Here is a 72,089-nt window from a genome sequence, read left to right on the forward strand (position 1 = left end):
ACGGTGGTTGGAGGTATAACCACCACCACCACTACCTCTACCTTCGGCTTACCTTAAAAAATGAGGAAAAATATGATCTTTACAGGTATATAGTTTTAGGTATGAAAAATAGAAGATTTAGAAACAAAAATGAGCTAAAATGGTGAAATGGGGGTGATTTTTTGTGGTGGTTTGCAGAGAGGGTTTGGGGTTCTCTGGTTTGGGAGTTTCTGGGTTGGCTGGTCGAATGAGGAAGATGATGGGCTGGGCTAGGGTTATAAACCCTTTTGGCTTCGGTTTATTAGAAATAAACGATGGCATAGGGGGCACACCCTATGCCGTCGGTTGTTTCCCAAAAACCGACGCCATAAGTGGCGTCAAAATTCCTTCCAAAAAATTCTAACCCATGCCATCGGTTCTTTAATATTTGCTGAAAAAAGTGCCTCTAAAGGCTTGGTTTGTAGTAGTGATACAAGAAAATAATATTTTAATAGTTAACATTTAAAATAGAAATTTTTTAGTAATTAGACAATGTAATTATAGTCAATTTTCATAGGAGAATTTGAGAGTGTAATTAGAACCCCTCAATTATCTCTAATTACACCATTATAGTGTAATTACATGGTTATACAAATATGTCAAAGTATATTATTAACTCTAATTACACACAAATTTAATATTACACTGTGATTTTCTAATCGTGAACTTAGTTTTAAACTTTTGAGTGTTAATATCACTACAAGAATTTTGGTTATTAGCAGCGGAAGAATTAGCAGCGGAGCAAATCCGCCGCTACTTATAGGACTAGTACCGGCGGACTTATGCTATTAAATGTTATTTTTTTTTGTATAAAAATGTATTAGCGGCGGACCCATGTACTATTAGCGGCGGGGGTCTGCCGCTAATATTAAAATAAAAAAAGTGCGGGAAATTTCCCACTCAAATATTTTCAAAACTTTTTAGCAGCGGACTTTTTTTGTTATTAGCGGCGGAAACCCGCCGCTAGTAATAAGAAATTTGACAATTTTATTATTAGCGGCGGAATCCTATTATTACTAGCGGAATAGTCCGCCGCTAATAATATCGTATAAAAAACTGCTATCAGATTCATTTTCCTTCATTTTTCTTTTTCTTCTCTCTCAAAAATTTCTCCTCTACACCCACCTTCCTCAGCCCTTCCCCGCCTCCCTCCGCCCACCCTAAACCCCTCTGCCCGGAGCAACACCACCACCCTTAACGATCTACGACCAGTGCAAGTTTTTTTAACAGTAAGTTTTCTATTTTAACATTTATTATTTATATATATAAAAATATATTTTTAATTTTATAAATATTTTTCTAATTTTTTTCTATTATTGTTAAGGTTTCTACTATCTCAACCACTATTGGCCGAAACCAAAAGTGCACAATCGATGCATATTTTTTAGTAGGTCAGTTTTTTCATCTCTTTTTTTTCCTTACAACTTATAATTTTTTGTTAACAAAATATATTTGATTATTTTTAGTGTGAACGTTTAAAATATATATGGTTTAGTTAAGTGTGTATATATATATATGTACGACTAAAAAATCTGAAAAAATTAATATTTTTCTATATTATATTTATAGTATATATGTATGCATTCATTTATATGATTATATAGATGTAATATATAATAATAATCTCAATGCTTTATGTATTTATTATTTGATTATAATCTGTGTTTTTTCAGATTTGGGAGAACTTTTTTTTTGGAATATTTTACCGTTTATTGGATCAGTATTATTCACAAATTTATATTTGTGAAAGGTATGTTTTTAATAATATAAGATTTTCTTTGGCTTGTTAAAATTATTTTATGACTAATCTATTAGGTTTAAATAATCATTTATTATATAGTCTTATTTCATTTAAGTATTTAATAATAATAGTGAGTTTATTGACTTGTTAACAGGAATAACATTTTTATCTACCCCAATACACCCAGAGTTTTGAGATTAGTTTGGGGACCTCGATCTTCTCTGTCGGCCACAACTATAGCCACAACAATCACATTTAATCTTATATTTTTTGGAGTGATTATAAACGATAAGGGCAAGAAAAGAAAAGAAAAGAAAAGAAAGAATGAGGCTGCTAAGGATAAAGGTCCTGCACATAAGAAACAAACTCAAGCCAATAATGATGATGCTTGTTTCTTTTGTAACATGAAAGGACACATGAAGAAGGAATGTGCTAAGTATATTGCATGGCGAGCAAAGAAAGGTACATTTCTTACTTTGGTCTGTTCTGAGGTAAATTTAGCTTCAGTACCAAGAAACACTTGGTGGTTAGATTCCGGTGCTACTACTAACATCAGTGTTTCTATGCAGGGTTGCCTGAGTTACCGAAAGCCAAATGATGCTGAAAGATGCATTTATGTGGGAGATGGCAAGTCGGTAAATGTTGAAGCAATAGGGCATTTTAGGTTGTTGTTAAGTACTGGTTACTATTTGGACTTAATAGATACTTTTGTTGTACCGTCTTTTAGACGGAATTTGGTTTCTGTTTCTTGTTTGGACAAATTAGGTTATTGTTGTTCATTTGGAAACAATTGCTTTAGTTTATCTATTAATTCAAATATTGTTGGAACTGGTTCACTTATGGTTTATGACAACTTATATTTGCTTGACACTGTTGCTTCTTATAATGAAACCTTGAATGTGGAATCACGTGGTACTAAGCGTAAAATGGATAATGAAAAATCAAGTTCCTTATGGCACAAACGGTTAGGTCACATCTCTAGAAATAGAGTTGAGCGACTTGTGTCTGATGGAATTTTAGATTCAATTGATTTTTCAGACTTTGATGTTTGTATTGAATGCATCAAAGGCAAACAGACCAAAACAAAGAAATTGGGTGCGAAAAGAGCTATAGATGTCTTAGAGTTGATACATACAGATATTTGTGGGCCATTTCCTACACCTTCTTGGAATGGTCAACGATATTTTGTATCATTCATAGATGATTACTCAAGATATGCGTACCTATTTCTACTTCATGAAAAGTCTCAAGTGTTGGACGTGTTCAAATCTTTTAAGGCTGAAGTTGAGAATCAACTTAGCAAAAGAATAAAGCAAGTCAGGTCTGACCGTGGTGGTGAGTACTATGGCAGATATGACGGCTCAGGTGAACAACGTCCAGGACCTTTTGCCAGATATCTAGAGGAATGTGGAATTGTCCCACAGTACACTATGCCAGGATCTCCTAGCATGAATGGTGTTGCTGAAAGATGAAACCGTACTCTTAAAGATATGGTAAGGAGTATGATTAGTCATTCAACCTTACCAGAATCACTCTGGGGAGAGGCACTTAAGACAGCAGCCTACATTTTGAATAGGGTACCAACCAAAGCAGCTGCAAAAACACCTTATGAGCTTTGGACAGGGCGAAAGCCCAGTCTTAAGCACTTTCATGTTTGGGGATGTCCAGCTGAGGCTAGGCCTTATAGGCCAAATGAAAAGAAACTGGAACCCAAAACTGTGAGCAGCTACTTTATTGGATATTCTGAACGATCTAGGGGTTTCAAGTTTTATGATCCCAAAGTAAAGAATATATTTGAAACGGGAACTGCAAAGTTCTTTGAGGATATTGAGTTTGGGGGGAGAAATACGGTTAAAGACTTTGTTTTCGAGGAGGATCTAGAATCAACCACTCCTCTTAAGGATGAGTTGATTCCTATTCCAATAGTTGCTTTTGACAATATTCAGGATTCCATTCCTAATATTGATCAAGTTTTAGATCAAGAGCAACCAAACATAGTCAATCAAACCCCAGAGGTACAAACTCAACAACCTCAAGAACAAGTGCCTTTGCGACGATCCACTAGAGAAAGAAGAAATGCTATTAATCCAGATGAATACATAGTGTATCTTCAAGAACATGAGGATGGCATTGGAATGATGGAAGATGATCCAATCAACTTTCATCAGGCCATGAAAAGTTCTAACTCTCAAAAGTGGAATGATGCCATGAATGAAGAGAATAAGTCTATGCAAGACAATAAAGTTTGGGAAGTTGTCCCATTACCAGAAGGTGTAAAACCAATTGGTTGTAAATGGATATTTAAAACCAAGAGGGATGAAAATGGTAATGTGGTGAGGTTTAAGGCACGTCTTGTAGCAAAAGGCTATACTCAGAAAGAAGGCATTGATTATAAAGAGACTTTCTCTCCAGTTTCATCGAAAGATTCTTTCAGGATAATAATGGCACTTGTTGCTCACTTTGATCTTGAGTTACATCAGATGGATGTTAAAACAAATGCTTTCTCAATGGCGACATTGATGAGACAATTTATATGGAGCAACCAGAAAACTTTGTGGTTGGTGACCCAAAGAAAATGGTTTGCAAATTAAAAAAATCCATCTATGGACTCAAGCAAGCTTCCCGTCAATGGTACCACAAATTTCATCAAGTGGTTCTCTTATTTGGTTTTGAGATGAATGCTGTTGATGATTGTGTGTATCATAAGTTTAGTGGGAGTAAGTGTATATTTCTGGTTCTATATGTCGATGACATATTGCTTGCCACTAATGATATAGGCTTATTGCACGAAACCAAGAGATTTCTATCGAAGCATTTTGAGATGAAAGATCTTGGTGACGCCTCTTTTGTTTTAGGAATTCAAATACATCGAGACCGTTCTCGGGGTATTCTTGGATTATCACAAAAGAGCTATATCGATAAAGTACTCAAACGGTTTGGCATGCAAGATTGTAGACCAGGTGATACCCCTGTCGTTAAAGGAGACAAATTTTGTCTTAAACAATGCCCTAAAGGAAGCCTTGAAATTCAAGAAATGCAAAAGATTCCCTACGCTTCGGCTGTTGGGAGTCTTATGTATGCTCAAGTTTGTACGCGTCCGGATATAGCGTACATTGTTGGAGTGTTAGGCAGATACTTAAGCAATCCAGGAATTGATCACTGGAAAGCAGCCAAAAAGGTTATGAGATATTTGAAGAGAACAAGAGAGTACATGCTCACATATAGGAAGTCAGATCACTTTGAGATCATTGGATACTCTGACTCTGACTTTGCGGGATGCCAAGATAGTAGGAGATCTACTTCGGGCTACATATATCTGTTAGGTGGTGGAGCTATATCACGGAGGAGTGCAAAACAAACACTCATAGCTTCATCCACCATGGCAGCAGAATTTGTTGCATGTTATGAGGCATCCAACCATGGTATATGGCTGAGGAACTTTGTCACTGGGCTGCGCATTGTGGATGGAATTGAAAGACCACTTAAGTTGTATTGTGACAATAAATCAGCTGTATTGTATTCCAACAACAATAGGAGCTCGACGAAGTCAAAACACATTGACATCAAGTTCCTTGTTGTAAAAGAAAGGGTACAAAGTGGACAGATTTGTATAGAACACTTAGGTACAAACTCCATGATTGCAGACCCCCTTACTAAGGGTTTGCCACCCAAGGTCTTTCATGAGCACACTGCTCGTATGGGTGTTTTAGATTATGAGGATATCTAGATTCAGTGGGAGTTTGTCTTTAGTGTGTTTAATTTGTTTCATGAAATTAACATGTGTATTTGGATATTTTTCTGATCAGAAATTATGTTAGTCAGTTTATTTCACTTTGTACATTTAAGCTAAAGTTTTGATCTCCATAAAGTAAAGTAGGACCAATTGAAAATTGACATGAATAGATCACCATGCATGTAATTTTCATACCACATTATCATGATTGATCTATGTCATTTGGCTATGTTGATATATGTGACCATTGATGGGTTTAGTTGTGATTGATACAACGAAAATCGCTTTGATCCTATGTTGATATAGTTAATGGATGAGATTGCACATGCCTATGGTTATGATGATAAAGTTATGAGCTCAATAAGGTTAACACGTTTATATGTATACATATGTGACCAGTGGGAGATTGTTAGAATTTATTGGGGTCACAATTGTATATATAAAATGTGTGTTGGGTCATCAAATAAATAAGTCAAATTTATGTGGTCTATTTTGGAATAAAGTTTATGACTTAAGGGCATGATTGTAATGATTTTAATATGTGGATACCAATTAGACAATTTCTATATTGATGAGGGGCCAAATAGAAATAGTCAATAAATATTACCAACAGGTTTGTCTGTTGGTAATATAACGGGTAATGGTCCCCATTTGCATCGTATCTTTTCACTCTTGTATCCCCATCACCAAGAGCAAAACTTTACAGAGAAAGGTTTTGATGCAAATTGGAAGATCATACCAATCTAAGGTTATTACAAAGTCGATTCTATGGACTCCGGTACGCTTCCGCTATTCCTTAATTTTATTGTTTGATTCTCTTGAATTAATTAGGGTTATATTAAGTTTTACAGTATTCCTAACAAATCAAATTAAAAACAAAATTAATCGAGCTTGATAATGGAAATGAAACATATCATGATTGAGCATAAAATAAAAAATTTGAAACACGACAGAATTGTAATTGTAATTGTAAAAAATTAATTATTTAAAATTAACTTCCCTCCTCTTAATTGTAAAAATTAACTCTCGCAATTGTAAAAAAAAAATAATTATTTAAAAATTTATTATAAAGACAGAATTTTAATTTATACAAAAATAAATTTAATTTTTGTAAATAAAAAAAATTATAAATATTATAATTAAATGATTTAACTGTTAAAATAATTATAGTAGGAATTTATATATAAATAAAAAAATTATGTATAAATTTTAATTGCTAAAAAGGGTCTTGTTTAATATTTATTTAATTATTTAAAAAATAGTTAATTATAATTAATTAATTCTAAAAATAGAATTTTTATCTATTCGTAACCTGCTATTACAGATAAAAAAATTTGTAACCACGATGGTCACAATAAAAATATAACCATTAAATAGTCACCCATATTGAATATTAATATATATCTACCACAATCAAAATTCAGTCGTGACACTTAAAATTTCTTATATACTAATATTATTTTTTCTTAAATGTGATAAAAATAATTTCAAAATACTAAAAGTATAAAAATTCATATCTTAGAAGAAAAAAATAATAAAATAACAACATAAAAAAAATGTATATTTTATATAATATAATTTTTATATATTTGTAATTATAATAAATTAAACTACAATATAATTATCGTTATAACTAGAATCTCAATAATTTACAACGTTTTAATATTTATAATTTAATAAACATTTGACACAATTTTTCTTTTATTCAGACAACTATTTAATTATTATTTAAATATAAATTAATTATTTTGATAGAAATATATATTTGTGTGTTAATTCCATTTTTGGCATATTTAATTGACAAAAATATTTTATTATTTAATGTATATTTCGGCTGGCATATAATGATATGGTTTTCATATTTGTGTAAATCAAACTTGAAAGGAAAGTTGTCTAGCTTTCCTATTTTTGGAAAAAAGGTAAAAATGGTAAGTTTGGTTACCCATTTCGTTTTTATCTAACCAGCTGTGTTATTCTGATCTTGTGTTGAGTTTTCCATTTTCTAAGATCAAGTTTCTTGAAGAGAAAACCGGAGCTAAACTTTCCTTTTCTATAAAAGGAAAGTTGTAGTTACTGCCCACGATTCTGTATGTACAGAAACGGAAATTCCTGGACTGATTGAAGAATTATTTTAGGGAAGTTTCTAGTGGGTTGAGGTCTTGTTCAGACCGATTGTAAGCTGTCTATGAGATGTATATTCATTATAAATACATCTTATAGCTGCTAGGTTTTGCATCTCTTTCATACACTTAGAATTGCTTTCATATCTTAAGGAAAGAGTGTCTTTGTTTAGTACCTCTCTTGGTACCTCTCTTGTATCTTTGAATTTCATTCATATCTTTAGAAAAGAGAGTCTTTGATTTGTAGAGAAGAGTTGTTCTACTCTTACTCTGTTTATTTGTTGTTTGTATTGTCTTGAGTCTGTATTCAAGTCTACAACGAAGAAGAACATCAGTGCACCTTCGGGAGAAGGGTATTTACAAGCTTTCGGGAGATTGCTTTTGAAGTCTTGCATCGGGAGGATACAAGCACACAACCTTCGGGAGATGGTTGTATAGGCTTTCGGGAGATAGCCTTTAAGCCTTGAATCGAGAGGATTCAAGCACTCTTCAAGGTGATCGAAGGGAGTTCGAGCACTTGGAGTTTTATCAAGATTCGGTTAGTAGGTGGAATACATCAAGCTTACGGCATACAATAAGAGGGAGTCTATTTATGCATAAGTCAATTACTTTGTATTTTTGATACCGATCTAATGAATCTTATCTCTGGGCGTGGCCCCGTGGACTAGTAACAATCTGAAAGGATTGTTGAAACCACGTACAAAAATCTTGTGTGTCTTTACTTTTATGCACTGTTTGTTTTTCTCGGTTTCTCTGGAGTTACAGAGTTGCATTCTGTAACTACAGAAAACTGTTTTCAGTACCAGTTTTATTATTCCGTATTTAATTAATCATTTAATTAAATAATCAAACTGGGAATATTAAAATACGGAATTTCATTGTGAATGAGCAACAACACAATGTGAGATGCCAGCAATTTCTAACATTATTTATTAAATTATAATAGGTAGAATCCTCATATTAGAACGAATTCTACTTGCCTAATTGGAAGCTAAGAAGCTCCTTCGCATTTCTAGTGAGATATAAGGTGTGTTTGAAAGTAATTGTATAATTATTAGGTATAGTGTAATTATTAAAGTTGTAATTACACAATTTTGTAATTCCACTATATTTTAAAATACAAGTGTTTAGATATAAGGTGGTAATTATATATAAATTTTTAATATTTTGTTTGACAAAATAATCAGTAATTATACAGTACTACAAAATTGGGCTTTAGAAGCGGTTTTTAAGGGCTTTCAACGTTGGTATTGGCGAAATTCGCTACCGACGTTGTTACAGGTGACGCTAAAGGGTTAAAAACAACCGACGCCATAGGACCCCTATGGCGTCAATTATTATGGCGTCAGTTGTTTCATATAACCGACGCCATAGGACACACATGGAGTCGGTTATTATGAAATAACCGACGCCATAGGGTCTTCCTATGGTTTTTTTTCAGCTTTACAATTTTGTATTTTAGCATAATTTATATATATATTATTTTATTATTAATATAATTAATTTAAGTATAAATTATATATAATAACAATAAATACAAATTAAATTGAAAAAGTTGAATAAATACACATCTACATTACTCTAAGTGTTTGTATATCAGCTATCTTTTTATTAATATTTTATATTTTATATTATGTGTTTGTATTTTTGAACTTGAGTATTTTTTCGCATTCTACGCAACTCAAACCGCCAGCGGTTTGGCCCACCAATTTTTCAAAAACATGTTGTTTTGTATACTAAATTGATGTTATGCACCCCTTTCACCTAATTTTTTGTGTTTTATTTTACTATTTTACTTAAAATAAACTAATAGAGTTCTTATTTTAAGTATTAGAATCAATATTTATAATGTATTTGTTAATTCTATTGTGTTTTGGTATATTGGTAAAGACTTATCCATCTATCCTTTTGGTCACAAGTTCAAATCCCAATATACTCTTTTTTGTATTTTTTTTATAGCTTACTATATCTATCATTAGCACTCAACAATATATATCCTATGTATTACATCAATATTATTCTAAATTACTCTAAGCATTTAAAGTTATCTAAATATATATAAAAAAGCATTCTTATAATAATAGGTTAAAGAAAGCATATCTTACACCAAAAATTATGTACTTGTCTTCTGATAAAGTCACTTCCGATAAAATCCTAACAACCAAGTTTAAGAGAAATTAAAATCAAATATTATCCTAATTCTACTGAAATTTCGGCAACATAACGACTATAATTGAACGTTTCCAAAAAATTCAAATCTATTAATAACAACAAAACACAATTCAAAACAATATAAAATAATCACAACAACATTTAGCAATATAAAAGTTTACCACTCATTCGACTGCAGTACATGTATTCACAGAACCTACTTTACTACAGATGAATGTTTAAGATATTCAAACTCATCTAACATGCATATTATTCCACCCATCGATCCGGCGTAGTACAATATATTACAAAACCTACTTCACTACGTATGAATATTTAAGATATTCAAACTCTACTAAGCATTTATAATTAATTTATAAAAAAATTTAGTGAATGTATACCTCGAGCTAGCTAGAAATCGATCAATACCAAATAAGTCAGATCCTTGCAAATTGACCTCACAACCTACAACATAGTGAAATACTACAAAATTACAATTTTTTTTTTATTTAGCTACTTACTAGTTATATAATTTATGAGTAACTAGTTACTATGAGTAACTAGTTAGTAATAAAAATACATGAATAGAATGAAAATTAGTAACTTGCTAAGTAGTTGCAATTAACTATCTACTAGCTACTAAAAATAAATAAAAATACATGAATAAAATTGAAAATAGAAAAAAATTGATACAAAATAGAGTTAATTTCTAAACTTTTGTTTCTAAACTAATTTTTTAGAAAACAATTTCTAAACTTTTATTTTAATACTCTCTTATCTCATTCTCATTCATAATATTTAACAAAACTATTAGTTTAAAATACTCAATATATACATATACAATATATAAAATACTCTCCTACATATATATATATATATCACATTTCTCATTCACAATATATATACACACAATACATATTCAATACAAAATACATACATATATACTCTCATATATCACATTTTTCATTCACAATATATATACACACAATACATTTCTCATTCACAATACACAATACATATTCAATACAACATAATACATATTTAATAATATAGAAAAACCCTAAAAAATTTATAAAATAAAAAATAAAGCAATGTACATTACTAAAATTAGTAGAAATTAATTAAATTTATACCTTAATAGACGTTGAGATATACAATGTTTTCTCCACTAAAAACGGTAGCCGGAGGTATAACCACCACCACCACTACCTCTACCTTCGGCTTACCCTAAAAAATGAGGAAAAATATGATCTTTACAGGTTTATAGTTTTAGTTATGAAAAATAGAAGATTTAGAAATAAAAATGAACTAAAATAGTGAAATGGGGGTGATTTTTTGTGGTGGTTAGCAGAGAGGGTTTGGGTTTTGGCGTCGGTTTATTAGAAATAAACGATGGCATAGGGGGCACACCGTATGCCGTCGGTTGTTTCCAAAAAACCGACGCCATAAGTGGCGTCAAAATTCCTTCCAAAAAATTCCAACCCATGCCGTCGGTTCTTTAATATTTGCTGAAAAAAAGTGTCTCTAAAGGCTTGGTTTGTAGTAGTGATACAAGAAAATAATATTTTAATAGTTAACATTTAAAATAGAAAATTTTTAGTAATTAGACAATGTAATTATAGTCAATTTTCATAGGAGAATTTGAGAGTGTAATTAGAACCCCTCAATTATCTCCAATTACACTATTATAGTATAATTACATGGTTATACAAATATGTCAAATTATATTATTAACTCTAATTACACACAAATTTAATATTACACCGTGATTTTCTGATCGTGAACTTAGTTTTAAATTTTTGAGTGTTAATATTGTCTATTTATTGAAATAGAAAAATACCCAATATTAAAATTATGACAATTTTTTTTTTCTTTTGATCCATATTGGAGAAGGGTGATTTGGGAATGGATAGGAGAGGTGCAAAACAAAACAAGTAGGATATGACTATGATCATAAACGAAAAAATTGGCATGCAACACGTTTAATAAATGTTAGAACAGTTTACTGTTCACATAACATTACTTAAAATCAAACACAATTTAACATCTCACAAATTAAAGAAGACACAAAAGTACTAACAATAATGACAAACAACCAGCACTCTTCTTCGATGTGCACACAACACAACGAAGCATTATTAAGATACAATTCTTCCACACAACCATATAATTATAATTACGTTACTGCTACTTGCACTTCGGTAGCGGAGCTCCACACAAGCACCGGTTATGGAAATAAGCCGAGTAATCAAACCTCTGCAAATTTCCACCCATAGGAATCTTCCCACACAATCTGTTATAGCTCACATTAATCATTTGGAACTCTGGGACTGTCATTCCCGTCGGAATAGAACCCATTATCTTATTATGGTTAAGATCCATGAATATCAAGCTCTTGGGAAACTTCACTTTAGAAAGATCAAACTCCAACAAGTTCCTGGACAAGTCCACCTCTTGGAGAGTCTTACCCGATCCGAATAAGAATGAGGCATCACCTTCAAGCCTGTTCCTCGATAGGTGTATAGACGAGAAATCCTTTCTCCCCAATGAAGCTGGTATTTTACCAGAGAGCTGGTTATGAGAAAGGTAGAGATTGAAATAAATACCTTTGAAGTCTCCAAACGTATCCGGGATCGGTCCCGTGAGCTTGTTACGGTCCAGACGGAGCATGACAAGTTTGGGGAGCTGGGCAATGGATCTCGGGATGGTCCCCGTGAGGGAGTTGAACGCTAGAGAAATATACTCCAGGTTCTTCATTTGGCCTAGGAAATCCGGGACCGGACCTGTGAGCCCAGTGTAGGTGATCATGAGGGTCCTTAAGTTTTTGAGCTTGGAAATAGCAAATGGGATTGGACCTGTCATGTTAGGCAGTTTGTGAAAGTCAATCTTTTGGAGGTATGGAAGGTCGCCGACTTGGGGTGGGATGGGGCCAGATAAGTCGCCGTTGGATGCAGAAAGGGAATAGATTTGGTGAGTTTTCACATCGCAAAACACATCGTTCCAGTCGCAGCAGTCGGATTTTGAGTCCCAATCACTGTAGGTGTAAGGGTTTTTGAATGCTTTCTTGATTTGAAGGAGGACTTTTTTGTCTTTTGGGCGGCAGCGCTCAGCTGAGAATGAAGGCTTGAAAAAGGTGGAGAAGAAGATAAGAGTGAGGAAGAGTGTTGGCAATAGTTTTGAGGCTTCCATATTGTCTTTGAAACGTTTTCTTTTTCTCTTTTCTTTTTGGTAGAGGGTGTGGGCTGAAAGATGTTGAGATAGTTCTATTTATGGTGTAGAAAAATCTTGCTAAATTTGAATATGTAAATGAAATTAAAATAAAAAAATAATTAGCAATTTTGCTCTTTAAACATTTTATAATATTGATTTTGGTCCTTAAAATATACGGCTTGTTAAGAATTTCTCTTAAAACTTTTACACATACAGAAATTTAGTCCATCTGTTAGGTTTCGTTCCATTTTGTTTGTAAGCTGACGTGACTTTGTAAATTAGCAACTTTGCACCCTAAATTTTGATAACTATCAAATCGTACTTCTCATAGATCATAAGAAAAAATTATTTTGAATGATTAAGAAAATTAAAAAATAAATTAAAAATTTAAAACTAATTGAACGATTTAAAAAATTATTTATTTTTATTAAAAAATTCCTTTAGATATTTAAAAGAATATTAAATTTAATTTTTATAAAAACTAACTTTTACGGGAATAAATTCGAGTATATATTTTATTTTTCTCAAGAAATATAAATTTATTTAAGTAAACATAATATTTTTTTAGTTTAATTTATAATTTTTTTCAAAATAATTTATATTTTTATTGAATTTTTAATTATTTTTCTTTATTTGTAAAGATATGAGTTTATAAATATAAATAAGTTTAATTTTTTCTTCAAAAATTTTAGTTTATTTTAATTATTTATTAGATTGTCAATAATTTGGTTTGATTTTTTTAAGATACGTGTTTATAAATAAAATAAAGTTTAAAAATAATTTTTAGGAATATTTTTTTAAGTAAAATTAATATTTTTTAATTAATTTAATATTTTTGTCAGGTTTTTTAAAAAAAAAATTATTTTTCTTCTAAAATTAATAGAATATTATAATTTTTAAAGTTACTTTTTCAATAAAACGGAGCAAAATTTTATATTAGTCAAAGTTTAGGGGGTAAAAATGTTAATTTTTAACGGTAAAGATAACAGAACCTAACAGAAGGAGCATAATTATGTAACTGTTATATTTTAGGAAGAATTTTTAACAAGTCGTATATTTTATGAGGCAAAATTAGGTAATGCCGAAAGTTCAAACGGCAAAAATACTAATTATTCTTAAAATAATGAGAAATATTTTATCAAATCTATTGTACTCAATTCTGCAATAAGACTAGTTGTACTCATAGCACTTCTAATGTAAACAACTGTAAAGAATCCAATCTAATTGTTGCAATGTGGCACAATCGATTAGCACATCCTTCATTTGCAATTCTTAGCAAAGTCTTACAAACAATGAATAAAAAGTTTTCCAAATTTGCTTTATCTTTTTGTGATGCTTGTCAATATGGTAAAAATTATCTTATGCATTTTAGTAGTTCATCCCTCAAAACTACTCAACCATTCTAACTTATCCACTCAGATCTTTGGGGTCCTTCCCCATATTCTACACATGAAGGTTACAGGTGTTATATCTTGTTTGTAGATGACTTCACCAAATACACTTGGATCTATCCCTTAAAGACCAAAATAGAAGCCTTCCCCACATTTCTCACCTATAAAACCTTTGTGGAAAAGCAATTGAACAATAAGATTAAGGGCCTGCAAAACAGACTAGGGGGAGAGTACAGAAAACTAGAACCTATTTTACATAAATTGGGTATTCTCTTTAGACACCCTTGTCCACACACTCACCAACAACAAGGAAGAGTTGAAAGGAAACATAGGCATGTCACTGAAATAGGGTTAGCCATGTTGGCTCAAGCCAAGATGCCATTAAATTTTTGGTGGGATTCCTTTGTCTCTATTGTGTATCTCATCAATATAGACTTCCCACCTTAGTCAATGCATACAAATCACCATTTAAGAGTCTCTATAATTCCATACTAGCCTATAATTTTTTGAAAACCTTTGGATGTGCATGTTTTCCTTTTCTCAAGCCCTACAATCAACACAAGTTTACATTTATAACATCTAAGTGTGTCTTCATTGGATATAGTCTATTTCACAAAGATTATAGGTGTCTTCACTCCTCAAGAAGAATCTATATTGCTAGAAGTGTCAATCTCAATGAGCATGAGTTTCTATATTCTACCTTGTTTCCCTCCAAGACCATTATTTCCACTTACAAAAACTACCTTGCTCTTGCATAAGTCATTCCTTTCATACCAGATCATGCTCGTCTGCCAAATATTCAATTTAGTTCATTAATTATCAAATAGCATAGCAGATTCTACACCCAATATTCCACATGTCTCATCCTCTTCTTCCAACTGAGAATCATCCTTCTTAGTCTCCCATTGCCAACTCAGCTTCCAATCCTTCTTTCTCATCTAGTGACACCATATTGCCTGCTGTTGACATACATGTTTCTCCTCCACCTTTGCCTCAAGGCCACCCTATGCAAACTAGATCTAAATTTGGTATCTATAAGCCTAAGCTATATCTTGTTACAACTTCCAAACAAAAACTCTATGAAGAACTAAAAACAATGAAACATGCCTTAAGTTTTCCTCATTGGAAGAAAGTAATGGATACTGAAAGTGTAGCATTAAAGAGGAAAAAGTCATGGATAGTAGTTCCTTCCACACCAGAAATGAATATATTGTCAAATAAATGGGTGTATAGGACAAAGTACAACAAAGATGGATCTCTTAATAAGTTTAAAGCAAGGTTAGTAGTGAGGGATTTTGAACAAGCACCAGGTTTGGATTTCACAACAACTTTTAGTCTTGTCATAAAGGCTACTACAATCATGCTGGTGTTTACTCTAGCAGTCACATATGATTGGGACATCCAACAAATTGATGTCAATAATGCATTTCTAAATAGTGAGTTACAAGAAAAGGTGTTTATGCAACAACCTCAAGGATTTGAAGACCCTGAAAAATCAGATTATGTGTGCCAGTTAAACAAATCCCTCTATGGCCTAAATTAAGCTCCTCGAGCCTGGTTTGACACTCTCAAGTCTACTCTTATTAATTAGGGTTTCAAAGCTTCTGTCTCAGATGCTTCTCTATTTTTTCAATATCAACAGGGGTATCTTTTATTAGTTCTAGTCTATGTAGATAATCTTTTGATAACAGGTGGTGACACAGCAGCAATTTCAAGACTGATTGAAGCTCTAAATAAAAAGTTTGCTCTCAAATCACTTGGATCAGTCAGTTACGTTTTGGGATTTAAAGCTTACACGACTTCCTTTGGTTTGTACTTAACACAATCTAAGTATGCTGCTGATTTATTAGACATAACTAATTATGAAGATGCAAAAGAATGTTCTGCTCCCATGATTCTGGCCAATAAATTAGATACAAGGACAATTCACCTTTTGAAAAACCAGAACTGTACAGAAGCACCATAGGAGTGTTAGAGTTATTTTACCAGGATCTAGCTTTACTACTATGTATGTTTTTAACATCCTAATATGAATTCTCTAAAACAATGAAAATAAACACATATAAAGTTTGAGAAACCTTACAGTGGGTGCAGCGGAATTAAATGACTCCTTCCGCTCAGATCTCTAACCCTTGTATCCTTTCTGTAGCAGAGTATCACCAAGATCTGAGCTCGATTCTCCTTCCTTGTGTTTGGATTCTTCACAGTCTTACATACTATGATTGAGGACCAACTTGATGTGTGTGGGCACTTACTCAATCACTAATGGCTGAATATTATTTAGTAAAGAAAGCCTAACTGTTTCGAATTGAAGAAGATAGAAGAAGGAATAGGTCTCATCAAAATCTAAGTTTTTAGCTTTGGAGGCATTAGTTTGGATGAAGAGACCATAGCCTTCCTTTTATACTATCTTCAATAGGGTTAGGGTTGAATTATTAGGAATAAAAAATTGATAAAAATAGAATGAAAATCCCTCCTAATGGTCGGCCATATGATGGACCCAACATTAGTTTGGGCTTTGTCATTTTTCTCAACTATTTTACCTATTTTTCATAAATACCACTTTTTACACTTTCAACCCTATAAATGCCAAAACTATTTATTTAATAATTAAAATAACTATCAAATAAAATTTTCATTTATAATATTTATTAATTAGACTCCATAAAGTCTCTTAATTAACAAATAAACCCCAAAACACTATTTCTTCACAATCAAGCCATATCTTAGTGAAAAATTCATAAACTAGACATAGTCTAATTTTAAAATTATAATTGATTAATTAAAATCAATTAACTAAGTCTTACAAGCAGTTTGTCTCAACTAGTATGGGGACCATGAGTCTATATAACCGAGCTTCCAATAAGCAGATCTAGAATTTACCAAGTAAATTCACTAACTTATTAATTCCTCATTACATCCACCATAAAACTTGGAATTGCACTCTCAGTTACATAGAACGCTCTATATGTTCCACGATATAGATACGCTATTAATTATCCATTGTTATAATCCAATAATCAATGATCTTTTATAGATGATTTACATTGCATAGGGATAAAATTCCTGTTACACCCTTTCAATGTATTTTATCCTTAAAATACTTGGCCACCTATAAATGATATTCTAGTGAACTAATATAATCACTAAAATGAGATCTCAATCATTTATCTCTATTCAGCCAAGCTCGAAGGAAATCATCGTTTCACTTCTAAATACCTATAGAAGCTATAGATTTCATATCTATGTTTAGCGTTCCCACTCAATTGTACTATCATGTTCCCAAAATGTACGTATCACCCTGACCAAAAAATAGACTTAACTAACAAATCAAAGAACACGAATAACACTTTTGAGATCGAACCTAATCATGTCAGGATTAAGATCATTTGATCTAGGATCGAATAATTTTTTGTCTTTATTAATTAGTAAATTTGATTATATTGAAATAGATTTTATTTAGGGCACAAAACCCAACAAGGAGCTCTTCAATACTTAACTTTAACCAGACCAAATCTCGCTTATTCAGTCAACAAGCTCATCAATACCTTGAAGCTCCAACTATTAATCACTAGAATGCCTGCAAAAGGATCCTCATGTATATCAAAGGCACTCCTCACATTAGTCTTCATTTAAAATCATCCACATTGTTTGCTCTTGAAGCCTATTCAGATGCTGACTGGGCCTCTAGTTTGGATGATAGAAAATCTACCAGTGGATTCTGCATTTTTCTAGGGGGTAACCTTGTTAATTGAAGTTCCAAGAAGTAAAAAGGAGTGGCTCGATCTAGCACAAAATCTGAGTATCGAGCCCTTGCCTCAACAGCCACTGAACTGGTATGATGCACTCTTTACTTACTGAACTTGGCATCAAGTTGCACAAAATACCACCAATCTTATGGTGTGACGATCAGAGTGCTCAAGCCTTAGCCTTGAATTCAGTTTTTCACACAAGGACAAAGCATATTGAACTTGATGTACACTACATCAAAGATCAAATTGTAGAAAATAAGCTTGAAATTTGTTACATCCCTACTCAAGATCAAACTACGACCTATTTACTAAGCCATTACCTTCTCCAAGGTTTCAGTTTGTATGTAACAAGCTGAATTTGGAATACTCTAAATACAGCTTGAGGGGGGTATTAGTGAAGAGAGTTAGATTTAGTTAGTTATAATTATATCCAGTTGTAGTTAGTTAAGTGAGTTTGTTACACTCACAGTTGGTGTTAACTTCTCTAACTATTTTTCAGTTATATTGTATTCTTGCTTTCTGCACTTTATATATATATATATATATATGAATATAAAAAATTGTGTTAATTAACACACAAGCTCATCTTCATTCTTATTTCCCAACTTATATTTTGATAAAAATATATATTTCTCACTACAACAATTTTTCTTATTAGGGGCGGACCTATTACTGGCGGGGAAGGTCCGCCCCTAATAAGAAAATTGTTGTAGTGAGATATATATATTTTTATCAAAATATAAGTTGGAAAATAAGAATGAAGATGAGCTTACGTGTTAATTAACACAATTTTTGATATTCAAATAGGGGAAGGTCCGCCCCTAATAATGAGGTTATTATCGGCGAATTTAGAGGGTCCGCCGATATTAGTGTTTATTAAAAAAAATTAAAAATATAATTTAAAAAGAACAATACCGACGGATTTCTCATTATTAGTTGCGGACCCCACCCGCCGGTATTAAGGGGGACGAATAAATGCGGGAAAATGCCCGCTTATTTATTGAAATTAGCATTAGCGGCGGATCTATACCAGCGGGAATCTGCCGCTAATACTAATAAAATATTATTATTTGCACAATTACCGGCGGGACCCCTTATTAGCGGCGGACCCTCGCCGGTATTGTTCATTTATTTAAACCCCCCACCCTCCGGTTTTCCCATTTTTTCCTTTTCATTTTTTGTCCAATTTTTATTTTCCCATTTCTTTCTCTCTGAAAAATCTGAAGGAGAGGTCCGCCTCCCCCATCACCAGTGACGCTTCTCCGCCTCCGCCTACGGCTCCGCCTCCGCTTCCGTCTCCGTCGCTGCCTCCGGTCCCTCATTAAAAAGGTATGTGTTTAATGTGTTTATATATACCAATATATTTTCTATAATATAATTTTTTGAAGTGTTTAGAAATTTTAGAAATATTTTTGTTCTGTTTTTAATGTAATTTTTTTTGTGTTATATTTTCAGAATTTGTAGAAGAGGTTTAAAATTTTTGGTTTGGATAAGAGAGATCACAAATTTTCATTTGTGTAAAGTATGTTTTTTATGTCTGTATAAATTGTAGTTAATATTTCGATTAATATTTATTATAAATCTTAAATATATTATATATATATAAATATTGTAGTTAATATGTGTAAAATATTGTTGGTTTATAAATCTGAAATATTATCTTATTAAATCTGAAATGTGTTATATGTATACATATATATAAATTTATATATATATATATATATAATATAAATATTATTTGTCTTATTAAATATTTTTAATAGTTGGATTATTGTTTGAGTTTAATTGTTAGTATACTTTGGTTTTAGTTATGATTATTGTGTGATTAAAATAATTTCAGTTTTGTATTTAGTAAAACTTTAGTGAATAAAAAATTAAAAATTTTAGTTTAAAGTTTTTAATTATAAATAAAAAAAACTTACATGAATATTTTGTGTAATTATTCTTAATTAACAAGTAAAGCTTTTTAGCTTTTTAATAAATTAATATAATTATAAAATTAATATAATTTATTAAAATAATAGTTCTTGAAAATATAAAATTTTGTGTTTAAATATTTTAATAATTTGGTGTTATTTTGTAATTATTTTTAAAATATGTGATTATTTATAAAAAAAAAAGTAAATTTTTTTAAGAAAATTTATGTAAATAATAAATTAATATAATTTATATAAATAATTATTATTTATATAATAAAATAATTAACTAATATTAGAATGATTAGAAAAAACTTTCTTATTAAAGAAAAAAAATCTTTTTTAAGAAACTTAAATTTAATTATTTATATTAAGTTAATTATATTTTTTAATTTTTTAAATAATATGTTAATTAAATTATTTTTGTAAATATATTTATGTAATTATTAAATTGATATATTTATTTAAAAATAAATTGAATACATGTATAAGTAATTATTATAATAAATTTTTTTTGGAGAAATAAAATGAATTTATTTAATAGTATTGTATATTAATTTTAATAAATAATTTATAAATAAAAATTCGTAAATAAATATTATGAAATAATAAATAAATAAATTTATGAATAATATTTCATAAAATAACATAAAATTTTAATTATTTTATAATATTTTACAAATATAATTAACTTTGGTATACTTGCAAATAAAATCTATAACCAAATAACATTTTAAACAAAGTTGGTGTACACTTTGTTTGCAATAGTGATAAATTTTCCCTAGATAATAAAAATAAATAATTAATTTAATTTACAAATAAAATTTCATAAAATAGCATAAATTTTAATTACTTTATTCACGTTGCTAAAACTCATAAAATTTCATAAAATAGCATAAGATTTTAATTAGTTTATTCACGTTGCTAAAACTCATAAAATTTTAAAATTCTAGATGGTGATTGATAAGTCTTGGACTTCTTGGAGAAAAAGTGGTAAAGATAATTGGGAGTGTCTACAAGTTTTTTTGGCGATGGCTTCAGATTATAAAAATTCTAGTGGAAAAATTAGATATCCTTGTGTTAGATGCTTAAATACTCGATTTGAGACTTTACACATTGTGGAAGCGCATATATTTGATTGGAGTTTTGATCATGGTTATCAAAAGTGGATTCACCACGGGGAGTCCGAAACAGAAGTTGTTGCACGGACGGAAGTTGTTGAGCCAATTTTAGATGATAAAATCGACGAGATAATTTCCATTGTTGAAGATTTCATTCGACCAACAACTGAAGATGTTCAAAACAACTCTGACTCTTTTCAATACTACGACGAGTTATTTGAAGAGATTGAAGCTGAATTGTATCCTGGATGCCATTAGATTTCTTCACTTAACTTTCTAGCAAAGTTATTGCATTTGAAAGTTCGTGGAAAAATTCCTATCAGTGTATTTGATGAATTATTAAAATTGTTGAATCTTACTTTTCCGAAAGGAAATTAAATTCCATCGACGTACTACGAGGCTAAAAAGAGAGTAAAAAAATCAATTTTTCTACTCTGATTTTTTTGGAGGATCACAGTCTCAGCAGCCGATGTTTGGTCAATTTGAGAGTTCATCTCAACAGCCGATGCTTTATGGGGGTCCAATGAAGCAACCTTCTCCGGGTCAATTTTTCGGTGCACAAAATCCATATATTTTTCCTGGTCAGTTTCAGCAACAATTCCCGAATTTTTTGCCACAGCAACAATCTCCAAATGTTTTGCATTAACAACAATCTCTGAATTTACCACAACAACGACAGACTCGACAATTTGTGGAGATTTTATCTTCCCAGCAGCCATATTACCATCACGGCCAGTATCGCAAGCTCAGATTTATTTAAGTTTTTAATTATGTTTGGATTTATTTAAGTTTTAAATTATGTATGGATGTTATTAATTATTTAATTTTTATGAAGAATACTTTTTAATTCATAATGTGTGTAGTAATTGGATTATTGTTAATTTTAATATTTATTAATAATATAAATTTGAAAAAAAAAATTATAAATATAAATATAAATATATTTATAATTTATTATTTTTTTATATAAACATTAATACCGGCGGGTTCCCGCCACTATTAACGTGTAAGAAATTGAATCTGACGTATTAAACACCGACGGCCCCCGCTAATGGTCCGCCGGTATTAATCATTAATAGCGGCGGATGTGTCAGTCTGCCGCTATTAATGATTAATAGCAACCGGGTATTACCGGCGGGGCAATACCCAATTATGACCTTTTTTTTCCTTTTGATATTGGAGAAGGGTGATTTGTGAATGGACAGGAGAGGTGCTAAACAAAACAAGTAGGATATGACTATGACCATAAACTAAATTTGGCATGCAACACGCTTATAAATATTAGAACAGTTTAATGTTCACGTAACATTACTTAAAATAAAACACAATTTAACATCTCACAAATTAATGAAGACACAAAAGTACTACAATGACAAACAACCAACACTCTTCTTCGATGTGCACACAACACAACGAAGCATTATTAAGATACAATTCTTCCACACCACCATATAATTACGTTACTGCTACTTGCACTTCGGCAGCGGAGTTCCACACAAGCACCGGTTATGGAAATAAGCCGAGTAATCAAACCTCTGCAAATTTCCACCCATAGGAATCTTCCCACACAATCTGTTATAGCTCACATTAAACTGTTGGAACTCTGGCACTGTCAGTCCCGTCGGAATAGAACCCTTTATCTTATTATGGTTAAGATCCAAGAATATCAAGCTCTTGGGAAACTTCACTTTAGAAAGATCAAACTCCAACAAGTTCCTGGACAAGTCCACATGTTGGATCATAGTCTTACCCGATCCGAATAAGAATGAGGCATCACCTTCAAGCCTGTTTCTCGATAAGTCTATATACGTGAAATCCTTTCTCCCCAATGAAGGTGGTATTTTACCAGAGAGCTGGTTATGAGAAAGGTAGAGATAGAAATCATTGCCTTTGAAGTCTCCAAACGTATCCGGGATCGGTCCCGTGAGCTTGTTACGGTCTAGAAGGAGCCCACCAAGTTTGGGGAGGAGGCCAATGGATCTCGGGATGGTCCCCGTAAGGGAGTTGAACGATAGAGAAATAAAATCCAAGTTCTTCATTTGGCCTAGGAAATCCGGGACCCGACCCGTGAGCCCAGTGTTGGTGATTATGAGGGACCTTAAGTTTTTAAGCTTGGAAATAGCAAATGGGATTGGACCTGTGATGTTAGGCTGTTTGTGAAAGTGAATGTCTTCGAGGTATGGAAGGTCGCCGACTTGGGGCGGGATGGGTCCGGATAAGTCGCCGTCGGTTGCGAAAAGGGAATAGATTTGGTGAGTTTTCTCATCGCATTTCACACCGTACCAGTCGCAGCAGTCGGATTTTGAGTCCCAACCACTATAGATATAAGGGTTTTTGAAGGCTTTTTTTATTTGAAGGAGGACTTTTTTGTCTTTTGCGCGGCAGAGCTCAGCTGAGAATGAAGGCTTGAAAAAGGTGGAGAAGAGGATAAGAGTGAGGAAGAGTGATGACAATAGCTTTGAGGCTTTCATATTGTCTTTGAGACTTTTTTTTATATATTTTTTTCTCTTTTGTTTTTGGTAGAGGGTGCGGGCTGGAAGATGTTGAGATTGTTCTATTTATAGTGTAGCAAAATTTTGCTAAATTTGAATATGTAAATCAAACTTAAGATAATGGGACATTTTTGTTAAAAAAGAACAAAAAAAATGATAAAATGCATGTGGATATTATATATCTTAATAAGAATATGTGGCGTAGACTCTATGCATGTTTTTTATATGGGATGCTCTGTTATTAAATATGCATATTTGAAAAATGATGGCCCCATCTTAAAGGTGTTACTGTCAAGCATCACATATCGCTATTCTTTTTTTTTTTTTTGAAAGAAAAAAAAAAGAGAATAGCGATATGTCAAGCATCACATATCGCTATTCAATTTAATATTATGTCTCATTTATAAATAATATAAAAACTTCTAATTACATACCTTTCAAAAAAAAAAAAAACTCTATCTACATATATATACATTGGTATGATGTCGGTACCTTGCCTAATATAAATACTCCAAATTAGGACAATTTTATAGTGGTTTTGCCACACCCACGAAAATATAAAGGGAAATGCTATGAGCATTTTACTTGGTCAGATGTAATAAAAAATAGATATTATGTGACAAAATATTAACACATTATATTATTGAAGAGAAAAAAATATTATTCTAAAAATTTGTATGGATGTAATAAAAAATTGAAGTTAGAAGTTATTATAGCTAAAAATTAAGATATATAATATGTGAGATTATAATTATAGTATTTTTAAAGAGTATTATATATTAAAGTATTTTTAGATGTAAGAGTGCTAAAAATAATGTGGAAGAGAGATAAAATAAGGGAAATTTACATGGTATACTAACTTTTGCTCTTTTTTTACAAAAATACTGTCAGGCGGAATTTTTTACTTTTTTACTGTATTTTTTTATAAGTTTCATACTGCAGTATACTGTTTAAAGTTTCACTGGTGTTCTACTGGTGTTTTTTAGTTGTTCTATTGTTGTTTTGAGTTGTTCTGCTTTGTGTTTTACTGGTGTTTTATAAAAACACAGTATTTTTGAAAAAAAATTCCGTGTGTGACAATATTTTTTGTAAAAATTCACTCAAATTACAATATTTTTGTATATTTCCCTAAAATAAAATATTAAATTTTTAAATGATGTGTAAATTTTTAGTATTGTTAAAAGATGCTATTATTGGAAATGCTCTAAAAGATACTAGTAGTATCAAACACTTCTAATATCGTTATTAAATTAATTATATATCGAATCTTATATAATTTAATACGTTAACTATAAATCATTGGTCATCAAGTGGTAAGGAAGTTTAAGGGATAATTTTACTTTTCTACTAATTATTATTTTACACATAATTAGCTGTTTTTTCTTCCAGTTTTTTAGAGAGACAAAGTTCCCTGAACATAGGCCCTCTATGGTTCTCACTCCATGGCTGTATGGCTTTATGGAGCAACAAGTGTACCCAATCAACCACTCGGTAGGACTCCCGAAGCTATTATTTCCAGACTAACAAAAAAGTTTGTGATGCCCTGTTCCCTGCATACACCAGTATTCAATTTGTAATTGTTATTTATTTTTTTATTTGAATGATGTAATTTTTTTTTTTTCTGATAAATAAAAAGAGAATCACGAAGCGCAGATCTTTTTATCACTTTTTCGATTATTTTTGGCGATTCTGAGAACCACATGTGAATTATAGGAGTCTTATACCTCAGCCTATCTTAATTGGATCATTAGTAATCACCTCAGGACCAAGTCTTGCTTGTTGAATGATATAACTGTATAAAAAATATTTCATTTTCTCCAAAAAAAAAACCATTAAAATTAACCATGATTATAGAAATGTTAATAATAAAAAAAATAAAGATTTATGAGTGTGCAACAAGTTAAGTTAGCATATATAATTTAGTGGAGTTCTTCTTTGTCATCAAATAATCAATAATGATAGTAGAAGTGCTCCTACGAGTGGGGGCAAAACATATCTTCATAAAAGATTTTTTCTATATATTTCTACCACAAATAATTATAAATACATCCCAATAGTTAACAAAGAGGAATTCTATTTTTTTTTTTCCAAAATATAAGTAAACCTCAATATTTCAAAATTTAAGTTTAAAATAATTTTTAAAATCACTTTTAATATATTTTTCATCTTTTTTCTCACATTATTTTGTGTTAGTATTAATACTTATTTTAATTTTATTTTCACAATCTTCTAAAATAGTGTATACTTTTTTTTAACTTTTTTGTTATAATATTTAAAATATAATTTATTTTTATTTGATAGGCATATTTTTTAAGAGCTTGAATTAAAAGAAAAAAAATTCAAAAAAACTAATATAATTAAAGATATTGGGATTATTTCACAAATACACAAAAACAACAAAAAAATTACAAAAATACAGTTTCACGGAATTTTAAAAAATTTTATGATTTTTTTGATTTTAGAAAATACGGTCTTTTTATGTTGTACCCTTGTTAATTTGTTGTTAATTTTTTGTTATTTGTATGTTATTTTTTGTTGTTATTTAGATGTTATTTTCATGTTACCTTATGTAGTTTTCTTGTTGTTTTCGTGTTCACTACAACATTCAACACTAATAGCGGCGGACCCCTCCGCCGCTATTAGTGTCCTTTCTGGCCGCTAAAGGGCAATAGCGGCGGACCTCAGCCGCTATTGGTCTGCCGCTATTGCTGGGCCGCTATTAATAGTATTAGCGGCCAAAAATGGGGTCTGCCGCTAATACTATTAATAGCGGCGGAGCAATAGCAGCGGGACCCCGCCGCTATTGCCCTGTGTCAGTTTCGTGTTTCGAGACTGACACAGGGCAATAGCGGCGGGGTTCTGCCGCTATTGCTCCGCCGCTAATACCCCTCAGATTAAAAAAATAATAATAAAATATTTATAAAAATTTATTTATATATTAATAATATATATAAATAATTAATTAATTATTTATGTAAATATTTAATAAATAAAATCTAATTAATATAATTATAACAATTTAATAAAATTTATTTATAATTTAAAATTGTCTCCAAGGTAATTAACTTTAACATATTAATCCTAATAAAATATTGTCTCAAAATTAAACTAAATTATTACAAAACATAAATAAATTATTCATTAACATCTTCATTCAGGTCTCTAATTATAAAGTCTTGATCCGGATTGTTTTCGTTACGAGTCCCCGAAGCCCGTGGCGGAGAAGGCACATATGTTTGGTCTGATGATAAACCTAGTGTTAAATTACCGAGCTTAGCTTGGTTGAAAATGGGAGTTGAATAAAATTGGTTCTCCTGCGATGAACTTCCAAATAATCCAAAATCAGCAAAGTTTGAGCCGAGCGGAGGAGACTCTGATGGTGTTCGGTATAAGAACTGATTTCCCAATGGCAGACCAGACTGTTGTTGCTGCTGAGGAAACTGCTGAGGAAAAGATTGGGGTTGCTGCTGCAAAAAATTTTCAAATTGCTGCTGTGACAAACTTTGGAAGTGTTGTTGCGAAGACGGCTGTTGTGGTTGAGGAGGTTGTTATTGCTGTTCCGGAGGAGCGGCATAACTCTGAGAAGACGAACCACCAGGCGACTGCGACTGACTATACGTTTGAATGAAATTGTCAAAGCGTGGGTTAAATACATGAGCACGTTGTTCAGGCGTCAAATTACCCCCCAAGTGGCACGCATAGCAGAGAATATATCTGCCACAGTGCTCATCATTTCAGTAGTTGGTGCGGGAGGCACCGTCGATTGAGTTTGAGGGATTGGTTTCTTTCCTTTGCCCTTGAGCCTCATCTAGAGAAACTTTGCTCTTTAAATTCGAACAGAAGCCATCGGGAAACTTTATTCCTTTAACAAACTGACAAAAAAGTTGTCTTTTCTCACGAGTCAAAACATAAGGAGCATGCGGTTTCATTAGCCTCCCATTCCCATCTTCATAAATCCACAACGATTCCCTAATACCCATCTTCTTTAAATCATGTCGCGCATTGGTTGTGTCCTTTGATTTATCATTATCCAAGATGGTTCCTAGGAGACTATCACACACATTCTTCTCAACATGCATGACATCAATGTTATGTTTTAAAATATTCGTGCTCCAATACTCCAACTCGTAGAAAATACTTTTTTTTCCTCCAATTACCAGTTTCTGCAACTCTTCTACGTTTCACGCCCCCAAAATTTTCATGATGTCTGGGAATTTGGGGTTCGAGAGTATTAACTTGTGATAATATCTCTTCACAAGTAAATCGTCTTGGAGGAGGTCTTCTTTCAACTTTACCATCAAATCGAGTATCCCTTCTCATTGCATGGTTACTTAGCAAGAACCTTCTATGACCAACATATGATGTCTTCCCGATCACTCGAATGGACGTCGTGTCTTCATTACAAGTGGGGCAAGCTTTATAACCTTGACCACTCCACCCAGACAAGCTACTACGAGCAGGAAAATCATTCACTGTCCACAAAAGCGCAGCACGCATGGTGAACATCGAGTTGGTCGAACTATCTCTCGTTGGTACCCCATTATTCTACAACTCCTTTAATTCATCCACCAAAGGTCTTAAAAATATATCCATGTCTTTACCAGGAGATTTTGCACCAGGAATTAGGGTAGATAGTAAAAAATAATTATCTTTCATACATAACCAAGGTGGTAGATTATAGTTAGCCAACACCACTGGCCACATGCTGTATGCAAGACTCATGTTGCCAAATGGATTAAATCCATCAGCAGCTAACCCAAGTCGAACATTTCTTGGGTCCCTTGCAAATTCGGGATGTTTTGCATCAAAGTCTTTCCAAGCTAAACCATCGACCGGGTGTTTTGATTTTCTAGTATGATGCCATATCATGCTCTTCGCTGTAATCCTCGAACTATATAATCTTTTAAGTCGAGGTGTCAACGGAAAGTATCGCATGACTTTGCAAGGAACTTTTTTTGCTTTGGCGTTCTCGGAAGTAACCCAACGACTAGTTTCGCAAACTGGACAAGCCTCCTTGGATGCATTCTCCTTATAAAATAGGCAACAATTATACAAACAGACATGGATAGAGTCATAACCCAAGCCTAATTTCTTCAATCTCTTTTTTGCCTCGTAGTAAGTTGGTGGAATATTATTTTCCTTCGGAAATGCAAACTTTAAAAGCTTCAACAATTCTTCAAAGATGTTATTAGGAATTTTTCCTCTAACTTTTAAATGCAATAGCTTTGCTAAAAAGTTAAGAGACGAAATCCAATCACAACCGGGATACAATTCAGCTTCAATTTCCTCAAATAAGTCATCAAATTGTGGGTTTGTGGTTGGTTGTTCATCTTCTCCTTGTCGTTCCTCAGTTGTCGAGGGAAAGAAGTCTTCTAAAATAGGAATCATTTCATCCTCTGATTCAACATCGGCAACTGCTACATCATCGACGGAATCCTCAGGCTCCCCGTGATAAATCCACTTCTCATATCCTTGCATAAAACCTCGATCAAATACGTGTGCTCTAACCCTATCTATTTTTTCAAACGTACTATTTATACATCTCACACAAGGACATCGTATTCGTCCATCACAATCCTTATGTTCTGATGCCATTGCTAAAAAGGCTTGTAGACCATTCCAAAATTCATGGCAACCACGATTTCTGATTTTGGTCCAAGACTTATCGATTGTCGCCATCTACAATTTAGGCAACAAATGAAGTATTAAATATTTGAATGATTTGTAAAGTCTTATGAAATTTTATGAGTACAAATTTTATGATATATTTTTAAACATAATTATAAATATGAATTATTATTGTTCTTTATTATTAATTTTTAAATTTTTGTAAAGTCATATGAAATTTTATGAGTACAAAAGTTATGATATATTTTTAAATATAATTATAAAATATGAATTATTATTGTTCTTTATTATTAATTTTTAAATTTTTGTGTTATTTTTATTATTTATAAAAAAAAATAAATTTATTTTCTAAATTTAAATAAATATAAAATAATTAATTTTTAAATGAATTATTATTTTTTGAAACTTAAAATTAGTTATCAAAATTTAAACTAATTGTATTATAAAAAAATTCATTTTACATATTACACTACAAAAATTCATTAAATTACTAATTTTTAAATTTTTAATTTTTAAATTTTTGAATTATTTATCATTTATATAAAAATAAATTTATTTTCTAAATTAAAATAAATATAAAATAATTAATTTTTAAATGAATTATTATTATTTAAAAAATTTTATAAAATAATTAGTTATTAAAATTTCTACTAATTATATGCTTAATTCCTAAATTTATAAATTAATCTTTATAAAATAAATTTATTAAAAGTTACCATTTTCTTATTTATTCATTATTTTTAATTTTTACCACCTTAAAAATACAATAAAAATTATTTTTTTAAAATTTAAATAAAAGTTTATTCATTTAATTTAAATTTTAATTTAAATTAAAAAAAATAAATCAAATCTTCTAATTAATCTTTTTAACTTTTAATATTTATATTATTTATTAAGTTATAAAAAAACTAATTATTATTATTAAAAAAATCATTTTATATATTAAGCTATAAACTAATATTTTTTTTTTCTAATTTTTAAAATTTTTTTCAATATTCTAAATTTACTAAATTTACTTTTCAAATTTTAGCAAACTTAACAACAAATTAATTTAATTTCAATAAAATCTAACATAAAATAAACAAATACAAACAAATACAAATTACTAATAATACCAATCTGAAAACAAAAAGTATATCATATTATTAATTACTAAAATTAATTAAAAAACCTACAAATAATAACAATACAATATACAACATTATTACAATATATATAAATTATATATACATTAACATATACTATATATTTTTCTCAAAAAAAAAAAACATATACTATATATTTTATATACACAAATATATAAATAAAAAAAATAAAAATCTTATATATTTATAGAATTTCTACACATTAATCATAAACCTATATATAAATATAATATATATATATACAGATTAATATATACAATATATACACTATACTGTTATGTATAATATATATAATGTACAGTTTTTATATTTTACATAATAATACAATACAATATATATACTACACTATTATATACAATATATATATATAATCTGTTATATACAAATATATATATAATATACAATTTTTATAGAGTATATATACACATATAAAAAAAATCAAAACTTATATATATACCCAATTGTATATATACAAATATATATAAACATATTTTTATATATAAATATACCCAATTTTATATACAAAAATATATATATACATAGACTTTTCTATATAAAAACCTACATTTATAAACTCAAAAATTATTTAAAACCTAAAATATATAACATTCGAAATTTAAATACACATTATATACCAATCTAAAACCTAAAACTATATAATAACAAATCTAAAATAAAAAAAAAAACAATACTTACCAAAAATAGCCGGTGGTGCGTCGGGGTGGTGGTGCGTCGGGGTGATGGTGCGTCGGAGTGGTGGTGCGTCGGAGAGGGAGGCGGTGGGAATTTTCAGTGCAAAGGAGAAGGGGAAGGAGTTAGGGTTAGGGATTTTGAATTTTAGAGAAGAAGGGAAAAGTGGGGAAGAGGGGTCTGATGGGGTTTATATAGTGTTATTAGCGGCGGGGTATTAGCGGCGGACCCCGCCGCTAATAACATTTAATTCTTTTTTTTATTATTATTATTTTAAATAAAATACTATTAGCGGCGGGGTCCGCCGCTAATACCCCGCCGCTAATAGTTTGAATCAAAAAGGGCGGGATTTTTCCCGCCCACTTATTAGCGGCGGGGTATTATAGTAATAGCGGCGGGCATTAGCGGCGGACAGCCCGCCGCTAATAATTTTTTTTTTAAAAAAAAAAATAATAGCCCCCCAATAGCGGCGGAGACTGTGGTCCGCCGCTAATACTGCCATTATTAGCGGCGGAGGATCTCCGCCGCTAATGTCCCCGCCGCTATTGAAGGGAATTCTTGTAGTGATTATTAGCGGCGGAGAGTGCCCGCCGCTAATAGTGCCGCCGCTAATAGGTTTAATTGTTGTAGTGGTTATTTCTATGGAAAACTGTAAAAATATTAAAAAAAAAAAAATTCTTTAAACATAAAAATGTAATTTTTTTTACAAAAAATAGTGCCTTACGTAATTATCCTTAAATGTTATGTAAAATAAAAATTATTAAAATGTGGTATCTTTATAAGTTTTTGGAGTGTAAATAAAATTATGCATTTTACACTTGATACCTTATTTTTGATCTAATTCTTAAAAATAAGTTGATCAAGTATCAATAACGTTTTTATTTGTTTGGGTAAGTTTCAATACCCTCATTTATATACATTTCTCTTTTTGTTATTTCTCTCTCTTTTCTCAAACTTTAAAAATAATTTCTGGTCACTTTATTTGTGAACATTTCAAAATGTGAAAAGTATATATTTTTCGCTATTTCAAAAAAAAAATATTTAGTTACTAATATAATAATTAGTTACTATTTTATACATTTTTTTAATCTTAGTTAACATTTATGTTAAAATTTTGTTAATTGAATTATACTATATTATACGATAACTAATTAGCTTTTCAAATAATAAAATAGTATATAAAATAATTGGTATATAAACATAGTACACTTATTGTTATATTACATGACAACTTATTAATTTCAAAATAAATTTTGAAGGTTACCTAAATATATTTTAAATTATAATCTACTATAATATAACTTGAAAATAACTAATTAATTATTAAAATGTGTAGAAATAAGTTTTATAAGTAACCAAAATGTATCTCAAATATGAAGTTTTATATAAAAAAAAGGTGACTAATTGATTTCTTATCAGCACTATTAGTAACCATAAAGTTACTTAAAAACACAGGAAATTAAAAATAAAAATAAAAACTGGAAAACATCAGAAATTTGGCTGACGTGACACGTCAATAATAGTAGTCAGGATATTATTGTAAATTAGATGCAAAATATGTATATTATTTTAAATTTCCTAATAAAATTGAGAATCTTACAAAAATATTTATCTTTTTTGTTATTTTTACATTTTTACTGTACTATATTTTCAAAAATTCTGTATTAAAGTTTAAAAATTACAAAAATAATGTGTTTCAGTAAAATAAAAAAAAAATAACTTAAAAATAATTAAGACAATTAAAATATAACTGTAGAACAACTTAACAAACAAAATAAAATCAACTTTAAAACAACACAAAGACAACTACAGAACAACAAAAATAACAAAATATTGGCCTACTTTCCATATACAAAACAATATCAACTCCTCAACATGTTTTTGTATTGGGAAATTTCTTCTTTACTTAGTTTGACAACTTTATTTATCTTTTTGTAATATTATATTATTTTTTATATGGAATTTGTTGTTTTTTTTTTTTGATAAATCAGGACATTGTATTGCACAAATAATATTTACAAACTAATGGCACCCATGTCAGGCCCAATCAATCTATACATCTCATCATATCTACATTATAGTTCATTGAACCATTTTCTATCTACTTCTTTAATCTTCTTGGGTGTAAACACATCAATTCGTGTTTTGATAGCCCATTTTGTCTCCTCAGTAACCCGATTATTTGATAGTGATTCCCCTTGCCAAGTTATGTTGTTCCTCAGCTTCCAAACACTATAAACCAGTCCAGCTATTGCAGCAGAAAAAACCTTCTTTCGGAATTTCGATATCTTGGCCCTTGCAATCCACCTGAGTAAAGTAGCAAAATTCAGAGACACCACATTCCAAGACAGCCACTGTTTTATATCCTTCAACCAATTCACAGCCACATCACATTCGAAAAGTAGATGTTGGACCGATTCGACTTGATCATTACACAGGCAGCATAGTTCACTTACTTGTAATCCATGCTTGAGCAATCTCTCTTTTGTTTTCAGTCTATTTAACATGGCTAACCATAAGATAACACTATGTTTGGGGATATTCAATCTACTCCATACCTCATTGCACCATTTCTGTTTAGTTCCAGGAGGAGAAAAGAGTACATAACCTGTTGCAATTGTGTAATGTCTCTGCTAGAATTCTGCTGTATCACACTTCAGCTTCAGCTGATCTTTGATGGCTACCAGCTTTTTCCAATACCAGCTGACATGGATAGAGGCTGTGTAGTTCCACCAATCTTGATCCTTGAGGTATACACTATGTATCCATCTTTGCCAAAGGCTATCCCGCTTGTTAGATATGGCCCAGATGTACTTACAAATAGCTGCTTTATTCCACTCTTCTATCTTTATGATTCCCAAGCCTCCTGCTTTTTTTGGTTGACATATGTTTTCCCAAGCTACAGCCCCAGGACCACTATACATTGCTTGGCCCTTCCACAAAAAGTCCCTACACACAGTTTCTATTGCCCTTACCACTTTTTTTGGTAATACCATCATCTGACTCCAATAAGCCTGAATTGCTATCAATACAGAATTAATTAGAGTGATCCGACCTGCAAATGAGAGATTTCTTGAACTCCAACTTTTAATTCTAGCCGTCATTTTTTCAACCAGCAGCTCACATTCCTTACCTGAAATCTTCCCAGAACAAATAGGTATCCCCAGATAAGTAAATGGCAGAGCTTGTTTAGAGAACCCCGATGCTTCAATCAAGTTCTTCACACTCCCTTCATTCATGTTACTGCAATAAATTGCAGTTTTGCTAGCATTCGGTTGGAGCCCAGAAGTGAAAGAAAAGAGTTTAAGAGCTTGAAGCATATAAGTGATGCTCTGTGTATCTCCAAAACAAAAGAGAAGGACATCATCTGCAAAAGCCAAATGATTCAATTGAAGTGAGGCACACCTGTCATGGAATAGGAAGTCCTTTTTCTCACCTATTTTCTTCATAAGTCTAGATAAGTATTCCAATCCCAAGACAAATAACAGAGGAGACATGGGATCCCCTTGCCTAAGTCCCCTTTTAGCTTCAAAGAACCCATGTAAGGATCCATTGAACATAAGAGAGAACCTCGGAGTTGTAATACAATTCATTATCAGCTTAATGAATTCCTTAGGAAAGTGTAATCCTTCTAGCATCTCTTCCAAGAATCCCCACTCAATAGTATCATAAGCCTTTTGAAGATCGAGCTTGATCATGCAACTTGGTTTATTGGCTTTCCTACTATAGTGTCTCACCAGGTCCTGACAAATCATAATATTATGCCCTATGAATCTTCCTTTAATAAATCCTCCTTGGGAAGGAGAAATTATTTCAGGAAGAATGTCTCGAATTCTAGAACTCAAAAGCTTTGTTGCAATTTTGTAAATAACATTACAACACGCAATTGGTCTAAAATCTTTGACAGTGTTAGGACATTTTATTTTTGGAACCAAGGTAATAATAGTTGAGTTGATTTCTTTGAGAATATTACCTGAATCCAAAAATGATATGACTGCTTCACTTATGTCATCACCAATAGTCTCCCAATTGTCTTGGAAAAAACTACTAGAGAATCCATCAGGACCTGGAGCTTTGCCACTCGGAATACTGAAAACTACTGCTTTTACTTCCTCTGTAGTGAATCCCCTAAGTAGTAGTTTAGATTGCTCTGTTGATACCCTTGGTCCTTTGGAGATGACACTATTCTGAACTCTCTTTCTGTTCACCAGTTTAGTCCCAAGTAATCCTTTGTAAAAATTCAGAAATGCATCAGTAATGAGCTCTGGTTCATGAACCCGCTGTCCATCTTGAGCTTCTATCGAGAGGATACGATTCTGTCTAATTCTATGCTTAATACAAGCATGAAATAAGGCAGTGTTGCTGTCCCCATTCTCAATCCAAGCCATTTTTGCTTTCTGTTGGAGAAAGGAAGAATAATCTTTCTGCACTTTCACTAACACTTCTCGAGCTTCCTTTTCTTTGCTGTGAGTTTCCCCATTTAAAGGTTGCTTCTGAAGTAAATCTTGCCATTTATCTAGCTCTGTTTTTGCCACAATCAGAGCACTATGAAGATCAGAAAATCCCTCTCGATTGATCTCCTTTAGCTTCACTTTCAATAGCTTCATTTTAGACACTACTTGGTACATCTTCGAGCCTCTGATCTCACTCTTCCAGATTTCATTCAAAGCTAACTCGTACTTTGGATGTGATTTCCACATCCGAAAGTATTTGAAAGGTTTCTTCCCCCCCACAATACCAGGGTAAAGTGTTAAAATGCCAGGAGAATGATCAAAAATGCCTTCATTAAGGAAAACAGCTTCTGCATACTCATATCTGTTAATCCAAGCTTGATTAGCAAGGATCCTATCAATCTTGGAATAAATTCTATCCTCACCCGGCTGTTTATTTGACCATGTAAAAAAATTCCCACTCGACTTCACATCCTCTAATCCACAAGAGTTGACACATTGAAGAAAGTCAGAATCGGGGTATGATTTAACTCTAAAACCGATCCTTTCTTCCTTAGCTAATATGTCATTGAAATCTCCCATGAGTAGCCAATTTTCTGAGGTGTTCAGATCATTCAAATCCTTCCACAACATTCTTCTATCCACTCTATTATTTGCAGCATATATCACTGTTAAAAAACTATTAAATCCATCAATAGTTGTTATTCTTAAATGCATTAGTTGACTAGTGCATTTAATAATATCAACTATGAATCTTGAAGGATTCCAAGCTATGACAATTTTCCCTCCCGAATGCCAAGCTATGTTGGAAGAAAAACACCAACCTTGAAACACATTTGAGTATAAGACTCCTAATTTTGGAGCCTTAACCCTCGTCTCGAGAAGACCAACAAAATCAACTTGTTGTGCACTAATGAATTGCTTAATCAATTGTTGTTTATGCTGATTATTGGCTCCTCGAACGTTCCAACATAGCAACTTATCCATTGGAAAGAGAGGGTGCTCCCCCCCCTCTTGTGTTAACCACTTCCCTAGCATCAAATCCTTCTATCTCATGCTCATTTTCCTTTTCCTGATCTACCAAACTCTCTTGATTATCTTCTAAAATCTGAAAAGAATTACTAGTACTTGCCCCCTTCTTCCCAGCAACTTCAGATTCAGTATACTCAGCCTTACTCTTATTTCGAGTCACCTTCACAAAGCCCTCTGCATCTGTCTCAACCTGCTTCCTATTGTCCTTTTTCATTACCCATTGTGGCTTTCCATTAGAGTGTTTCCTACATTCCTCTGCTGTATGTCCAAACCCAGAACAGTGAGTACAAGCCACTGGTTTCCACTCATATTTCAACATCACTGTAGTAGTTGAGCCGAATTCATTCTCAAATTCCAAAAATTCTGGAAATTTCTGATCCATCATCACCTCAACCATAACTCTTGCATAGTTCAACCGTTCTCTCTCCCTAGTGATTGAATCAAGCATAACCAATTTCCCAACCTGGCTTACAATCTTGGACAGTGTTCCATGACCCCAATATTTCAGTTCCAACTCCTCTAATTGAATCCATATGGGCACACACTTCACATTCTCTTTCTTAAAGTTTTCATGGGGGTTCCAAGGCTTCATTATCACAGGCCTCCTATTAAAGAAAATATACCCACCATTCAGAATCTGATCTCTAAATTCTATAGAGCTAAATCGGATGATAAAAACTCCATATGCTAATAGTTTCACCTTATCAATTTTATCTTTCCATATTCTATTGACAAAACCTTCAAGCACATGTAATGGAGGATTAGCCCCCAACACATAACAGACAATAGATGGTGTCCAGAAAGAGACTTCTTCTTCAATATCCTCAAAGGTGATTCTTACTTTACTGTTGTTATCACCAGAATTCCTAAAAGAATTTTCAAGGTTCCTCATAACAGAATCAGATCGCAGAGTTGGGGGAATTGGAGATTTACCTTGTGCCACATCACTGTTACATTGATCATTGGCTCGCAAGAAGTGCACAAAGTCATTCCGAACCTCCTCCTGCTTCTGAATCCTTTCCAGAGACGATTTAGGAGATAAATGTTGTTGAGAGAGATCGTGAATCGCAGGATCATCCATCATCGCATCCTCTTCATCCGTCATCTCCAACGCCTCAATTTCAGCAACCGCTTCTTCCCTAGCAATTCGAACAGCTTGAGATCCATTCTTCAATCCTTTCTTCCTGTTTGCTTTAGTAATCGATTGAGCTTTTCCCTGAGATTTTGACCTTGTTTTAGCCATGGCACCAGCTTCTCAGCTGCAAGAGCAAGAACCACGAGAGAAAAACTTTTATTTATGGAATTTGTTGTTACACCTTCATACCTTTCAACGTTTTTTCTCTTCCTTGTTTAGTTAGTAACAGTTTAAATGACAATTTATTTTTTAAAAGTTAAATAAATAATTACATTAATAATAGAAATAATAAAATCTTAAGATTTCAATACGGGGTATATATTATAATGATTAATATATAATTAATATGTTAGTATCTACTACTCCACATTGTGTTAATAAAAAATATCATTGTATTTTTTAAAAAAAATGTGTCAAAAAAATAAACTAAATATATGTATCTATATCTATAAAGCAATATACATAAATAAAAAAAAATACCATGAATAAACTAAGATGACACGAATCATGATCTACTCAGGCCATTTACTCAAATTGATGTTGAACAAGCACTAAGGACTATGGGATCGGACAAATCACCAGGTATTGATGGCATGTCTGCCATGTTCTATCAAAATAATTGGGATGTGGTTGGCAATTTGGTTACCTCCACAGTTCTAAATGTGCTCAATGACGGGGCTGATCGAACACCACTCAACTCTACCATAATCACTCTCATTTCCAAGATAAAGAAGCCTCATTACATGAAAGACTTTCGTCCGATTAGCCTATGTAATGTCATCTCCAAACTCATTACCAAGGTGTTAGTGGCTCGGCTAAAGCCTATTCTTCCAAGTGTCATCTCTGAAACACAAAGCGCCTTCTTGCCAAATCGTCTTATAACTGATAATATTTTGGTAGCTTTTGAATTAATTCATGGGATTAAGAACAGAACCTCAGGGCGAAAGGGGGTGGCTGCTTTGAAACTTGATACGAGTAAGGCGTTCGACAGAGTGGAATGGAAATTCATCGAGGCTGTTATGAGCAAAATGGGTATTGCTGACCACTGGATATCTCTTGTTATGAAATGTGTCACAACTAGCCATTTCACTTTTCTTTTGAATGGCGAAACAACATGTTCCTTAACATCAACTCGGGGTCTCTGACAAGGCTGGCCACTATCGCCATACCTTTTTTTGATTTGCTCTGAATGTTTATTGCGGCTTTTGAAACATGAGGAAGTATTAGGTCATCTACAAGGTTACTCTCTTACTCGACGTGTTGCACCTATCTCTCACCTATTTTTTGCTGATGACAGTCTTCTCTTTTGTAATGCTAATGAGAGTTCTTGCTTAGCAATAAAGAGAGCTTTGAACACCGACCACCGAGCCTCGGGTCAGATGTGTTGACCAAAATTCAATCACTCACTTATTTTGATGATAAACAAATATTTGATTATTATTTTTCACTAATCTTTTCTTGACCATTTTGCAAGCAAATTCACAAAGTATCAATATTTGCTCGGTAAAGTCAAACATAATCAAAGAAGTGGATTTAACAAGTATACCAACTACTTCATACTTCATAAGATCAACAGTTTTATCAAGAGATCAAGAATTCAAGACCCTATCCAAAAGAGGACTTCAAAAGCTAAAGTCAAAAGTCAACCCGAAAGTTAAAGTCAAAGTCAAAGTCAAAGTCAACTCTCGGGAAAAAGTCAACTTTGGATCAAAACATGCAAATCAAGTTAGGAAGCTCATCTACATCAAGACTACAAATAATCAAATGGTATAAATTTATTTTAGTCTTATTAAAGTGATTTGCATAGTATACTAGGGTAAAGAGTAAAGAGTCTTACAAATAATCAAATCAAGTTATGAATTTTTAAAAACGGATAATCGAGTAAAGAGTTATGCGCGTTTTACTGCCGAAAAAATGCAAGTTTTGAACCTGCCTGATTTTCGGCCTACCTATTGAAAATAGATAGTCCGTTTTTCCTAGGATTCTTTTTGAAAAATGTTCTAACGGCTATCAGGCTAGTTTTGGTTCCTAGACTATATAAACTTGTTTTTCACTCAAAAATTAAGGTTGGTTGAGCTTCTATTCATCATATAATATCATTCTAAGTGTTCTAAGCTAAATAATTATCATCTTTTCATAAACACACCAACTACATACACTTGAGCCAAACTTGTTCTTATCTTCTCTAGTGTGCTTGCAATTCTCTCTAGGATTTAACATTGTTTTTTATCTTATTAGAGAGAGTTTGCTTTGTATTTCAAAAGTACATATTCATTGTATTGAGAGGTGAGGTTGGCACTGGTAGAAAAACAACTCGATTGTAGGTGAGGTTGACAACGGTTTTGTAAACAACCCGAGAAGAGTGAGATTGTCACTACAACAATCCGATAGTGAGATTGGCACTTCAACAATTCGGTGAGGTTGATAGTCCTTGGAAGAAAACTATTGTGAGAGGTTTGGGAAAAACCATGGTGAAAACTTCCCCGGTTGTAAGGGTTAGTCAAGCCCGTTAACTTGGCTCGATAGTGGAACTCAAAGCTAGGTCCATAGCTTTGAAGACCAAGGACGTAGGTGGCTTAGTTCTACCGAACCTTGTAAAAATCAAGAGTTTGCAATTTCTATCCCTAAAGTCTTTACATTTCAAGTTTATTATTTGTTTATACTTGTGATTATCTTTGTTATTGCATTAAACTTGAATATTTGCATGAATTGTCTTTGGGGTTTTTAAATTTATGAAATTAGTTTAAATTTCCAGTTCACCCCCCTCTTGGAAACATATCTTGGGCCACTACTACAAAATTATTGTTGGACATAAAATAGTTTTGGAGAGCTTTCTAGTCTAGCAAAATTGGACTAGAAAAAAATTTCATCATGTCCAACAATATTGGACTAGAAAAGTGGTAGTGAATATGATATATATATATATATATATATATATATATATGGGTGACTATTCAATGGTTACATTTTTATTGTAACCATATGGTTACGTTTTTCTGTAACCTGTAATAACAGGTTACTAATAGGTAGACTTTCCTTTTTTAGATTTAATTAATTATAATTAACTATTTTCTTAAAATAATTAATTAAATAGACATTCCTTTTTTAAAATTATTTAATTATAATTAACTATTTTCTTAAAATAATTAATTAAATATTTAACAAGACCTCTTTTAGTAATTAATATTTATATTTAAATCCTTACTTGAATTATTTTAATAATTAAGCCATTTAATTATAATATTTACAAAAAAATTTATTTTTTTTACAAAAATTAAACTTCTTTTGACACAAATTAAAATTCTCTTCCGATAATAAATTTTCAAATAATTAATTATTTTTAAATGATATTTAATTATTTTGTTACAATTATATGAACTAAGTATGAGGCCTCAAGCTAATCAATCGATAACAAGTGCAGCCATTTTTTTTTTCTAAAAAATCCTTCAACTTATTTTATTTTTTACTTTTTAAATATTTAAATAAAAAAATTAAATAATTATGTGTAATAATTTAAAATTAAGATTACAAGTATAATAAAATTTAAATTATGAAATTATATGTGTATAATTTTAAATTATAAAAAACTTTGCTATAAAATTTTAAATAATTTAAGTATAAAAAAATAAATTGCTAAAAGATCCTTATATAGTAATAAATTGCAAAAAATTAATTAATAATTATAATTAATTTAATTTTAAAATATAATTAATCTTAATTAAAGTTTTATAAGGAAATAAATCATTAGGTTACTTTCAGGTTACAAGTTACTTTTTATTTATTTTTATTTAATTTCTAAATTAATCACAACCATTAAATAGTAATCCAATGGCTTAAAAAAAATGTAACCATGATGGTTACAATAAAAATGTAACCATTGAAACCTCTTCCATATATATATATATATTATTTAAAAAAAAAAAATTGCTCTATTTTCATGGCCAACTCTATTGGACTAGAAAAATATTTTAGAAATTTTGTAGTCTAATATAGATGGACTTGAAAAATATTTTAAAATTTTCTAGTCTAACATAATTGGACTAGAAAAATATTTTAGAATTTTTTAATCTATTCATACTAGACGTGACATTCTTAAAAAAAAAAAAAACTAAAAATTATAATGAAAGTATTTTATATATGGCCATAATAAAAAAAGTAGAAAAAACTAATTATTAATTATTGCATTTTCTCTCCCGTGATATATCTATCTCAATTCCATTTGCACTCCCACATTTTTCTCTTTTTTCATTATTATTATTATTATTATTACACATTTATATTTCTCTCTCTTTTAAACCTAAAACAAAACCCTCAATCATCTCATTCTTAAATATTCCATTACAGCCTCTTCTCTTTGCCGCACCTTATTTCATGACCAAATATAATTTCTCAACTAATACAAAGAAGAAGCCAATGCCAGTCTCTTGAATGGTGTCACGGGCTCACCTTTTCAGGCAGCGGAACACCCGTGCGGCACCTTGACTTCTCTAAGCCAAGGTCAGCCTTCCAACCATCCGAGTAACAATGGGCTCATTTTTCGCGCGACCGTGTGTCTCGTGCACACTCCCGTCTCTCGAACAACTCCCGCCGAGTCATGCTCGCAAGCATCCATGAGTGCATTCATGTACCGAGGCTCTCTAGCCAAGATACTCGCACTGACCATAGGTTCCCACTATGGTAAGACAAATCCCAACACCGACGCTCACCTTGTCACTCGTGACCAAGGTAGCATGTGTGGCAAGATGCCAACACCAAGCCAACGTGCCAACGCTTCTATCATGCCCCATTCGATACTGTCCGAATAGTCTCCCTCGTCGCCCAAGGACTCCCATACGTCCATGGACCAATCCTCAAGGCGCCATGCCTCCACGCATGTTGGCAGGCCCTCAAGACAAGCCACCAACTAGTTGCATACATTCGACCTCTGTCCTTTTCCAACATGGTGCATCCGTCCCATGCGTATATGCAAGCTAGCCCACGAATGACTACCCGTGTCATCTCGTGTTGAGACTCGTGGCCTAGGTGCACCACGACGTCTCTTTGAGGATCTAGGCTACGTCCCGTGCAAGCGGCATGCCGACAAGCCAAGGGAAACGTGCCATTGAACCTCTGGTAGCTTTCTTCGACGCACTACCGGGTCGGCCCGATAATGTCCATGAGTACTCCAACTCATGGAGACATATGAGTCCCCTCGTGGTCCTCATATGCCCGCCCTACTAGTCCCCACTGGCTAGTAGTAGCTCACTTAGCACCAAGGTGCAAGGGGTGGTGGAGAGCTGACACCAGGGTACCCCCTTAAAGAGCATTCTGAGCTTTTAGCCTTCTACCAGGAACATAGATGATTTTTGCTCTGTAGACATATGGGAAGCACCATATACCACATCACCTAGTTTCGCCAAACCGATTGCACCATTCTATTTGTAGACCCAAATAAATGGTGAATACCAAGTCCCGTCCCGATCCGGACAATATTGAAGATATTTACGAAAATGCCACTGCATACAAACTAAGCATCAGCATGCCACCTTCATGCACCACAACATGCCCCACCACTTGACCACCACTTGGCCAACTTGTGGGCATCACTTAGCTTGTAACGTGTCATCGTAGACTGCACGTAACATTCTCCCCCACTTCAACATGTCGATGCCCTCATCGACGGACCGCAGGCAAATCTCCCTGATCTCGACTCCTAAGCTTACCCCAAGCTTCTCCCGAACATGAACTCCTCTGAGTCCATCACGACGTCCTTCCAGTCAACCAAGTAGCCCTTGCAACACTGACCCGGAAGCTACCACATCCTCTGATTGTAGCTCACTCGCCAATCGTCCAATGCATACTCCTTTTGACAAGGACAAAGTATGGTGCACCCCTCGGGGTGAGGTTCGCAAACCAACCGTTCCCAACGGCACCTACAAAACACGCTTTCACTGAAGCCAAGTCCCTCTGGACAAGTCCCTTCGGAAACTACACACGCCAACTCTATGGCGCACCATCCTCCTGATGGCAATCGAGCAAGACACTCTCATCGCAGGATAAAGTTTGGTGCGTCCCACCTGGACGAGGCTCGCAAGCCAACTGCACCCAATGCAGCACCAAGTGCACTCTTGCACCTAATTTCTTCGCGAAGTTCACAATATTGGCCCTCCGGCCCAACCGCATACCCACGGCTTCATGCAAAGGTCCCACTGACCCATTGCACACTCGCTCCTCTGAGCTCCTGCTTGTGTCGGCTCCCAAAATACTGTCACAAGTTTATCTCCCAAAATCAACCCTGCATCCTCTGATGACTCGTTAACTTTCGATAAACTTGATGGCACCCAGTCTTACTCTTAAGACTTGAAGTCATCCCAATCCGCTATCTCCCATCGGCATATGTTCTCTGAATCATTCGGCTTACAGTGTCCCATACAACACCAGTGTTCCCATAAACACAAAACATGCCCATAACATGCCGCAAACTAGCTCAGTCTTGATCTCAGTCTACGCCCTTGCATATTGTCTATCTGCAGCTTGCAGCAATCATGCAAGTCTTCACCCTGAACAACCAATCTGTTGTAGCGTTTCCCTCTGGATTCACACACCAAAACTGAACAAGTACCCTGATTCTTCAAACACATGGATTAGTGGGCTCCCCCACTTCAACTTGGGAAAAACTTCTCTCTAAGAGGAATACCTCTCAAGGTACAGCTCGCAAGCTAACCGCATACTCGCATACGGTTCCTCCACTCCACATTTCACTTTGATGAAGATGTTGAACTAATGCCACGATCATTCTGACTCTTCGCCCCTCGACATTTCATTGTTGCCTTAGTACCCTAGTCCTGCTGACTTTTGCCTTCGGCCAACATTGCCATGGTGTTATCTTAGTACCTGAGTCATGCGGACTTTCACCCTAGATAACTGGCTCTGCCTGTGTCCTGAGTCTTCTTGACTTTACATCCTGAACAACAATCAATCTCCATGATACTCATCTCGATGCTTGTAATGAATAAGTAGTCTTGTTGAGTGAATCGTGAAGGTCTCTCCCCCACTTCATCTGTTGGCGTCCTCGACAACATGCCCATACGCAAATGCCTGACCGCCCCAACTCTTCATGCACACCATGTCATCTAAAAGTGCATCCCGCAGGATGTGACTCTCGAGTCAACTATCTCATTAGCACCCATGTCGATTTCCACATGCATGCACTAACTTTCCACTCAACCATCCAACTGATTCACACTTGCATCACGCCCTTCTGGCTCCCACGGTGTACTACGTTCCAATGACGCAGCCCTCTGGCCTTCATGCAAACTGTAGCACCCTTCTCGACCTTCGCAGGCCAACATGACTACTAAGTCTGACTGGCACGACCCTCTGGCCTCCACACAAACTCTAGCGCCATCTCAATGCTTGCGCTCGGTCTTCTCGGCCCTGCTGGCTTCCTTGATGCCTTTATTCCACAACTCCGCGTCTCTATCGATGTCTTTGTGTGACTTACGCCCTCTGGTGATTTAACAAGCCAACACATTCCACTCAACTGCCTCGGCGCTTCCATATGGATCAAATAGAACTCGCATGCGAACACCTCCAAGTACAACCATCCTCTGACGATTGCGGCCTCTGCCTGCCTTGGTCTCCATGTGCGTCCCTCTCGACACACAATGTAGCAACTGAAGCATTCCATGTCTGTCCCCATCTGAACCATCTCGGTTATCAACTCTCGACCTCTGTCGTGACTAACAAGAATCTGACGGTCCCTGCACTACTTCCACACTCCTGCCAGCAAGCTTCCTTTTCAACAAAAGCGCCTCCTGCGGCTTACAATGTCACTCAGGCAAACTTGGCCTAGTGTACCAAGCATACAACATGGACTATCCCCTCAACCTTGTCCTATGCCAACGAGTTTCAAACATTCTGTTGCGCCTCTCTACAGTCTCACGTGGTAGTTGTCTTTCTAGCATCCCTGAACTTAACTCGAAGCAACCATCCATGTCTCCTCTTTAGGATGTCCAGTATTCCCATGAAGAGAAGCAACCAAGTCTTAACTCCATCTCAGCCTACTGATCCTCTTTAAAGGACTAACTGGCTCAACGACGTCTTGTTCCAACATTCGGACCATCTCGATCCGTCCACACGCCTACATCCTCTCTAGGATAGACCAACCAGGTTCACCTCCCACTGAGATGAACTTGGCTCTGATACCAACTGTCACGGGCTCACCTTTTCAGGCAGCGGAACACCCGTGCGGCACCTTGACTTCTCTAAGCCAAGGTCAGCCTTCCAACCATCCGAGTAACAATGGGCTCATTTTTCGCGCGACCGTGTGTCTCGTGCACACTCCCGTCTCTCGAACAACTCCCGCCGAGTCATGCTCGCAAGCATCCATGAGTGCATTCATGTACCGAGGCTCTCTAGCCAAGATACTCGCACTGACCATAGGTTCCCACTATGGTAAGACAAATCCCAACACCGACGCTCACCTTGTCACTCGTGACCAAGGTAGCATGTGTGGCAAGATGCCAACACCAAGCCAACGTGCCAACGCTTCTATCATGCCCCATTCGATACTGTCCGAATAGTCTCCCTCGTCGCCCAAGGACTCCCATACGTCCATGGACCAATCCTCAAGGCGCCATGCCTCCACGCATGTTGGCAGGCCCTCAAGACAAGCCACCAACTAGTTGCATACATTCGACCTCTGTCCTTTTCCAACATGGTGCATCCGTCCCATGCGTATATGCAAGCTAGCCCACGAATGACTACCCGTGTCATCTCGTGTTGAGACTCGTGGCCTAGGTGCACCACGACGTCTCTTTGAGGATCTAGGCTACGTCCCGTGCAAGCGGCATGCCGACAAGCCAAGGGAAACGTGCCATTGAACCTCTGGTAGCTTTCTTCGACGCACTACCGGGTCGGCCCGATAATGTCCATGAGTACTCCAACTCATGGAGACATATGAGTCCCCTCGTGGTCCTCATATGCCCGCCCTACTAGTCCCCACTGGCTAGTAGTAGCTCACTTAGCACCAAGGTGCAAGGGGTGGTGGAGAGCTGACACCAGGGTACCCCCTTAAAGAGCATTCTGAGCTTTTAGCCTTCTACCAGGAACATAGATGATTTTTGCTCTGTAGACATATGGGAAGCACCATATACCACATCACCTAGTTTCGCCAAACCGATTGCACCATTCTATTTGTAGACCCAAATAAATGGTGAATACCAAGTCCCGTCCCGATCCGGACAATATTGAAGATATTTACGAAAATGCCACTACATACAAACTAAGCATCAGCATGCCACCTTCATGCACCACAACATGCCCCACCACTTGACCACCACTTGGCCAACTTGTGGGCATCACTTAGCTTGTAACGTGTCATCGTAGACTGCACGTAACAAATGGCACCATGGTCAGCCTATTCTCTTTTGCACACATAGTGGTGGTTCTGCTCAGACTGGATGGAGCAACTCCGTCGTCCTCCCTATCTTTGTTCTCTCTCTCGTCAAGGGCTCTCTTCTATCATCGACATCCTCGATGCTCATCTTTCTCTCTCTTGGCGAGCACTCTCACCACTGTGTTTGGTTGCTTCGTTCTCCCTCACACTCTCACTCAATCTATCTCTCCCACTCTCGATAGTCTCTTGAACCATGACACCTTGATCTATCCCGATCTATGGAGAAGAAGCCATCCTTTCTGCTGGAGTGTACTCAGCATTCTTCTCAGTCGTAGGCTACACCAGCATCCCCTGCGTTGGAATCTATTCGACATTCTTCTTCTCCACCTACTTTATGTTATTTAATTATTTTATTTATTTTTAATAAAATCTGATTGATTTAATTTTTTATCATATTATATGCAATTTGTATATATTTGTAATCAATGCATATAATATTATATGTAATCTAAATTAATGGATTAGCAAAATTTATATTTTTTTTACATTTATTTATTAATATATTAATTTTTGGGCAGATTTATAATTATATAGGGATATTTGCGGCAAAAGTCCCCAAATAGTTCACGTTGATGCAGATTAATCCCCAAGCTCCAATAATAGCGGCAATAGTACCTAAGCTGGACTCTCGTGTTTGTCCGTTCATACCACATCCGTTAGTATGACTAACGGTACACGTGTACGCATAGGATTTAATAGCAGTATTTTTATTTATTTCTTTTCAAAATTGAAAAAATAAAATATTTTTCCAAATTAAAAATTTAAATAATTTAATTTTTTTAACTAAATTACAAAATAAAATTAAAAACTGAGACCAAAAAACTAAAAGAAGAAAACCCCATCACCCTGAATCCCAAATCCCTAATCGCGATTCTATCTGGCGAGGTACCCAGAAATCGAAAGGAGGTCTGTGTAAATCGAGAGAGAGCTGAGCTTGAAAGATTCATTCGTGGAAGGTGAAAATGGAGGGGGAGGGTTCTTACAGTAGTTCCACTCGTCGAAGGTCGAAAGGAGTGGTTAGTTCTGGTTATCAAAGGGATCCTCAAAATTGTTAATGTGGCATTCCGTGGATCGTTAGAACATCATGGACCGAAGCAAACCCAGGACGTTGTTTTAGGAAATGCAGGCTAGCATATGTAAGCCATTGTTTTTTCCCTTTCAGTTTTGTTTTTGAATATTATTGTTTATGTTAAGTTATTCAAGGTGAAAAGTTTGAAATTTATCCACAGGAGGATGGTAGAGGGTGTAAGTTTTTTGAATGGGTGGATGTTGATTCTTGTATGAAGTGCAGAGAGTTAATACCAGGACTTCTGAGGAAGATAAGTAAGCTTGAAGATCAGTTGATGTTGTATGAGTCAAATGAAGATTTGAAAGAATTCAAGGACATTCCAAAAGGATATAGCAATGTTCAGGAGTGTGATTGTGGTCATATATGGTTGTTGAAGAACTTGAAAACCATTCTCATTACTATTTGTGTTATTGGTTTTGTATTTTTTATGCTTAACTAGAAGTGTTAATCACTAAGTTTGTAATGGCATTGTCTTTGTTTTGTATCAAACAGTTTGTAATGACATTGCCTTCTTTGAATCAAATTGTTTGCAATGGCATTGTCTTTTTTTGGTATGAAACAGTTTGTAATGACATTGCCTTGTATGAATCAAACAGTTTGTAATGATATTGCCTTTTATGAATCAAAGTTATTTCCTTCTCAGATTTGTCCTTATTTTATCAGGAAAATGTCTGCATCATAGCAGGAGTAATAGGCCATTGCATATCAGCATTAATAGGCCTTCTATGAATCAAAGTTATTACCTTCAAAGGCAATTGATCATATAATTATGCATTAATAACAAGTATGACAAGTAAATGTACTGCATAGCATAAGATAAAAATAGCAGCCTGTTCTCATAGTTAAATGAAATTATATTAGATTAATGTTTAGGTCCAAGTAGTGGCCTTGACATTTCAAAAAAAATACAGCCACTACTAACAGCTGCATAAATACAAGAACCCTACACATTTCAACCAGAAACAACCAATTCAAAAAAAACCCTTCACAATTCAACAGATTACAAAAAACATATACAGCAGCACCTAAATTGGGTACAACAACCCTTGACAATTCAACAAAAAACAATACAATATAGATTGAGAACAACAACTAATTTGGTGCAGAGGTTGGTTGGCTTGAACTTGTTTCTCGTGCCTTTTGCTTCATTCTCCTAATGTTTCTCTTTACAGTTTCAGGGTCTAAATTCTTTTTGGGTGGACGACCCATCTTTTTCTTCTGTGGAGGTTCCTGATTCATGAACAAGTGCTACTGTCAGATTACATACTTAAACATGGACAATGTATTCAAATTATTAGTGCTTAAGAAATGAATATACCTGAACTTGTACTGGTTTGGGGCAAGTTTTCTTTGTATGTCCAGGCTGTTTGCAATTAGAGCAGTTGTTGGACTGCCCAAATCTCCTCATTTTAGTTGCACCAGGTGGAGGTTCATCCACTTCTCTTTTTCTAGATTTCTTGGGCCTACCAGGTAAAACAGTTTCTGGTGGTGGAAGGATTGGATTTTTGCCTTTATCAGGCCAGTGTTCAGGACTAGGCATAGGTGCAATTGCCCCTGCATAAGTGCCTATGAAGGCTTCCTTCTTGTAACATGCAGCCACAAAATCATAAACCTGAAGCCTTGAATACCATATGCATGCTATTGCATGACCACATGGGATACCTGTGAGGTCAAATGATCTGCAAGAGCATGTCTTTTTCTCCAAATTAATTGCTACCACCTCACCAGAAGGGGCTGTGACCTGGAATAATCCACCAACAGACTTGGTGCATTGGCATTTCAGTGCCAATTTCTTGTTCTTCTCTAGGATGTCAAAGATCCTTTTCCCCACTGGATTGTTCCACTTACTCACACTTTCTCTTTGTTTTTGCATTCTATCCATCAACCAATATCGAACATACTCTAACAATGTGATGATTGACTTGTCTCTACCATCTAAGATTGCTGAATTGAAACTCTCACACAAATTATTCAACAACATGTCACACTGAACAGATGTCCTGAAGTGGGATTTGGTCCACTCTGTTGGTGATTTTTTGGATAGCCAATCAAAAGCTTTTTCATTAGTCCCTTTTAAAACATCCAACTTTCTCTTGAATTCCTCAACAGTAGTTGCCCTAGCACATGCCCATAGTTGTTGCTTCAACAATAATCCTGGAAACTCCTTCTTAAAGTTGGCATAAAGATGCCTAACACAAAATCGAACCTCATATCCTTCATACACTGTCCCCACAGCCCTTTCCAATCCCTTTTGTCTATCTGAAATGAAGGTGAGTTCTGCAGTGTTCTCCATATTTAAGTCCTCTTTCAGTAGTTCAGCAAACCATGTCCAACTGTCAGTGTTTTCCTTTTCGATTAAAGAAAAGCAATAGGAAACATGCTGTTGTTTGCATCAATTCCAATTGCTACAAGCAGCATACCTCTGCAATAGCCTTTCAAGAAGCACCCATCTAGCCCAATAATTGGTCTGCAAAATTTGAAGCCAGCTTTACAAGCTGCAAGGCAGATGTAAACCCTTTCAAAAACCCTTTTGTCATCCACTAAATTGGATTTGATCAAAGCTGTACTTCCAGGATTAAGTCTCACTAGTTGTGTACAATAATCATCAAGGATTGCATACTGATCTCTCACAGTGCCTTGTACCTTAGCCATAGCTTTATTCTTAACTCTGTAAAAAGTCCAAGGGGAGACTTTGGAATACTTATTATCTGAATTTGCCTTCTTGAAATCACCAAATGACATGCTCGGATTCAATCTGAACTTCTCTAAGAATTCCTTTGCAATCCAATCAGAATCTAGCAGCTTGTTCTCCCATATAATTCCACAGTTGTGTTCATCTTCATACTTGTTAATTCTAAATGTAGAAGTATCATCTCTCATACGTCGAGCATACATTAACCACTTACATCCTTCTCCTTCACAATTCACTCTAATTCTCAACTTGTCATTGTGGATGTACTTATACTCTCTGTCTTGCTGGATGAAATACTCCTTCAAAGCCTCTCTTAGGTGCTCAACAGTAGGGAATTCCATTCCCACTTTGAACACAATTTCTTCAGACCTAAATTGTGGATCAAATTGAATGGGCCTCTTGCCAAGTACTGCTCCATCTTCATCATCACTTACCAAACTTATCAAGTCATCTTCCTCTACATATCCTCCACCTTCCTCTTCATGGTTAGCTTGACTGCTACACAATTCATTCACTGAACCCCACCACTGGCTAGGGTCTACATATCCTCCATCTTCATCATCATGCTCTGCATTTTCTGTGTCTTGAGCATATTCTTCTTCTTCAAAGTCAGGATCTTCTGTGACTTGTTGTTTTCTTCTCCTGTTTTGGATTGGTGTTTGGGATGCAGCTTGTGATCTGGTTTTAGGTGTGCTTCTTCTGGTTTGGTGAGGTGATTGGGATGCAATTCTAGACCTGGTTTAGGGTATGCTTGAACTGCTTTGGGGTGTGGTTCTGGTGGGTGTTTTGGTGGGTGATTGGTGCCTGATTTGGGATCTGGTTTGGGGTGTACTTTTTCTGGTTTGGGTGGGTGTTTTGGTGGGTGATTGGGAAGTGAATTGGTGACTGGGTTGGGGTGTGGTTTTTCTGGTTTTAGTTGGTGTTTGGGTGGGTGATTGGGAAGTGAATTGCTCACTGGGTTGGGGTGTGGTTTTTCTGGTTTGAGTGGGTGTTTTGGTGGGTGATTGGGAAGCTACATGGTCACTGCTACTGGTGGTTTGGTGATGTGTTTGGGATGCAGTTTTGGACCTGGTTTGGGGTGTAGTTTTTCTGGTTTGGGGTGTGATTTTAGCAGGTGTTTTGGTGGGTGATTTGGAAGTGAATTGGGATCTGGTTTGGGGTGGGGTTTTCCTGGTTTGGGTGGGGGTTTTGGTGGGTGATAGGGAAGCAATAGGGTGACTGCTTTTGGGTGTGCTACTGCTGGTTTGGATTGGTGTTTTGGTGGGTGTTTTGGTGGTTGGTTGGGTTGCAAATTGGGACCTGGTTTGGGGTGTTTTATTTCTGGTTTGGATGGGTGTTTGGGATGGTGTTTCACTTGGGGATTCGGTTGGTAGTTTTCTGGTTTGGGTGGCTGATTGGGGTAGGGTTTCAGAAACTGTTGGGGCTTGTTTCTTTCTGGTTTGTGGTGGACTTTTAATTGGGGTCTGCCTATGCCCTGTTTCTGGTTTGGGGTGGACTGTTGGTTGGGCTTTGCCTTGGCCTTTTTTGGGATTGTGGGGGACTGTGGGTTGGGCTTTGCCTTGGCCTTTTCCTGGCTTGAATTGGGCTTTTGGTTGGTGATTGGGCCTTCTCTGTGTGGGCCTCTGTTGGGTTATCCTCAGCAGTGGATCCAACTTCTCCAAATATACCTTCAATTTCTTCTACATTCTCTAATATCTGTACACTAGAGTCACTGTCTCCACTTGAGTCACTGTCTAAATTCTCCACACTATTCTCTTCATTGTCTTCTTCAATATCTGGCATGTACATGAAGAACTCATCACCATGTTGCTCAGAATCACCACTACTAGCTTCTAAATCATCTGCTAGTTCCTCCTCAAGATTCCTAAGTGCTGCCTTGCTCATAACATAGTCTTCAGGTTGGGCACTTACTCGAACATCAACAACAACATCTGCATCATCAGGGAGTTCTTCTGTAGTTGTCTTCTGACTAGGGCCACCAACAACTGCCAATTCAAGACAGTCCCCTCCAAAAGTCCCAGATAGATCCACATAAACCTCAACTTTCCTATACCTCTTCCTTCTCATGTCATCAAACATATTCAGCAAGTCCTTATCACCCTTAAGCACAAATCTATCATGCAACAGTTTATCTTTAGGCCTAAACCAGAAATGCAGAGGACCATGGCACCACTAAATTTCCATCATCATCCCTTCTAGTTCCATCATATTAAACATATCACTGTGACACTTGTCAAACTCAAAGGATGTTGCCACCCTCATACTTTCTCAAACCATTGTCAATGAACCATTTACCTCCATGGTGCATATTTACACTAAAGTACATACCTGCCAACAAGAAAAGAACAAAACAACAAAATTTAACAGTAAAATAATAGAAGCTTTCCAATAAAAGTGTCTGTCATATGCTTTACCACCATGTGCAAATATTCCCAAATGCCAGTCAAAACACTTTACCCCACATAAAATAGCCCCACACTAAAACCAAGTGCAACTTGACTTATTCAACCCACATACCATCTACCAAAATGCAATGCCTTAAATACTACCACTACCATTCACTAAGAATCTGAACACATCAAATAAATGTGTACACCTAACACAATATCATTCACACCAACAGAATCTAACAATAATACCATTTTCATTCCAGATGAACAGTGAGGATACCAAAAAAGCTTTATGACAACAAAAAACAATTACAACATCAAATAAACGTAGAAATGAGATTTTACCTCCTCCATCGTCGTCGTCCATCGTCCTATCGATTTCTGGGGACCTCCACTGCAGTCGACTTGAACCAACTGGTTTTAGGTCACGATTTAACAACGTGATATACAAATGACTCGATTTCTGGGGTTGGATCTTTGGGTTTCGATTAGGCTGGAGATTAGGGATTAACGATTCAGGGGGGATTAACGATTTGTGGTGTTCAATAGATTTCTGGGGTTGGAGTTTTTGGTTTTCGAATGTTCACTTTTTTACCGTTTTAATTTTTTAGTCTCAGTTTTTAAATTTATTTTGTAATTTAATTAAAAAAATTAAATTATTTAAATTTTTAATTTGGAAAAACATTTTATTTTTTTCAATTTTGAAAAGAAATAAATAAAAATACAGCCATTAAATCCTATGCGTACACGTGTACCGTTACTCATACTTGTTGGGAATTATTTTACCAGGATCTTAGATCTACTCACAAGTATGTTTATTAACATCCTAAATATGAACTTTCTAAAACTATAAAATAAACACATATAAAGTTAAGAAAACCTTACATTGATGCAGCGGAATTAATGTCTCCTTCCACTCAGATCTCTAACCCTTGATTCCTTTCTGTAGCAGAGTATAATCAAGATCTGAGCCCGAATCTCCTTCTTCTTCAAGCTTTGATCCTTCAGTACAGTCTTCCAATCTATGATTGAGTTACTGCTTGCTGTGTGTGGGCACTTACTCTTTCACTAGGGTCACGAAAAAGATGAAGGGAAAAGAGAGAGAGGTATTTCGGCCAAGGTAGAGAGTGAGGAAATGCTCAGTTTTTCTGAAGAGAGAAATTTCTGTCAGAAAGCTAATGAAAGCATGTGTTGTGAATGAGCCATCACTTTCTATTTATAGGCAACTACTAGGTCTAGGTTTAGAATTATTTGGCATTAAAATAATGAAAATAATAATTTGAAAAATCATCATTAAGTGGCCGGCCATATGGTGTTAATGGGCCTCACTTAATTTTGCAATTTTATCAAATTTTATCTCTATTTTCTCAAAAATGCCAATTTTCCAATTCTAACCTTTTAAATGCCAAAACTAATTATTTAATAACTAAAATAGATTATTAAATAATATTGTCATTTAATTTAATTATTAATTAGACATATAAAGTCTATTAATAAATAAATAAACCTAGAAAACTCTTTTCCTTACAATTTCACCCCTGCTTAGTGAAAATTCATAAAATTAGACATAGTCTAACTTTAGAATTATAATTGATCAATCACGAATCAATTAATGAGTCTTACAAGCAGAATGTTCTCAACTAGAATGGGGACCATGGATCTATATGCTGAGCTTCCAATAAGTGAACCAAATTTACCAAGTAAATTCCTACTTATTAATTCTTCGTTGAATCCACTCTTAGAACTTAGAATTGCACTCGTACTTATATAGAGCATATTGTATGTTTCACGATACCAATATACTATCTCATTTAACCATTGTTATAATCTTATTGTGATTTAAAGATCCTCTATATAGATGATTTACATCGAGATGGGATTTCTTTACCGTTCTCACCCCTCAATGTATTTTGCCCCTTAAAACACTTAGCTACCTGTAAATGGTGTTTAGTGATCTAATAATTAGTCAATTAAACAAGAGCTCATCCATTTACTTCTATTTGCTAAGCTCGAAGGGAATCATCACTTAACTTCTATACACCAAGCAGGAAGCTTTTCATAGATTCCATATTTATGTTCAGCACTCCCACTCAATCATACTATCATGTTCTCGAAATATACGTATCACCCTGACCCGAAAGTAGGCTTAACTAATAAATCTAAGAACATGAATAGCACTCCTGAGTTGAGTCTAAGCATATCAGGATTTAGATTCTTTTAATCTTAAGATTAACTACTGATATTGACTTGGAAAGATATGTATAACGGTAAGTTTGTAATATCTTAACTTAGTTGCAATATCGGTCCAGTCCAATGTATACTCCATACATTCGAAACTAGTATACTTTACTAATGTCCTGGAAAGAACATAACACTTACTCCAAGTGTAAGTACACATCATCGCTGATTATCACATTAGTGTAAATCCAATAACACTGATGAAACAGGGACCAAAACTTTTGATTCATATGATCACAATCACATTCCACTGTGTTGACGATACTGTAATTGTGAATAAACATATGATCTGGATTTAACTGATTTTGTGTGTATGAATGTCATAAACATATTAAACATATTAAACCATTAGCATGTAAAATTCATGCAAACATCAATCACTTCTAATTTCTTTTATTGATAACTAATCAGATTGTAAAGAGTTTTATTTAGGGCATAAAACCCAACAATACTAACGGATGTGGTATGAACGGACAAACACGAGAGTCCAGCTTAGGTACTATTGCCGCTATTATTGGAGCTTGGGGATTAATCTGCATCAACGTGAACTATTTGGGGACTTTTGCCGCAAATATCTCTAATTATATATATATCTAATAAAAATATATATTTTTTTTTATTTTTTAATATTATTGATTAAAATTATTCATTATTTATTATTTATTAAATACAAAAAAAATTAGTTTACCACATTTCAAGTCCAACAAAGTTGGACGTGATACAAATATTTAGGTTGAGTCCCAATTAGGCCAACATAGTTGGACGTGAACCGCTTTTCTAGTCCAATAATGTTGGACTAGAGAAATACCCCTTTTATGTCCCTGGATATTATGTCCAACACAAAATAGACTAGAAAAACTTATCAAGTCCAACTTTAATAGACTTAAAATGGGATTTTTATAGTAGTGGCTAACGTACAAGATGCTTAATCCAGACAAATAAGTCATGTCATTTTCACCGAACACAACTATGGCAGTCCAAGTGTATGCCTATGTGCGATTGTCATGAGAGATACCTTGGCCTTCCAGCATATTCAGGATGACATATAAAAGAAATTTTCAGTGACATAAAAGAAAAAGTTTGGCGTCTCATGCACACATGGAATGAAAAGATCTTTTTTGCAGGGGGAAGGAGGTTCTACTTAAAGCAGTAGTGCAAGCAATACCGACGTACGCCATGAGCTGCTTCAAATTACCGGCCACTGTCTGCAATCAACTAGAATCCTTGATGTCTAATTTTTTGTGGGGTTCAAATGAGACAGACTCAAGAATTTACTAGCGTAATTGGAAACTCCTTTGTAAAACAAAAAATGAGGGAGGCATGGGTTTTCGCTCTTTTATGCACTTTAACCAAGCTCTACTTGCAAAACATGCTTGGAGACTTCTTGAGAATCCTTCATCAATGCTTGGTCAGCTACTTAAGAATCGGTATTTCCCTAATAACTCTTTCCTTGAAGCTTATCAGGGTCACACTCCATCAATGACTTGGCAAGGAATTATTTTTGGGAGAGAATTACTTGTTGTTGGGCTGCGATGGAAAATTGGAGAGGGCAGAACTGTTACTTGTAGATCGGCTCCATGGATTCCTAGTCATAACACTTTCACACCAGTCCATTATATGGGTCCAGAAAATGCAGTGGTTGCTAATCTCATCAGGGCAGAGAGACAATGGAACACTGAGTTGCAAACTGAATATTTTTCTCAAATTGATGTGGATAGAATCTTAACAATACCACTCATCTTTTTCCACAATGAAGACAAGTTGATTTGGTATCACATAATCTCCGGTTATTACACTGTACAGTCCGGCTATCACCTTGCGGCTTCTTTGGTCGATGAATCTTCTTTGTCATCTGGCTCATCTTCGGTTACATCTTGGTGGAAATATTTATGGACACTAAATCTACCACAAATAGTCAAGATCTTTGTTTCGCATGTTCTACATGACGCCCTACCCGTTGCATAATCACAGACTCAACATGCTCAATTTTTCATAGAGCTTGGGAATTGATAGGACATGCACTCTTTAGTTGCAAATATGCTTAAGCAGTTTGGCGCTCATCACAATTATCTTTTGACTAGTACAAATCGGCTACTATGCATAGGGGACTACCTTGTACACCTATCCTCTCTTTACATCAAGTCTAAAATGGAGAAGATCTTATGCACCTTATGGTGTATATGGACAGAACGTAATAGAGTGGTACATGGTTAGCAGGCTAAATCAGCAGCCACTCTTGCTGGTTTCAGCAGGAATTATTTCGACAACTATAAAGTAGCCCAGGCTAAATATGGCCCCCTGCTGCTACTGTTCCAAAAAACACTCCAACAACTGTTCCTGCAGTGCCTAAACCATGGCAGCCCCCTCCTTTGGGTGCTTTCAAACTCAATGTCGATGTTGTTGTTGATAGTCAAAGGAATATTATAGGTATTGGAGCTACTATACGTAACGATATGGCACAAGTTGTAGCTGCCCTTGCCTAATCCATTGTTGGAAATTTCACATCTAATGAAATGGAAGCAAAGGCTATGTTTTTGGGTTTGAATTGGTCCCTATACAGCTGCAATTGCAAGTATTCCAAATTAAAATAGATGTTATTATGGTGTCAAATGCTATAAATGCTCATTTATTTGTAATTTCATCTTTTAAAGATTTCAGAGTTGATATTTCTAATCTTTTTTCTTTTTTTCTTAGTGTAACTATTGTTCATGTAAAACGTACAACTAATATGACTGCTCATAGTTTAGCTAAACACGCTCTAAGGTTGAATGAAACTTGCTATTAATTGGAGACTCTTCCTCCACTTATTAACTCTTTTATTGTAAATAAACTTCTTCATTAATTTTTTATAATAATAGAGTTTTTATCCTTAAAAAAATATATAAATGTAAATATGTATCCATCAAAAATCTGTAAATATGTATTTATTATTTTTCTTTTTTGTTAAAAATAAATGTGTGCTCCGCATAATTTCCAAAATAAATAATAGTACAAATAATGATGAAAATGTTATAAAAAAAAGAGTAATGATGAAAAAATATCATATCTATGGAAATATATTTTGATAGAGGATATCAAATCTGGAAATAAATAGAGAGAAATTTTTTATTGGAAAATGGGAAAGGAAAAAGAGGGGGATTGCTGTTTTTTTTTTTTTCTTTTCTGAAATGGACTGAAATAATATGTGGTTGAGTGGGGAGCAGAATCTTTTATCTTACCACTGAAAAGGGATGTGACAACAACATATTAATTAATACGACAAATAAGGATGAATGAAAACGTGCCCACAAATAAAGCAATTTATTGTTCTGAAAATATTCTTCAACGCCTATTGCCAAAATTTGCCATGCTATTGCTCTGTATTATTACTGGTCAATAAGTGTAGCTTGGCTTTTTTTCATACGACTTTACAAGTTATTTAGATTATAAGTGTTTTTGGATACCAGATCATTACATAAAAAATTTTAACATTTTATTTGTCAAAATAAGAAGATATTATACACGAAAATAATATTTTTTTAGTAATTAATATTTAAAATAGAAATTTTTTAATAATTATATAGTTTAATTATATTTAATTTTTATAGGACTATAAGGATTAAAAAGTGTAATTAGAATTTTTTAATTACATTTAACTATATAGTTGCAGTATAATTATATAATTTAACAAACATGTCAAATCGTAAAATTACTTTCAATTACACAATAATTTTCCTAATACGCTTTACCAAAGTGGGGGGAATCTCATAGGAAAACCATGTATGAATGCAAGTAAAGCCTATTATCAATCAAAATATTTAGAGAAACTTACAAAAATATTGTAAAATGAAAAAAAAATATAAAAATACTAAAACACGAAAATTTTTATATTTTTATTGTACTAAGTTTATAAAAATACTATGTTAAAGTTTAAAAATTATAAAAATATTGTGTTTCAGTAAAATTTTAAAAAAAATAACTCAAAAACAACTAAAACAGCTAAAAAACAACCCTATAACAACTTAACAAACAACATAAAAACAACAAAAAGATAACTACAAAGCAACAGAAAAATAACAAAACATTGACCTAATTACAATAAATAAAATAATATTAACTCCTTCATATATTTTTGTATTACGATTTTTTACTTAGTTTTGATAACTTGATTTATTTTTTTATACGTATTATTATATTATTTTTTTCATGGAATTTGTTGTTATCTTTATTCTTTCAATTTTTTCCTATTTTCTATGTTTTGAGTTAGTGATAGTTAAATCGATGGTTTATTTTTTAAAACTTAAATAAATAGTTATATTAATAAAGTGGGATATATAATATAATAAGTAATATATAATTGATATGTCAATATCTAATAGGATGTGACATTCCATACTAGCAATTTCTAACATCATTCATCAAATTATAATAAGTAGAATTCTCATTTTAAAATGAACTACTTGCCTAACTGGAAGCTAAAAAGCTCATGAGATATAAATTAAGTGTGTTTAAAAGTAACTGTATAATTATTAGTTAGTGTAATTATTAAGGATATAATTAAACAATCTACTAATTTCACTATATTTTAAAATACAAAATATATGAATTTTAAATATTTTGTTTGGCAAAATAGTCAATAATTACATAAGAAAATAATATTTTTTTAATAGTTAATATTTAAAATAAAAAGTTTTTAGTAATTACACTTATAATTATATACTATGTTTAGTCACAAGTAACTTTTTTGTTGCGACTAAAAGTCACATTTAGTCACAAGTTTTTTTTATTGTGACTAAAAAGTTGTCACTAAAGATGGTCTTTTTTGTAGTGATATTGTATTTGTGATTTCGTTGTTGGCTAAAAATTGAGTCAGCAAACATCATATTTTATGAGAGAGAGAAAAAAGTTAGCTACTAATGTCAAACTCTATGAAACCAAATAAGAAAAGTTAAATAAAAAAATAAAAGACATTTATTGCTATTACAAATATCCAATATACGATGATCCAAATTTTATAGCACTACCACTTTTATTTTATTCCTCTCTTTTGTACTTTTTTTTTTTATATATAAATTCTCTTTTTTATAGTTTACCTAATGCAATAATTAATATAGATTAACAAATAATGATGTAAGACTAACCACCCTAAAAATTACAAACTCTTAAAATTTTCATTTTATACAAGAATTACTTAATTATAAAAATAAGTAAGAAAAAAAAATTGTCTCCGTATCTTATAAAACAAAATTAATTATAATATTATTATAGAAACTTAAATTTCTAAAATTTAAACTAAAAAATTATAAGAAAAATATGTTATTACAATATAGGCTAAATAATTAATTATAATTAATATTTTTTTGAATTGATAAATTATTATGTATTTTATAATATATGTTATGACTTTTCAAAAAAATATATATATATTTTAGAATGAAAATATTTGTTGTAGTGAGATTTAAAGGTGTAATTAAGTTTTTAAATTACCATAATTAAATTGTAAAGTATTAATGTATTAATGTATATATGGAATGAGGACAAAAATAGAAAGAATGGATATAAAAAATGACTTCCATGTCATCAGGTAATAGGTTAAAATAAAAAATATTTAATTTAAAATTTTAATTAATAGCTATAAATATCAACCATTAGATTTGATCCAATGGCTAATAATAGAATATCCATTCATAGATAATACCCATTAAGAGCATGCCCTTACAAAAATATGGGAAAAAAATTCAAAGTTTTGATAAATATGGCATGTAAACTTAATTGTATTAAATATGGCATTTTTTCAAAAAAAAAAAACTTAAAAATATGGGAAAATCATTAAAGATAAAAAAGAATGCCATAAAAAACTATAAAATTGTGGTTCATTTATTATCATATAAATTAACCAGTTATTTACACAAGCACTGTAACTATAAATGTTTTTTTTTTACAAAACAAAAAAACTACAAAAGCTAAAACAACAGTAATATAATTGTGTTAAGGCAAAAATTAAGACAACAATTTATTCCATGTAATCAAAGCCAGTTTTTTAATGAAAAAAACCAGTTATACAATTGTCAAAAATCATATATAAATTTTACATGCTTTTTATAAGCTCAAAAACTTGATCATCAACCCACTATCAAAACTAATTTCAAAACTAATACCAACACAATACTAATATTAAAACCAGTTACAAACTTCTCAAAAACTCCAATACTAGACCATCAACACACTACCAAAACATTCATTGTCCACTAAAAAATAATACTAGTCGCAAATGAAGTAGAAAATATAGTAAATTGCTAGAGTTGTTATCTTAATGAAAAAAACCAGTTATGTTATGGATGTCAAAAATTATAAATAAATTTTACATACTTGTATTTTAGATATTGTATGGAATATTGAACATATCAAATACAATACCAAAATAAAATTAGTTAAAAACTTCTCAAAAGCTCCAAGACTTAATCATCAACCCAGTACATTATCCAAAAAAGTCATTATCCACTAAAATAAAATATTAGTCGCAAAAAAAAGTAGAAAATAGAATGAGAATATTCGTTGAAGGTTCTATCGTTGTCAGATTATCATCAAAAAATTCGTCGGAATTATCTTCATTACTAGAAAGTCACCATTGTTAGACATTGGAGTTGTCACTGGTGTTAGACGTTGGAATTTGATACACTGAAACCAGTTACAATAATCCGCTAGTTAAAACTATAACTGAGAAACTAATTATTTAAACCAATCGAATCAAAAACTAAAATATTAGAGCCAGTTATGTAAAACAACAAAAATAATAATTAAATAGGAAAACCAGTTACCAATTCAACCTAAAATAATCAAAAGATAAATTGAAACATAAAAACTAATTTCCTTATAAAAAAAAACTAACAATTAGATTTCAAAAACCAGTTACATTAGATAGTTTGAAACATAAAAACTAATTCTTAAAAAAAAAAAAATAACAATTAAACTGCAAAAACCAATTACATTAGATAGCTAATTAAACAAAATTAATAATTAATATAAAAACAAAAACATAAGAAACCTAAAACAATAAAATGATATATTGAAACATGAAATAGCTAGTTAATTAAAAAAATTAAAACATACCACAAAAAGAATTCTTAACGTATAAATAAATTTAAATTACTGAAACTAGTTATGTTAAATAACCAATTAAAAAGTGATACAGAAAAACTAGTTACATAAAGTAAGAAAATTACGTAAATCTGACACAGTAAAACTAGTTTCCTAAAATAACAAAAGAAAAAATGACTTAAACCTCAATTACGTAAAATAACATACAAACAATTAAACACGGAAATCAATTATTTAGTACAACCAACTAAAAAATTGAACATTCATAAGAAGTAGAGATGGAAATTGGGCGGTTAATGTACGGGGAATGCAATCCCCGCTACCTATTTATATCCCCATCCCCGCCCCATCCCCGTCTAATAACCAACGGATTCGGGGTAGGGGAATACCCATCGGTTATAGGGAACCCATCGGGTATCCATTAAGGTAAAATGAAAAAAAAAATTAATTTAAAATTATTGGAAAAAATAAATTAAACCAATATTCTCACAAATATTAATTATGCATTCATAATTCATAGAAGATAAAAGATAAACCTATCTAAAAAAAGCATAAACTAGTAGAAAATAAAAACCAAATAAGTCTCAAAGTTTGAAAAAAAAAAACAAAAAAATCATAACCCAAGTATAAGATCATAGTCTCATACCTCTCAAGCCTCCCAACAAATTAAAAAGTAAACAAAGATGAAATTAAGATTCGAGAAGAAAATATCTTTACACATGTAATCCACAATGATCATCAGTTCACTATCGTCATTAGATTTTCATAATTTAAGCATATGATATATATTTTTAATTATCAATCATATATATACTATATATATGTTAAGAATAAAAAGGAAATTATATATATCTATATCGGGGTCGGATATGGTGCGGATAGTATTATCCCCGCCTCCGCCTCATCCCCGTTTCGGGTATTGAAATTGTCCCCCACCACCGCCCCATTAACCACCAAGACAAGGAATTCCCACCCCATTAGGGGCGGGTCCCCGCGGTTATCCATCCCCGCGGTATAAATTTCCATCTCTAATAAGAAGATAAATTAAAACAAATAAATATATTTCAAAAAAAAAAAATGCATACCAAAGATAGAATCCTTAAAATTTGGATCATATTTACTTTTTTCTTTTTTTTCTTGTGAATAACCTTCCTAAGAATTTTAATTTTAATAAGAGGAAGTTTCTTATCAGAGTCAACACTTGAATCTTTAGCAATATCCTTATTAGAGGAATCATATTCTATCTGAACTAAACACAAAAATAAACTGAAACCAGTTTCTTACAACAACAATGAACATTATAAAAACCAAACAAAAATGAGTTTCGTCACACAACAACAATGAAGTGTGAGAACCAGTTTCGAGTCTAGAAATAAAATAATAAAAAGAAACTTAAAGTAACAAATATACAATAACATAAAAAAAATGGAACAACCCATTACATAACCCCTAAAATCTGTGAAACCAATTTCGAAGTTATAAACTATGTGAAACCAGTTTCGAATTTGTGAACCATGTTAAACCAAGACCCTATAAAAAATCATAACAAAACATAAATGATAAACAATAAAAGTTAACTGAAACCAATTTCATCAGAAACTAAATGAGAAAAAATACACACACACACGCAAATACAAAAAATAAAAATATTGATTACAAATATAATCAAAGCAACACACAATACACAATAATAATCTAAAAACAAAATATAGGAGTGAAAACAAGTTTCAAACCTAGAAATAAAATAATAAAAAGAAACTTAAAATAAAAGATATACAATAACATCATAAAATGGAGCAACTCATTACAGAATTCTCAAAACATGTGAAACCACCAGTTTCGAACTTGTTAACCCTGTGAAACCAGTTTTGACTCTAACAAAACTTGTAAAACCATTAAAAAAAAACTTGTGAACTCAAACAAAATCCTAACAAAACTTATAAAATCAGTTTCCCTCATATAAAAAATAAATTTAATATGACAAACTTACAGAAAAAAAAAAATATATATATTATATATATAAAAAAAATACTAAGATACCATATAAATTTTTTTAACAAATGACTTATAAAATTAAACAACTAAAATAAGAAACTAATTATAGCAAACAATCAATTAAAAATATAACAATAAAAACCAGTTATGTAAAGCAAGTAAATTAAAATCTCATTACCAAACCCCCAAACATGTGAACCATGTGAAAAAACTAAAAATCAGCAAAAAGAAGCAAAATGCCAACATGATTCCAGGAGAAGGCTCTTTGAAATAAAGTAAGGACATAGAAGACTGAATTTTGGTCATGAGAAGGTGTTTGGCCACAAATTTTGGATTGTTAATGAAAGTGGAAATACAAAAATTCCAAAACTTGTTCACCAATTTAAACTGTACTAAACAATTTGGAGGTACCAACAACATGATTTTCTCTACAACCTCACTTGGCAAATTACAAAATCTAGCCATTTTTGTCATGAATGATCAAACTAAGCTTTTAATTAAAAATTTTTTATTCATAAAAACCAAATATAATAAAAATTCAAGAGCACAATATCAAAAAATCTATCTTAAAGATAAATAAAAATTACAAAAATTTAAAATTATTATAATAGATACAGAAGTAAAGTGAGTAGTTGACCTTAATTTGTGTATGCTTAAGCTCTTCCTCTTCTTCCTTTTCAACCTGGTATTTAACCCTAATAAATTAGAAACAAAAATGCATGTAATCAACAATGGTGGGTATTAAATTAAGTTAAAAGGTGTTGGTTTGAAAAAAGAGTATAATGAATCGATTAATGTAAATAAATTTCCAAAATCAATTACTTACTCAGCACTTGTCTTCTCTTCTTCCTCACACCAAATACTTATAATATAACATTATCATTTGCTTGATAGTGAGTTTCATAGTGAAAATTTTGTAAAGAGGGCAAAAGGCAGTAGCAGTGGTTAGAAGGGATTTGGTCACCGGAGCTAGCACTGATCAGTGGTCAGAGAGAGATAGAGAGAAGAAAAGAGAGAGGCAGCCACAGAGTAGTGTGGCGCGCCTTTGGTTTTAGTCCAATTAGAGAGAGAGAGAGAGAGAGAGAGAGAGAGAGAGAGAGAGAGAGAGAGAGAGAGAGAGAGAGAGAGAGAGAGAGAGAGAGAGAGAGAGAGAGAGAGAGAGTAACGTTTAGGGTTAATTGAGATTGTGATTCTTTTTAGTTAAATATGGGATTTAAAAATTAAAGTTACAAAAAAGTGGCAAAAGAAATACCATAAAAAACTTTAAATTTGGACAAATGCCATACAAGGGTGGTAAAGTTAAAAAAGCCATATTTATCAAACTTTTGTATAGAATCCCATATTTAGTGTAATTTTCACTAAAAAAAATACCCATTATTAAAAGGGGGATTACCTCTTATATTATTTTTTTAACTTTTTTTTTTAATTTACGGTTTGGGTTTCTAAAGTGATTTCTCCACTGGTTTCTATGTGGGTTGTTATACAATTTTCCGCTGCAATTTAGGTTGCAGCGCTAGTTGCAACGAGAGTTCTTGTAAAGAATTCCGTAAAAATGTAAAAAAAAAAAAAAAATTGTTTTGAAGTTTAAAAAATGAAAAAGCCATTTATTAAGGTGCCGTTTGGTAATACTTTTGTTTTTTAATTTTTTAATCACAAAATGAAAGTAAAATTTTTGTTTTTAAAAAATTTATTTTTGAAAAACAAAAATGCGTTCTGTAACCACTTTTGTTTTTCAATTTTAAAAACAGAAAACAAAAGTGTGTTCTGTAAAGTTCATTTTTATTTTTATTTTTTGATTTATTTAAGTCTGGTCTAGGTCCGGGGTCAGATTCGGGTTCAAGTCAAAAGCCGGGTTCAGCGCCAGGGCCGTGGGGAGGAGATTTGGGTCCGAGTCTGGTCGTAATCTAAAAGATTGATTAAGAAAAAAAAACTGTTTAAAAAAATATTGAAAGTGATTTTTTTTTTGTTTTTAAAATTTTGATTTCTAATTATAAAATTGAAAAGTAAAAACAGTTTTATAAAACATATTTTTGAAAAATATTTTCACTTTTCTACTTTTAAAAACAGAAAACTGATTAAAAAAGTGTTATCAAACGCTACTTAAATTATGACATTTTTTTTTTCTTTTGATATTGGAGAAGGGTGATTTGGGAATGGAAAACAAAACAAGTATGATATGACTATGATCATAAACGAAAAAATTAGCATGCAACACGTTAATAAATATTAGAACAGTTTACTGTTCACGTAACATTACTTAAAATAAAACACAATTTAACATCTCACAAATTAAAGAAGACACAAAAGTACTAACAATAATGACAAACAACCAGCACTCTTCTTCGATGTGCACACAACACAACACAACGAAGTATTATTAGGATACAATTCTTCCACACAACCATATAATTATAATTACGTTACTGCTACTTGCACTTCGGTAGCGGAGCTCCACACAAGCACCGGTTATGGAAATAAGCCGAGTAATCAAACCTCTGCAAATTTCCACCCATAGGAATCTTCCCACACAATCTGTTATAGCTCACATTAAACTGTTGGAGCTCTGGCACTGTCAGTCCCGTCGGAATAGAACCCTTTATCTTATTATGGTTAAGATCCAAGAATGTCAAGCTCTTGGGAAACTTCACTTTAGAAAGATCAAACTCCAACAAGTTCCTGGACAAGTCCACATGTTGAATCATAGTCTTACCCGATCCGAATAAGAATGAGACATCACCTTCAAGCCTGTTCCTCGATAAGTCTATATACGTGAAATCCTTTCTCCCCAATGAAGCTGGTATTTTACCAGAGAGTTGGTTATGAGAAAGGTAGAGATAGAAATCAGTGCCTTTGAAGTCTCCAAACGTATCCGGGATCGGCCCGGTGAGCTTGTTACGGTCTAGACGGAGCCCACCAAGTTTGGGGAGGAGGCCAATGGATCTCGGGATGGTCCCCGTGAGGGAGTTGAACGCTAGAGAAATAAACTCCAGGTTCTTCATTTGGCCTAGGAAATCCGGGACCGGACCCGTGAGCCCAGTGTTGGTGATCATGAGGGTCCTTAAGTTTTTGAGCTTGGAAATAGCAAATGGGATTGGACCTGTGATGTTAGGCTGTTTGTGAAAGTCAAGGTCTTCGAGGTATGGAAGGTCGGCGACTTGGGGCGGGATGGGTCCGGATAAGTCGCCGTCGGTTGCGAAAAGGGAAGTGATTTGGTGAGTTTTCTCATCGCATGTCACACCGTACCAGTCGCAGCAGTCGGATTTTGAGTCCCAAGCAGTATAGGTATAAGGATTTTTGAATGCTTTCTTGATTTGAAGGAGGATTTTTTTGTCTTTTGGGCGGCAGCGCTCAGCTGAGAATGGAGGCTTGAAAAAGGTGGAGAAGAAGATAAGAGTGAGGAAGAGTGTTGACAATAGCTTTGAGGCTTCCATATTGTCTTTGAAACTTTTTTTTTTCTCTTTTGTTTTTGGTAGAGGGTGTGGGTTGGAAGATGTTGAGATAGTTCTATTTATAGTGTAGCAAAATCTTGCTAAATTTGAATATGTAAATGAACTTAAGATAATGGGAAATATTTTGTTAAGAAAGAACAAAAAAAAAAAAAAAGATAAAATGCATGTGGATGGAATATGTGGCCTAGCCTATATGCATGTTTTTTATATGGGATACTCTGTTATTAAGTATGCATATTTGACGCGTCAAAAAAAAAAAAAAGTATGCATATTTGATAAATGATGGCCCCATCTTAAAGGTGTCACTGTCAAAGCATCACATATCCCTATTCAATTTAATATTATGTCTCATTTGTAAATAATATAAAAACTTCTAATTACATACCTAATATAAATACTCTAGGACATTTTTATAATGGTTTTGCCACACACAGGAAAATACAAAGGGAAATGCTAACAGCATTTCTAATAGTAAAAATTTTAGTGGATATGTTATGTGATAAAATATTGAGATGTTATACGTACTATTAAAGAGAAAAGAATATCATTTTAGAAATTTGCATGCATACTATGTTGTAGCATTGATGCTAGCTATTCATTTTTTCGAATAAAAAATTAAAACTAAAAAGTTATTATAATTATAGTTTAAAATTAAAATATATATATATTAAATAATAATGTGTGAGTTTATAATTATAGCATTTTTTAAGAGTGTTATACATTAAATTATTTTTAGAAGTAAAAGTGCTAAAAATAATGTAGCAGAGAGATAAAATAAAATATTATATTTTTAAATGATGTGTAAATTTTTCGCATTTTTAAAAAATACTATCATTGGAAATGCTTTAAAAAACACTAACAGTGTCTAACACTTGTAATATAGTTATTAAATTAATTAAATATGGAATCTCACATAATTTAAAAAAACAATTTTTAGCTATAAATCATTGGTCATCAAGTGGTAAGGAAGTTTAGGGTATAATTTTACTTTTCTACTAATTATTATTTTACACATAATTAGCTGTTCTTTTCCAGTTTTTTAGAGAGAAAAAGTTCCCTGAACATAGGACCTCTATGGTTCTCACTCCATGGCGGTATGGCTTTATGGAGCAACAAGTGTACCCAATCAACCACTCGGTAGGACTCCCGAAGCTATTATTTCCAGACTAACAAAAAAGTTTGTGATGTCCTGTTCCCTGCATACACCAGTATTCAATTTGTAATTGTTATTTATTTATTTATTTATTTGAATGATGTAATTATTATTTTTTTGATAAATAAAAAGAGAATCACGAGGTGCAGATCTTTTCTTCACTTTTTTCGATTATTTTTGGCAATTCCGAGAACCACATGTGAATTATAAGAGTCTTATACCTCAGCCTATCTTAATTGGATCATCAGTAATCACCTCAGCAAGGACCAAGTCTTGCTTGTTGAATGATGTAACTGTATAAAAAATATTTAATTCTCTCCCAAAAAAAAAACCATTAAAATTAACCATGTTTATAGAAATGTTAAAAAAAAATAAAGATTTATGGGTATGCAACAAGTTAAGTTAGCATATATAATATTAGTGGAGTTCTTCTTTGTCATCAAATAATCAATAATGATAGTAGAAGTGCTCCTACGAGTGGGGGCAAAACATATCTTCATAAAAGATTTTTTTCTATACAGAGTTATATTTCTACCACAAATAATTATAAATACATTCCAATAGTTAACAAAGAGGAATTCTTGATAGCAAAGTTGATAACTAAAATTATTTTTTAAAAATAAATACCTATAAAAAAAAATTTTAACTAATTTTTAAAAAATAATAATAATTTAAATTAAAAATTAATAATTTTTTATAAATTATTAATATTATTTTATTTTTTAAAATAAATATATCATTAAATATTATTATAATGTATAAAGTTTTAATTGTATACAAACAGTCTTATCGTAAGAGTATACACCTTATATCATAATAACCACACAATTTAAAATCAATGGTTAAAAAAAGTACCCTAACGGTAGGCAACTTTCGCTAGGTCCTAATCTTGCCCTATATTTATATATATAAAGATTAAAAATAGAGAGAGAGAGAGAGAGAGAGAGAGAGAGAGAGAGAGAGAGAGAGAGAGAGAGAGAGAGAGAGAGAGAGAGTATTGGAAAAAAAAAAACATTAAAAAGAGAATTAGAGAGAAAAAAAATAAATACCATTTTGGACTTTGTGTATTGTAAAAGTTATTAATTGGACTCTCTGTTTTGTTAAGTGATAAAATGGACCCAGAGACGGACCCACTCATAATAATGTGAGGGCTATAGCCCCCACTAACAAAAATATTGTCTTTTAAAAAAATTAAATGTAAATTTTTTAATTTGATAAATATGGACCAAATTAGTAGAAAAGCCCCCACAAAATTAAATAAATCTAGTAATAGTGATTATAATGTAGGTATAAATATTTTTTATGATAAATAAGCCCCCACACAGTAAAAATTCTAGGTCTGTCACTACTACAAGCAAAGGCCTTTAATCTCGGTTTTTAAGGCATTTTATCCCGGTTTTCGCTAAAATGAAAACCGTGATGTATGGCAGTGGGATAAAAAGTCTTTAAAAAACCGGGATAAAAAATATACTTTTTATCCCGGTTATTATGTAAAAACCGGGATAAAAAGTACCCTTTTATCCTACTTTTTTTATAAAAACCGAGATAAAAAGGTACCTTTTATCCCGGTTTTTATGAGAAAAGTGGGATAAAAAGCACCCTTTTATCCCAGTTTTTATGAGAAAAGTGGGATAAAAGAGTACTTTTTATCCCACTTTTTTAATAAAAAATGGGATAAAAAAGTACCCTTTATTTCAATTTATTTTTTTAAAAAATGGGATAAAATGTAACCTTTTGTTCCACATTTTGCAAATAAATATGTATGTTTTCAGAATTTTTTTCTTTTAAGTTTATTACATTTCATTCATTTTTTTACAATAAATAATAAATCTAATTTTTATTTTTATAATTATATGGAATACGTATATAAAGAGTTAACTAAAAAAATAAATGATTAATATAATTTTCGAAACCAATAGTAACTTGAATTAATAACCAATACTTTACATTGTGTACAAATATCTAAAATACTAAACAAAATGTCTAAAAGAAATACAATAGAATACTACTGATTATTTATAAATCAAAGGAAGCAATTGACTTAAACCACTATTGTCGAAGCGATAAGAGATGTTCTTCCTTACAATATTGGGATAGGTCATCAACCTGTCAAATTAAAAAATTAAAATTAATTAAAAAGAAAGTATTCTTATATGTTGTATTTATAGTAAAGATTATATACTTTTACTTTATGACTTCAATATGAGTTAAAAGTTAAAGTATATCACAAATGTAAGTTAGCATATAGTAACTACATAATTCTATAATTATTTTGGACAAGCAAAAGTATGTATTCGCGGTCCCCTTATGCCACATACGATAATTTTAGACAAACTTTCTCATACATCACTTAAGTCCTATGGTATCCACGAAAGTCTCAACCCGTCAAATAATATATTTGCTTCCCTACACAAATTATAGTACATTCATTCTCATATGTAATATAAAAGTGAAAAGAAGTATAAAAAAAGTAGCATAATAAAAAAGAAACACATTTAACAATGAAGTGAAACAGAGAAGGTTTTTACTTACAAGAAAGCAAGCTGATTTTTTTTAATTATTATTGTGGTAAAGAAGATGACCCAGACAAGTTATTGTTGTTCAGCCTCCTAATCTCATTGCATGATAAAAAAAAAATTAATTATTATAGGCTTATATTTCTTAACACCACAACACAACCACTTAGTCCATATTTATAGAAGACAAATATAGTTTCTGCAGCTATACATCTAGCTATTTTTTTTTTTTTAAATGAACATCACATATAATCTACTTCTTTCAAATATTCAGTAATAGAAAATTAAACAAAAGAATAGTGATTGCCAAAAGAATACACAATTTGCTTCTAAAGTAAATGAAGT

General features: G+C 32.9%; 4 protein-coding genes and 1 long non-coding RNA gene across 6 annotated transcripts in view; all 5 read right to left on the minus strand.

Moving 5' to 3' along the window:
• Nucleotides 1-11,717: 11,717 nt before the first annotated feature.
• LOC115699587 (polygalacturonase inhibitor) lies at nt 11,718-13,060 on the minus strand. The gene has a single exon (XM_030627074.2). The coding sequence runs from the start codon at nt 12,950-12,952 to the stop codon at nt 11,951-11,953; it is 1,002 nt and encodes a 333-aa protein (XP_030482934.2). The 5' UTR covers nt 12,953-13,060; the 3' UTR covers nt 11,718-11,950.
• A 9,372-nt stretch (nt 13,061-22,432) lies between these two features.
• On the minus strand, nt 22,433-23,715 carry LOC115699588 (polygalacturonase inhibitor-like). The gene has a single exon (XM_030627076.2). It carries the CDS (start codon nt 23,622-23,624, stop codon nt 22,620-22,622), a length of 1,005 nt encoding a protein of 334 aa, XP_030482936.2. The 5' UTR covers nt 23,625-23,715; the 3' UTR covers nt 22,433-22,619.
• A 25,178-nt stretch (nt 23,716-48,893) lies between these two features.
• On the minus strand, nt 48,894-50,527 carry LOC115704409 (uncharacterized). The gene is made up of 3 exons (XM_061103240.1): nt 49,553-50,527; nt 49,372-49,464; nt 48,894-48,977 (listed from the first exon to the last, which is right to left on the minus strand). The coding sequence occupies exons 1-3, from the start codon at nt 50,525-50,527 to the stop codon at nt 48,894-48,896; spliced, it is 1,152 nt and encodes a 383-aa protein (XP_060959223.1).
• Nucleotides 50,528-66,841: 16,314 nt separating this feature from the next.
• On the minus strand, nt 66,842-68,164 carry LOC115698680 (polygalacturonase inhibitor-like). The gene has a single exon (XM_030625816.2). It carries the CDS (start codon nt 68,055-68,057, stop codon nt 67,053-67,055), a length of 1,005 nt encoding a protein of 334 aa, XP_030481676.2. The 5' UTR covers nt 68,058-68,164; the 3' UTR covers nt 66,842-67,052.
• A 2,938-nt stretch (nt 68,165-71,102) lies between these two features.
• Nucleotides 71,103-72,089, minus strand: part of LOC115698703 (uncharacterized) — a 3,018-nt gene continuing 2,031 nt past the window's right edge. The window contains exons 3-4 of one of the 2 annotated variants that reach the window (XR_009683953.1): nt 71,761-71,837; nt 71,103-71,334 (exon numbers count right to left, since the gene is read on the minus strand). This is a non-coding gene — a long non-coding RNA (uncharacterized LOC115698703). The remainder of the gene's footprint in view (nt 71,335-71,760; nt 71,838-72,089) is intronic. The other variant, XR_004008228.2, reaches the window with a different exon arrangement.

This window comes from Cannabis sativa, chromosome 8, assembly GCF_029168945.1.
Source record: "Cannabis sativa cultivar Pink pepper isolate KNU-18-1 chromosome 8, ASM2916894v1, whole genome shotgun sequence".
NCBI lineage: Eukaryota > Viridiplantae > Streptophyta > Magnoliopsida > Rosales > Cannabaceae > Cannabis > Cannabis sativa.

Bases quoted from the DNA above. Each gene is read 5' to 3' on its own strand.
- LOC115699587 (XM_030627074.2), bottom strand. From the start codon at position 12,952: ATGGAAGCCTCAAAACTATTGCCAACACTCTTCCTCACTCTTATCTTC.
- LOC115699588 (XM_030627076.2), bottom strand. From the start codon at position 23,624: ATGAAAGCCTCAAAGCTATTGTCATCACTCTTCCTCACTCTTATCCTC.
- LOC115704409 (XM_061103240.1), bottom strand. From the start codon at position 50,527: ATGGAGAACACTGCAGAACTCACCTTCATTTCAGATAGACAAAAGGGA. The intron at 49,465-49,552 runs GTATATTCATTT...TTCATGAATCAG, and splicing joins CCAAACCAGTACAAGTTCAG to GAACCTCCACAGAAGAAAAA. The intron at 48,978-49,371 runs GCACGAGAAACA...TTGCCTTTGAAG, and splicing joins TTAGGAGAATGAAGCAAAAG to GTAATAACTTTGATTCATAG.
- LOC115698680 (XM_030625816.2), bottom strand. From the start codon at position 68,057: ATGGAAGCCTCAAAGCTATTGTCAACACTCTTCCTCACTCTTATCTTC.